Source organism: Camellia sinensis, chromosome 12 (assembly GCF_055761805.1).
Source record: "Camellia sinensis isolate YWXY chromosome 12, ASM5576180v1, whole genome shotgun sequence".
NCBI lineage: Eukaryota > Viridiplantae > Streptophyta > Magnoliopsida > Ericales > Theaceae > Camellia > Camellia sinensis.
Window position 1 is genome coordinate 167,613,022 of NC_138972.1, and position 72,089 is coordinate 167,685,110.

Sequence of the window (72,089 nt, forward strand, 5' to 3'; positions counted from 1 at the left end):
GGCTTCGGAGCTTCCTTTTGCATTTTCACCACTTGAGGTAAGCTTGTCTTAATATTTGGAATATTTTCTCGGGAGTTGACTTTTGTTGACTTTTCATTTCCCGAGAGTTGACTTTTGTTGACTTTTTCCAACTTTGGCCCATTTTGCTCATTTTTGCTCCCCTTTTGCAGATTCTTGAAAATGGCGGGCAATTCTCCCCACGGTGGAGGTTTTCCAGGTGCCGGAGATGATTTCGATCCCATGACTCTACCTCCGAGGACCCGACCTTTCATTCCCGGGAGGTACCGTCCGGCAGCACACGTCCTCCCTCGTGCCGTCTTCCGTCATTTTACTAGCTTTGACGAGCGAGCACCCGTGGATCTGCTTCTCAGAGAGCCGGAGCAGCACCTTTCTCACGAGGCCCGAGAGGTATTTACCTCATCTTCTGTATTTTACATTTCGCACCTTTGCCATGCTTGAACATGCAGTTTAGCTTATGACATAGTACTTTGCTCACATCTTGAACATGTAGCATCAACACTCGAATTTCTGAACACTCGGCTCATTAATTAATTGCGAAGACACAGCCCACATTAGAACGCACGGTTCAAACACTGATTTGTCAAATACACAGCCCGAATTCGAAAGTGAACACACAGCCCACACTTTACATTTTCTGAACACACAACCCAAATAGATAGTGAACACGCAGCCCACACTAGTTGGAATTTGAACACGCAGCCCAAATTTCGAATTTTCTGAACACGCAGCCCAGGTAGATAGTGAACACGCAGCCCACAATTTAACTGAAAGTTGAACACGCAGCCCAAATTTCAAATTTTCTGAACACGCAGCCCAGGTAGATAGTGAACACGCAGCCCACAATTTTAACTGAAAGTTGAACACGCAGCCCAAATTTCAAATTTTCTGAACACGCAGCCCAGGTAGATAGTGAACACGCAGCCCACAATTTTAACTGAAAGTTGAACACGCAGCCCAAATTTCAAATTTTCTGAACACGCAGCCCAGGTAGATAGTGAACACGCAGCCCACAATTTAACTGAAAGTTGAACACGCAGCCCAAATTTCAAATTTTCTGAACACGCAGCCCAGGTAGATAGTGAACACGCAGCCCACAATTTTAACTGAAAGTTGAACACGCAGCCCAAATTTCAAATTTTCTGAACACGCAGCCCAGGTAGATAGTGAACACGCAGCCCACAATTTTAACTGAAAGTTGAACACGCAGCCCAAATTTCAAATTTTCTGAACACGCAGCCCAGGTAGATAGTGAACACGCAGCCCAAATTTCAAATTTTCTGAACACGCAGCCCAGGTAGATAGTGAACACGCAGCCCACAATTTAACTGAAAGTTGAACACGCAGCCCAAATTCCAAATTTTCTGAACACGCAGCCCAGGTAGATAGTGAACACGCAGCCCACAATTTAAACTGAAAGTTGAACACGCAGCCCAAATTTCAAATTTTCTGAACACGCAGCCTAGGTAGATAGTGAACACGCAGCCCACAATTTAACTGAAAGTTGAACACGCAGCCCAAATTTCAAATTTTCTGAACACGCAGCCCAGGTAGATAGTGAACACGCAGCCCACAATTTTAACTGAAAGTTGAACACGCGGCCCAAATTTCAAATTTTCTGAACACGCAGCCCACGTAGATAGTGAACACGCAGCCCACAATTTAAACTGAAAGTTGAACACGCCGCCCAAATTTCAAATTTTCTGAACACGCAGCCCAGGTAGATAGTGAACACGCAGCCCACAATTTAACTGAAAGTTGAACACGCAGCCCAAATTTCAAATTTTCTGAACACGCAGCCCAGGTAGAAAGTGAACAAGCAGCCCACAATTTTAACTGAAAGTTGAACACGCAGCCCAAGTTCCAAATTTTCTGAACACGCAGCCCAAGTAGATAGTGAACACGCAGCCCACAATTTAAACTGAAAGTTGAACACGCAGCCCAAATTTCAAATTTTCTGAACACGCAGCCCAGGTAGATAGTGAACACGCAGCCCACAATTTAACTGAAAGTTGAACACGGAGCCCAAATTTCAAATTTTCTGAACACGCAACCCAGGTTGATAGTGAACACGCAGCCTACAATTTTAACTGAAAGTTGAACACGCAGCCCAAATTTCAAATTTTCTGAACACGCAGCCCAGGTAGATAGTGAACACGCAGCCCACAATTTTAACTGAAAGTTGAACACGCACCCCAAATTTCAAATTTTCTTAACACGCAGCCCAGGTAGATAGTGAACACGCAGCCCACAATTTAACTGAAAGTTGAACACGCAGCCCAAATTTCAAATTTTCTGAACACGCAGCCCAGGTAGATAGTGAACACGCAGCCCACAATTTAACTGAAAGTTGAACACGCAGCCCAAATTCCAAATTTTCTGAACACGCAGCCCAGGTAGATAGTGAACACGCAGCCCACAATTTAAACTGAAAGTTGAACACGCAGCCCAAATTTCAAATTTTCTGAACACGCAGCCCAGGTAGATAGTGAACACGCAGCCCACAATTTAACTGAAAGTTGAACACGCAGCCCAAATTTCAAATTTTCTGAACACGCAGTCCAGGTAGGTAGTGAACACGCAGCCCACAATTTTAACTGAAAGTTCAACACGCAGCCCAAATTTCGAATTTTCTGAACACGCAGCCCAGGTAGATAGTGAACACGCAGCCCACAATTTAAACTGAAAGTTGAACACGCAGCCCAAATTTCAAATTTTCTGAACACGCAGCCCAGGTAGATAGTGAACACGCAGCCCACAATTTAACTGAAAGTTGAACACGCAGCCCAAATTTCAAATTTTCTGAACACGCAGCCCAGGTAGATAGTGAACACGCAGCCCACAATTTTAACTGAAAGTTGAACACGCAGCCCAAGTTCCAAATTTTCTGAACACGCAGCCCAGGTAGATAGTGAAGACGCAGCCCACAATTTAAACTGAAAGTTGAACACGCAGCCCAAATTTCAAATTTTCTTAACACGCAGCCCAGGTAGATAGTGAACACGCAGCCCACAATTTCACTGAAAGTTGAACACGCAGCCCAAATTTCAAATTTTCTGAACACGCAGTCCAGGTAGATAGTGAACACGGAGCCCACAATTTTAACTGAAAGTTCAACACGCAGCCCAAATTTCAAATTTTCTGAACACGCAGCCCAGGTAGATAGTGAACACACAGCCCACAATTTTAACTGAAAGTTGAACACGCAGCCCAAATTTCAAATTTTCTTAACACGCAGCCCAGGTAGATAGTGAACACGCAGCCCACAATTTAACTGAAAGTTGAACACGCAGCCCAAATTTCAAATTTTCTTAACACGCAGCCCAGGTAGATAGTGAACACGCAGCCCACAATTTTAACTGAAAGTTGAACACGCAGCCCAAATTTCAAATTTTCTGAACACGCAGCCCAGGTAGATAGTGAACATGCAGCCCACAATTTTAACTGAAAGTTGAACACGCAGCCCAAATTTCAAATTTTCTGAACACGCAGCCCAGGTAGATAGTGAACACGCAGCCCACAATTTTAACTGAAAGTTGAACACGCAGCCCAAATTTCAAATTTTCTGAACACGCAGCCCAGGTAGATAGTGAACACGCAGCCCACAATTTAACTGAAAGTTGAACACGCAGCCCAAATTTCAAATTTTCTGAACACGCAGCCCAGGTAGATAGTGAACACGCAGCCCACAATTTTAACTGAAAGTTGAACACGCAGCCCAAATTTCAAATTTTCTGAACACGCAGCCCAGGTAGATAGTGAACACGCAGCCCACAATTTAACTGAAAGTTGAACACGCAGCCCAAATTTCAAATTTTCTGAACACGCAGCCCAGGTGGATAGTGAACACGCAGCCCACAATTTAACTGAAAGTTGAACACGCAGCCCAAATTCCAAATTTTCTGAACACGCAGCCCAGGTAGATAGTGAACACGCAGCCCACAATTTAAACTGAAAGTTGAACACGCAGCCCAAATTTCAAATTTTCTGAACACGCAGCCCAGGTAGATAGTGAACACGCAGCCCACAATTTAACTGAAAGTTGAACACGCAGCCCAAATTTCAAATTTTCTGAACACGCAGTCCAGGTAGATAGTGAACACGCAGCCCACAATTTTAACTGAAAGTTCAACACGCAGCCCAAATTTCAAATTTTCTGAACACGCAGCCCAGGTAGATAGTGAACACGCAGCCCACAATTTAAACTGAAAGTTGAACACGCAGCCCAAATTTCAAATTTTCTGAACACGCAGCCCAGGTAGATAGTGAACACGCAGCCCACAATTTAACTGAAAGTTGAACACGCAGCCCAAATTTCAAATTTTCTGAACACGCAGCCCAGGTAGATAGTGAACACGCAGCCCACAATTTTAACTGAAAGTTGAACACGCAGCCCAAGTCCCAAATTTTCTGAACACGCAGCCCAGGTAGATAGTGAACACGCAGCCCACAATTTAAACTGAAAGTTGAACACGCAGCCCAAATTTCAAATTTTCTGAACACGCAGCCCAGGTAGATAGTGAACACGCAGCCCACAATTTAACTGAAAGTTGAACACGCAGCCCAAATTTCAAATTTTCTGAACACGCAGTCCAGGTAGATAGTGAACACGCAGCCCACAATTTTAACTGAAAGTTCAACACGTAGCCCAAATTTCAAATTTTCTGAACACGCAGCCCAGGTAGATAGTGAACACGCAGCCCACAATTTAAACTGAAAGTTGAACACGCAGCCCAAATTTCAAATTTTCTGAACACGCAGCCCAAGTAGATAGTGAACACGCAGCCCACAATTTTAACTGAAAGTTGAACACGCAGCCCAAGTTCCAAATTTTCTGAACACGCAGCCCACAATTTAAACTGAAAGTTGAACACGCAGCCCAAATTTCAAATTTTCTGAACACGCAGCCCAGGTAGATAGTGAACACGCAGCCCACAATTTAACTGAAAGTTGAACACGTAGCCCAAATTTCAAATTTTCTGAACACGCAGCCCAGGTTGATAGTGAACACGCAGCCCACAATTTTAACTGAAAGTTGAACACGCAGCCCAAATTTCAAATTTTCTGAACACGCAGCCCAGGTAGATAGTGAACACGTAGCCCACAATTTTAACTGAAAGTTGAACACGCAGCCCAAATTTCAAATTTTCTTAACACGCAGCCCAGGTAGATAGTGAACACGCAGCCCACAATTTAACTGAAAGTTGAACACGCAGCCCAAATTTCAAATTTTCTGAACACGCAGCCCAGGTAGATAGTGAACACGCAGCCCACAATTTAACTGAAAGTTGAACACGCAGCCCAAATTCCAAATTTTCTGAACACGCAGCCCAGGTAGATAGTGAACACGCAGCCCACAATTTAAACTGAAAGTTGAACACGCAGCCCAAATTTCAAATTTTCTGAACACGCAGCCCAGGTAGATAGTGAACACGAAGCCCACAATTTAACTGAAAGTTGAACACGCAACCCAAATTTCAAATTTTCTGAACACGCAGTCCAGGTAGATAGTGAACACGCAGCCCACAATTTTAACTGAAAGTTCAACACGCAGCCCAAATTTCAAATTTTCTGAACACGCAGCCCAGGTAGATAGTGAACACGCAGCCCACAATTTAAACTGAAAGTTGAACACGCAGCCCAAATTTCAAATTTTCTGAACACGCAGCCCAGGTAGATAGTGAACACGCAGCCCACAATTTAACTGAAAGTTGAACACGCAGCCCAAATTTCAAATTTTCTGAACACGCAGCCCAGGTAGATAGTGAACACGCAGCCCACAATTTTAACTGAAAGTTGAACACGCAGCCCAAGTTCCAAATTTTCTGAACACGCAGCCCAAGTAGATAGTGAACACGCAGCCCACAATTTAAACTGAAAGTTGAACACGCAGCCCAAATTTCAAATTTTCTGAACACGCAGCCCAGGTAGATAGTGAACACGCAGCCCACAATTTAACTGAAAGTTGAACACGTAGCCCAAATTTCAAATTTTCTGAACACGCAGCCCAGGTTGATAGTGAACACGCAGCCCACAATTTTAACTGAAAGTTGAACACGCAGCCCAAATTTCAAATTTTCTGAACACGCAGCCCAGGTAGATAGTGAACACGCAACCCACAATTTTAACTGAAAGTTGAACACGCAGCCCAAATTTCAAATTTTCTTAACACGCAGCCCAGGTAGATAGTGAACACGCAGCCCACAATTTAACTGAAAGTTGAACACGCAGCCCAAATTTCAAATTTTCTGAACACGCAGCCCAGGTAGATAGTGAACACGCAGCCCACATTTTAACTGAAAGTTGAACACGTAGCCCAAATTTCAAATTTTCTTAACACGCAGCCCAAGTAGATAGTGAACACGCAGCCCACAATTTAACTGAAAGTTGAACACGCAGCCCAAATTTCAAATTTTCTGAACACGCAGCCCAGGTGGATAGTGAACACGCAGCCCACAATTTAACTGAAAGTTGAACACGCAGCCCAAATTCCAAATTTTCTGAACACGCAGCCCAGGTAGATAGTGAACACGCAGCCCACAATTTAAACTGAAAGTTGAACACGCAGCCCAAATTTCAAATTTTCTGAACACGCAGCCCAGGTAGATAGTGAACACGCAGCCCACAATTTAACTGAAAGTTGAACACGCAGCCCAAATTTCAAATTTTCTGAACACGCAGTCCAGGTAGATAGTGAACACGCAGCCCACAATTTTAACTGAAAGTTCAACACGCAGCCCAAATTTCAAATTTTCTGAACACGCAGCCCAGGTAGATAGTGAACACGCAGCCCACAATTTAAACTGAAAGTTGAACACGCAGCCCAAATTTCAAATTTTCTGAACACGCAGCCCAGGTAGATAGTGAACACGCAGCCCACAATTTAACTGAAAGTTGAACACGCAGCCCAAATTTCAAATTTTCTGAACACGCAGCCCAGGTAGATAGTGAACACGCAGCCCACAATTTTAACTGAAAGTTGAACACGCAGCCCAAGTTCCAAATTTTCTGAACACGCAGCCCAGGTAGATAGTGAACACGCACCCCACAATTTAAACTGAAAGTTGAACACGCAGCCCAAATTTCAAATTTTCTGAACACGCAGTCCAGGTAGATAGTGAACACGCAGCCCACAATTTTAACTGAAAGTTCAACACGCAGCCCAAATTTCAAATTTTCTGAACACGCAGCCCAGGTAGATAGTGAACACGCAGCCCACAATTTAAACTGAAAGTTGAACACGCAGCCCAAATTTCAAATTTTCTGAACACGCAGCCCAAGTAGATAGTGAACACGCAGCCCACAATTTTAACTGAAAGTTGAACACGCAGCCCAAGTTCCAAATTTTCTGAACACGCAGCTCAAGTAGATAGTGAACACGCAGCCCACAATTTAAACTGAAAGTTGAACACGCAGCCCAAATTTCAAATTTTCTGAACACGCAGCCCAGGTAGATAGTGAACACGCAGCCCACAATTTAAACTGAAAGTTGAACACGTAGCCCAAATTTCAAATTTTCTGAACACGCAGCCCAGGTTGATAGTGAACACGCAGCCCAAAATTTTAACTGAAAGTTGAACACGCAGCCCAAATTTCAAATTTTCTGAACACGCAGCCCAGGTAGATAGTGAACACGCAGCCCACAATTTTAACTGAAAGTTGAACACGCAGCCCAAATTTCAAATTTTCTTAACACGCAGCCCAGGTAGATAGTGAACACGCAGCCCACAATTTAACTGAAAGTTGAACACGCAGCCCAAATTTCAAATTTTCTAAACACGCAGCCCAGGTAGATAGTGAACACGCAGCCCACAATTTAACTGAAAGTTGAACACGCAGCCCAAATTCCAAATTTTCTGAACACGCAGCCCAGGTAGATAGTGAACACGCAGCCCACAATTTAAACTGAAAGTTGAACACGCAGCCCAAATTTCAAATTTTCTGAACACGCAGCCCTGGTAGATAGTGAACACGCAGCCCACAATTTAACTGAAAGTTGAACACGCAACCCAAATTTCAAATTTTCTGAACACGCAGTCCAGGTAGATAGTGAACACGCAGCCCACAATTTTAACTGAAAGTTCAACACGCAGCCCAAATTTCAAATTTTCTGAACACGCAGCCCAGGTAGATATTGAACACGCAGCCCACAATTTAAACTGAAAGTTGAACACGCAGCCCAAATTTCAAATTTTCTGAACACGCAGCCCAAGTAGATAGTGAACACGCAGCCCACAATTTAACTGAAAGTTGAACACGCAGCCCAAATTTCAAATTTTCTGAACACGCAGCCCAGGTAGATAGTGAACACGCAGCCCACAATTTTAACTGAAAGTTGAACACGCAGCCCAAGTTCCAAATTTTCTGAACACGCAGCCCAGGTAGATAGTGAACACGCAGCCCACAATTTAAACTGAAAGTTGAACACGCAGCCCAAATTTCAAATTTTCTGAACACGCAGCCCAGGTAGATAGTGAACACGCAGCCCACAATTTAACTGAAAGTTGAACACGCAGCCCAAATTTCAAATTTTCTGAACACGCAGCCCAGGTAGATAGTGAACACGCAGCCCACAATTTAACTGAAAGTTGAACACGCAGCCCAAATTTCAAATTTTCTGAACACGCAACCCAGGTAGATAGTGAACACGCAGCGCACAATTTTAACTGAAAGTTGAACACGCAGCCCAAGTTCCAACTTTTCTGAACACGCAGCCCAGGTAGATAGAATTTGCATGTAGCTTATTTTACTTCATCGGTATACAGTCCACTTCATCTTATTGGCACACAGCCCATTTCATCTCATTGGCACACAGCCCATTTCATCTCATTGGCACACAGCCCATTTCATCTCATTGGCACACAGCCCATTTCATCTCATTGGCACACAGCCCATTTATTTCATTATTGACAAATGTATTCATTCTGAATGCAGGCTTGCTCCCGTAGTGTGCGGGGGTATGGTTCCACCATGGCGCGGGATTGGTATGCCGAGCTCCCGGAGGGCGTCAGAGACTTGGTAGACTTGGCAGGATTTGGACCCTTCTGCGTCGGGTTGTCACGTTATCCTGCCAGGAGGACACTGATGGCAGCCTTGGTAGAGAGATGGTGGGACACCACCAATTCCTTTCATTTCTCTGCTACCGGGGACATGACCATGACCCCTTTTGATTTCGCTGTATTGACCGGCTTAGACGTCGGAGGTTGGTCCATTCCCTACGACGAGGACATGGGCGAGTGGGAGGCCGCCTGGATGTATTTGTTGGGGGCTCGCCCACCTGTTGACAGGGTTTCAGGGAGAGTCCGATACACTTGGTTCTCCTCCCACTTCCGGCGGGCGGAGATGGTGCCTGAGAGTCCCGAGGAGACGGAGCAGTACGCCCGTGGTTTCCTGATGTTCCTCTTCGGGACTACCCTGTTCGCCGACAGAGGGAACACAGTTGGACTATACTTGCTGAGCGCTCTAGTTGACCTATCACAGGTCCATAGATATGATTGGGGCGGCGCCGGCCTGGCTACCCTTTATTTTTATATGAGCGCGACCTCCCGCGGGCGGGGCGATTTGCTTGGCGGCTACTAGAGAGCTTGCGAGGTACTTTCTGTCCCCTTGATTTACATTTCTGCTTCTCATTACTTGTACCTTGCACACACAGCGCACTTTTACAGTCTGTATTTTGCTCTCAGCATTTCGTACTTACATTCTGCACTGCTTTTCTCAGCTATGGGTTTATGTATACTTCCCCTCATTAGCCCCAGAGCTGGAGGTGGTAGGGATTCCCGTGACCCCATATTCATTGATATTCGAGGGCCCGCACCGGCCGAGACCTCGAGAGACCCTCCTTCGCCTGCGACAGTACTTCGACACTGTGCGACACTCAGAGGTACTCTAGAACTTTCAGTTCTTTTCAATTTCATGTTTGATTTGCTCTGTACATTCTCGATTTCTGATTGGTTTATGCATTTGTCATCCGCAGATTACATGGCAGCCTTGGGTGTCCCTGGGTGATGGTCTCCGACTTCAGTACACCGGAGCGTCGGGCATCTCCCAATATAGGGTCCTGCTCGAAGGGCCGGTTGGCAGGGCATGGTTCTTGGGGGAGCGCTTTCTGCGTCAGGTATGGGGGTATCTTTCTCAGGATGTTCACGCAGTACCTCCAGCCAGTATGCGGACCGCTGACAGGCTCTCTTACTCAGAGGTAGTCGGCGCCATGCTGGGCAGCGATGCTTTGCTATATATTGAGGAGGGGAACTACGCCACTTACCGTCACATATATTTGATGCCTCTATTGACGGAAGCTCGTATTCCGATGATGAGACCTGCCGGTATGTCATCCTCGGACCAGGCTCGGGCTCGAGCTACAGACGTCCCTTCTTCCAGCAGGGCTGGTACATCTAGAGGTGGGAGTAGACCATTTCCTCCGACTCCGTCGATTCATCCTCATCTGGGATGGCCAGATATGCCTACTGAGTTGATGGCGTGGCAGTATGGGGCTAGCTCTCCGACTCCGATCCCACTAGAGCCTCCGATGCCCAGTGATCGATACGCCATTGATCCGGACTCACCGCCGGTATGCTCCACTTCTTTTCATTTATCATTCAGATGTTTAGATACTCTTCTGTTCACTGACGATTATGAGCTCATTTTTGCAGCCATCGCGAGGGTACATAGAGGAGGTGGTTGGACTGGTGGCCACACTCGAGGGCATGGTCCTACGCAGGGAGGCACAGTTGTCTGTCGCGGGCATCCAGGTACCTTTTAGTTTTCTGGCATTTATCATACTTCTGATGACATGCTGATTTCTACTGCATCGATAGACTACTTGTGTAGAGCACATCTGCCACACACCCCACTTGTACACTGTATTTACATGTACCCACTTCACGTAGCTTTTGCTTGTATCTGCATCTGATGTATATATTTGGACTGATGCATTTGAATTGGACTCTTTGTTTTCAGATGCCTTCATGGTCCGGTCAGCCGCAGGCCAGGCCACCTGGGCCTCATTGGGGAGCTGGGCCATCTGAGCCTTTTCAGGGGGCGGGGTCATCTCGGCCTTCCCGAGGAGCCGGGCCATCTAGGCCTTTTCGAGGAGCTCGAGGAGGGCCTGTCCGCAGACGCAGGGCTCACGTTGTGGAGGTGGAGCCTGATGAGGAGGAGGAGGAGGCTACCGACCGTCAGTCAGAGACATCTGCTGAGGAGGGAGAATCCGGTTTTGGCTCGGGGAACAGAGGCGAGGCTGAGGGGGATCCTGAGGATGACAGCTCCGACTCAGATGATGGTGTGGAGGTTGTCCCGCAAAAGAGGACGAGGCGTGCTTCTCGTTCCCGCTCCCGAGGACTTTGATGCTGTTGTTTCCTGCTTTATTTTTCTTTTACTAGTAGTTTGTAGCACTTTGCACATTGTTAGGCAGTTTTATTTTTTGTAAAACTTGTACCTTTGTTTGTTGTAAAGCATGATGAAATGAAATAGCTTTTGAAAAGGCGTTTGTATTTTAAACTTTTAGCATCGTATCGCATCATTATTTTGCATAAGAATGAAATTGAATGGTAATGCGCATTGTGTAATCACCAAGTCAGGTAGTGAACCGACGCAACAAACTAAACAACTCAACTTACTAAGATATAACAGAATCTTAGAAAGTTTACAACTCGATAAGCAAAATGCAACAACACAAATAAGCAAGACTTTAACAAAATTGCTTAAACAGAGAGCAATGACTCAAAAACACAAAACACGTCCGCTCGACAAACAACTCGATAAGCAAAATGCAACAACTCGATAAACAAAAACTCAACAACAACAAAGCGTACTTCTGACGATCTGGGCATCGGAACGCATCCGAAACGGAGAGAGATGAAGGCCTTTGACTCCCCCGTTGCATGGAAATGCTTGGAACTTTCCTTCGAAGAGTAAAACAGGGCCAAGGAGATACATTGCAGCATTGCCAGCCACCCCTGGGAGCTGGCCGGCCATTTTTGGTGGAGAGAGACAGCTGGCCGGCCATTTCTGAAAAAGTAAAAGGCTGGCCAGCCAGAAAAAGTAGCTGGCCGGCCATTCAGTCCTGCAGCCACCAGATTTTTGACACGTGTCCTCGTGAATAGTGTTTTTCCTTCTATAAAAGCTTCAACTTCGGGAACATTCATTTCATCCTAGTTTTAGCCAAAGATGGAGGCGTTTCTCGCAGAAAATATCACATCTTGGATCTCTTCTCTAGATGGCTCGGAAAAGTTGAATTTTCGGGGTTTCGGCTTGAATGCACTATTCACGTTGAGCCGTACTCCGCTACATCTTCCTTTTCTCCATGCCGCGGCAAGGTTCTGGAATCCAGTGACGCATGTTTTTAGCTTTGGCGGCCAAGAGATGTGTCCCACTTTCGAAGACTTTCAGGTTTTGATGGAGTCTGCATGTTCTGAAGTGATCTTGCCCCAGCTCCGTTTTAGTCACGCCCAGGCTTTAGGGCGGATGTGTGGGCTCACGGCGCATGACGCTCGATCACTGATCTTCAGTGGAGAGCTGGACATCCTCGGCTTGATCCATCGTTTTTCCGACGCTGGTGACCGCAGCAACCATTATTGGCAGGGTTTCCGGCAACACGCCCTCTGTTTATGTTTGTTGTCTCACTTTCTGCTTCCCTCGGGCTTCGGCGGGGCTAGCATCCGTCTAATTGAAGTCGCCCAAGGTTTGAGAGAAGGAAAGAGCTGTATTGCCATGACCTTGGCCGAGACGTTGATGGGTTTAGATTCTGTCTATCGCCGGGAGGCGACTAGGTTTGCTGGGAGTCCACTGCTACTGCAGGTAATGTTTCCCACCCGACCTCACATATATATCTGCTCACATCACTTGACGCAAGAGGGACGAATAAGTGTCCGAGTGTTTAAACCCTAATCCAAGTGAAATGGCAAGTAAACACTATAATTACATATCTACTATCATGCAAGAGGGTTCGAATAAGTGTCCGAGTCTTCGAATCCTAATGCTTGAGAAAGGACAAGTAAACACCATAATTACATATCTGCCATCATGCTAGGGGGTCCGAATAAGTGTCCGAGTGTTTACACCCTAATGCATGAGAAATGGCATATAAACACCATAATTACATATCTGCCACCAGGCAAAAGGGTCCGAATAAGTGTCCGAGTGTTCGAATCCTAATGGTCGAGAAATGGCAAGTAAACACCATAATTACATATCTGCCATCATACAACAGAGTCCGAATAAGATTCCGAGTGTTTAAACCCTAATGCATGAGAAATGGCAAGTAAGCACCATAATTACATATCTGCCATCATGCAAGAGGGTCCGAATAAGTGTCCGAGTGTTCGAATCCTAATGCTTGAGAAATGGCAAGTAAACACCATAATCACATATCTGCCATCTTGCAAGAGGGTCCGAATAGGGGTCAGAGTGTTCGAATCCTAACGCTCGAGAAATGGCAAGTAAACACCATAATTACATATCTGCCACCATGCAAGTGGGTCCGAATAAGTTTCCGAGTGTTTAAACCCTAATGCATGAGAAATGGCAAGTAAGCACCATAATTACATATCTGCCATCATGCAAGAGGGTCCGAATAAGTGTCCGAGTGTTTAAACCCTAGTGCATTAGAAATGGCAAATAAACACCATAATTACATCTCTGCCATCATGCAAGAGGGTCTGAATAAGTGTCCGATAGTTTAAACCTTAATGCATGACAAATGGCAAGTAAACACCATTATTACATATCTACTATCACGCAAGGCGTTCGAATAAGTGTCTGAGTGTTCGAATCCTAATGCTCGAGAAATGACAAGTAAACACCATAATTACATATCTGTCATCATGCGAGAGGGTCCGAATAAGTGTCCGACTGTTTAAACCCTAATGCATGAGAAAAGGCAAATAAATACCATAATTATGTATCTGCCATCATGCAAGAGGGTCCGAATAAGTGTCTGAGTGTTCTAATCCTAACGCTCGAGAAATGCCAAGTAAACACCATAATTACATATTTGCCACCATGCAAGAGGGTCCGAATAAGTGTCAGAGTGTTCAAATCCTAATGCTCGAGAAATGGCAAGTAAACACCATAATTACATATCAGCCATCATGCAAGTGGGTCCGAATATGTTTCCGAGTTTTTAAACCCTAATGCATTACAAATCCCAAGTAAGCACCATAATTACATATCTGCCATCATGCAAGAGGGTCCGAAGAAGTGTCTGAGTGTTCGAATCCAATGCTCAAGAAATGGCAAGTAAACACCATAATTACATATCTGCCATCATGCAAGAGGGTTTGAATAAGTGTCCGAGTGTACGAATCCTAATGCTCGAGAAATGGCAAGTAAACAACATAATTACATATCTGCCATCATGCAAGAGGGTCTGAATAAGTGTCCGAGTGTTCGAATCCTAATGCTCGAGAAATGACAAGTGAACACCATAATTACATATTTGCCATCTCTGCTATCATGCTAGAGTATCCGAATTGATGTCTGAGTGTTTAAACCCTAATGCGTGAGAAATGGCGAGTAAACACCATAATAACATATCTACCATCATGCAAGAGGGTCAGAATAAGTGTCCTAGTGTTCGAATCCTAATGCTCGAGAAGTGCCAAGTAAACACCATAATTACATATTTGACATCATGCAAGATGGTCCGAATAACTATCCGATAGTTTAAACCCAAATGCATGACAAATGGAAAGTAAACTCCATATGTACATATTTGCTATCACGCAAGTGGTTCGAATAAGTGTCCGAGTATTCGAATCCCAATGCTCGAGAAATGGCAAGTAAAAACCATAATTACATATCTACCATCATGTAAGTGGATCCAAATAGGTGTCCGAGTGTTCAAACCCTAATGCATGAGAAATGGCAAGTAAACACCATAATTACTTATCTGCTATCACGGAAGAGGGTCCCAATAAGTGTCCGAGTGTTTAAACCTTAATGCATGGGAAATGGCAAATAAACACCATAATTACATATCTGCCATCATGCTTGAGGGTCCGAATAAGTGTCTGATAGTTTAAACCCTAATGCATGAGAAATGGCAAGTAAACAGCATAATTACATATCTGCTATCATGCAAGAGGGTCAGAATAAGTGTCCGAGTGTTCGAATCCTAATGCTCAAGAAATGCCAAGTAAACACCATAATTACATATTTGCCATCATGCAAGATGGTCCGAATAACTATCCGATAGTTTAAACCCAAATTCATGACAAATGGCAAGTAAACTCCATATGTACGTATTTGCTATCACGCAAGTGGTTCGAATAAGTGTCCGAGTATTCCAATCCTAATGCTCGAGAAATGGCAAGTAAAAACCATAATTACATATCTACCATCACGCAATTGGGTCCAAATAAATGGCAAGTAAACACCATAATTACATATCTGCTATCATGCAAGAGGGTCCGAATAAGTGTCCGAGTGTTTAAACCCTAATGCATGAGAAATGGAAAGTAAACAGCATAATTACATATCTGCCATCATGCAAGAGGGTTCGAATAAGTGTCCGAGTGTTCGAATCGTAATGCTCGACAAATGACAACTAAACACCATAATTACATATTTGCCATCATGCTAGGGGGTCCGAATAAGTGTCCGAGTGTTTAAACCCTAATGCGTGAGAAATGCCAAATAAACACCATAATTACATATCTGCCATCAGGCAAGAGGGTCCGAATAAGTGTCCGAGTGTTCGAATCTTAATGCTCGAGAAATGGCAAGTAAACACCATAATTACATATCTGCCATCATGCAAGAGGTTTCGACTTAAGTGTCCGAGTGTTCAAATCCTAATGTTCGAGAAATGACAAGTAAACACCATAATTACATCTCTGCTATCATGTTAGAGGGTCCGAATTAGTGTGCGAGTGTTTAAACCCTAATGCATGAGAAATGGCAAATAAACACCATAATTACATATCTGCCATCACGCAAGAGGGTCCGAATAAGTGTCTGAGTGTTCGAATCAAAATGCATGAGAAATGGCAAGTATACACCATAATTACATATCTGCTATCGTGCAAGAGGCTCCGAATAAGTGTCCGAGTGTTTAAACCCAAATGCATGAGAAATGGCAAGTAAATACCACAATTACATATCTGTTATCATGCAAGAGGGTTCGAATAAGTGTACGAGTGTTCGAATCGTAATGCTCGAGAAATGACAAGTAAACACCATCATTACATATCTGCCATCATGCTAGGGGGTCAGAATAACTGTCCGAGTGTTTAAACCCTAATGCATGAGAAATGGGAAATAAACACCAAAATTACATATTTGCTATCAGGCAAGAGGGTCCGAATAAGTGTCTGAGTGTTCGAATCCTAATGCCCGAGAAACGGCGAGTAAACACCATATTTACATATCTGCCATCATGCAAGAGGTTCTGAACAAGTTTCCGAGTGTTCGAATCCTAATGCTCGAGAAATGACTACTGAAGACCATAATTACTTCTCTGCCATCATGCTAGAGGGTCCGAATTAATGTCCGAGTGTTTAAACCCTAATGCATGACAAATGGCAAATAAACACCATAATTACATATCTGACGTCATGCAAGAGGGTCCGAATAAGTGTCCGAGTGTTCGAATCCTAATGCTCGAGAAATGGCAAGTAAACACCATAATTACATATATGTCATCATGCAATAGTGTCCAAATAAGTGTCCGAGTGCTCGAATCCTGATGCTCAAGAAATGACAAGTAAACACCAGAATTACATATCAGCCATCATGCAAGAGGGTCCGAGTAAGTGTCCGAGTGTTTAAACCCTAATGCATGAGAAATAGCAAATAAATACCATAATTACATATCTGCCATCATGTAGGAGGGTCCGAATAGGCGTCCGAGTGTTCAAATCCTAATGCTCGAGAAATTGCAAGTAAACACCACAATTACATATCTGTCATCATGCAAGAGGTTCCAAATAAGTGTCCGAGGGTTCGAATCCTAATGCTCGAGAAATGACAAGTAAACACCAGAATTACATATCTGCCATCAAGCAAGGGGGTCCGAGTAAGTGTCCGAGTGTTTAAATGCTAATGCATGAGAAATGGAAAATAAACACCATAATTACATATCTGCCATCATGCAAGAGGGTCCGAATAATTGTCCGAGTGTTCGAATCCTAATGCTCGAGAAATGGCAAGTAAACACCATAATTCCATATCTGCCATCATGCAAGAGGGTCCGAATAAGTTTCCGAGTGTTTAAATCCTAATGCATGAGAAATGGCAAGTAAACGGCATAATTACATATATGCCATCATGCAAGTGGGTCTGAATAAGTGTCCGATAGTTTAAACCCTAATCCGTGACAAATGGCAAGTAAACACCATAATTACATATCTGCTATCACGCAAGGGGTTCGAATAGGTGTCCGAGTGTTCGAATCCTAATGCTCGGGAAATGACAGGTAAACACCATAATTACATAGCTGCCATCATGCAAGAGGGTCCGAATTGGTGTCTGAGTGTTTAAACCCTAACGCGTGAGAAATGGCAACTAAACACCATAATTACATATCTACCATCATGAAGAGGGTCAGAATAAGTGTCCGAGTGTTTGAATCCTAATGCTCGAGAAATGCCAAGCAAACACCATGTAGACGTCCCCGAACGCTCCCGGGAGGAAACGAGCTCCCGTTCTGTTCATATTAGGGTCACTACAGCTCAGGACTCTCAAATTTTTCACGGTTCTAAGTCTGAACCAAAGAGTCCAAATCCGGCAAATCGTTTTGAGAAAACAGATTTTTGAAAGAAGTGCCAAACATGGACTGCTTTGCCAGATACAGAGTCGCCACCTAAATATTTTATTTTGGGAAATTTAGGAAACCCTGACTCGTTGCCTAAGGCCACGTGTCCGTCATCACCAAAGTTGCCTCGGCTCGGGAACTTGGGTACGATTGGGGAAGGTCACTTCGTGAGCACCCACGGTTGCCCGGTCAGAGACCGGCCTCTACTAACCATGATATCTATTTTTGAAAACATTGTATGTTCTTATTCCGGTTATTAGCCTAGGTTACTATGTGATGCGCACAGCATACAAGTATAGACTGAGTTGCCTGAATTGGAACAAAACATTTCATGTTTGTTTGTTTGAAAATGGTTTGATGGTGCTACTCGCAAGTAGGCTAAGACGTGGATTTGCCACCCTCAGGTGGGCTTAGAAAAGAATGGTTTTGCCACTATCTAGTGGGCTTAAGACAAACATTTGATGAATTGTTCCAATCCAAATAACCCAACCTTCACCCACAGGCATTCAGGCAGTTATATCACATAAGCAATTAGCCTCATGGTTAGCATGCTATTCATGGCATTCACTCACATGCACGCAAGGATGCTAAAGCATAAAACTTACCGAGTACTCCAAGCCAAAATAGAAACTACATTAGAAATCATGCATGATCCTAATTATACAGAAATGCCTAATGCAACACATGCAAAATGCAACTATAGCAGGCTCGGCTATTCTAAGATGGCACATGATGATACTACAGCTAACATGTATTCAATTTGGAATTGAAAGTACAATGCAGTTAGTATGATGCGCCGAGCCCGGTGTATGCAAAACAGATGAATGAATGCAAACATGCTATCATACTGTATACTAATTGAAACATGCCCTAATCTAACCATCATAAGCGGATAAATAAAAGGGAGAAAGACGTGGGGTTGGAAGACATACAACACATACACGCACACTTATTACAATTATGCCCTCGCGCAGAGGGTCCGAATAAATATACAGTCCCAAATGAAAGAATATTATAGTCCAAATATTACAGTCCAAATAGTGTACAAATTCCTAATTAATTTATAGATTAACTAAGAAAGCTGTAAAACTGGCGTGCAAGCCAGGGACTGCCTTGCTTCTGATGAATGATGCATGTCTGGGCTGCCTTGCGTGGAAATCCATGACGATGCCCCAATTAGCCTCTGTTTACACCTGTTCTTGAAATGCGTGCCAAGCCTCGGAAGACCGCTGATTATTGATTTGCTGCAACAGAGAGCAGGAAAGGGGCATAGCAATGTATTTTCACAAATGTATGCATGCCTCGATCCTCGTGCCACCAATCACGCATATCGAGGCATGATGGCCGAGGAATCGAATTGCACAATTTAATATGGGATGAATGCACATGAAAACACAACTAAAACCTAACTCCATCATGGATAATCCGGAGTGTCGGTGACTAGGGAATTGACACACATTCCGTCACTCGGAGTACGAAATGCACCTCGTTTCCCATTCCCGGGCTAACTCCTATCCCAAACACGATGCAATATGCATGACATGCATGAAATGCAACTAAGATACAATCCTAACATACACAATGTTATGGAATGGCATACACGCTATACGAGGTAATACACAGCCGAGCATACACAATGCTATGGATGAAATGGCATACGCAATGCAATAATGGGCTTACACCAACATGAGGGAGCCTCAGCCACACTCACATAGGAGGCAATCAGATGAAAATAAGATGACTCGAAATGCGTGCACGCATGCACGCAAACCGAGGACCGACCCTCAGGCACCGAAATGCCACTCTAATGAGACATGGCAAAGACATGGAATATGATATGCAAATATGCAAAAATCAGTAGCAAAATGAGGGTGAAAACAGCCCCGAAACAAGGCGAAATGACACCCGATGCATGGAATTTCTCCCGAAATGCAAAACTAGGTACATGAAATGGCTTACAGCTATACAAAGCAGGCATAATTGGTACATGGAATGAAAAGGCAGAAGCAAGGCAGCCCCAAAATAAGCATTTTTACAGTTCAAAGCATGGCCAAACAGCAAACAGAAATAGGGCAAAACTAGCATGCAAAAATGGCCCTAAATGCGGGATAAAGAAGTAACTCACAGATGCTGTCCCCAAACAGATTGGGGCCCTTCAACAAAGTTGAAGAGGGACCCAAAATATGATCTTTTACAGTTTATAGAAAACCACAAAGACCAGCACAGGTATGGCTAACCTCTCATGCAAAAAATTGGCCAAAAGATGGATAAAGAAGCAAGCGAAGGTTGCTGGCCTTAAACACAAAGGGGCCCTTCAACAACATTGAAGAGGGGCCAAAAATAATGCAATTTACAGTTGATGGGCGGACCCAAAACAGTATGCATACAAGCCAAAAATATTATGCAAAATATGGCCAAAAAGAGAGATATAACACAAAGTATATAAATGATGCCTCAAACAGTGAAATACCTTCAATGAAACATGAAGAGGAGGCCAAAATAAGACTGTTTTTAGCTCTGAAAATCGCCCAAAAATAGAAGTACAATAGGCTAATAAATCATGCAAAAATGGGGACCAAAGAGGGGTATAATGACAAGTGGTACATGGAGGTCCCAAACAGTGATGAGCTCTTCTTCAATGTTGAAGAGGGACTCAAAATAAGCCTATCTACAGTTTACATCATGCTCCAAAACAGATCACACATAGGCCAAAAATACTATGCAAGATTATGGCGTACAAGAGGGATAATGAAGCAAGTGCAAGATGGGGACCTCAAACAGTGAGAGGCCCTTAAGCAAAAGTGAAAAAGAGCTCAAAAGAAGGCCACTTTCAGTTAGGGCTGGAGCTCAAAAAAGCAAGAATGTATGGCTAAGAAATGATACAAGAATGAGCCAAAAAAAGGGGGAAATGGTACTTACCCTTGGAGACAGGTCTTTGGTTGCTTCTTGGCTTGAGAAGTGATGCCTCCTAGCTGCTGGAAAGCTTCCCAAGCTGCTGCTGGAAATGGAGTAGTGGTGGTGATGCTAGGTGGTGATGAAGAAAAGGTGGTAGAACTTGGTTTTTCTTGCTTGAAAGAAAGAGATGGAGGGAGATATGTTGCAAGGCTTGAAGGCAAAATTCTCCCAACCCTTCGTACAATATTGGAGGCTGGTTATATGGACCAAGGAGAGGGAGAAATGGAGAGGAAAAGTTGGGGGGAAAAAAGGACCAAGTTTCCCCCCAAAAGCTGTCCCCCGGATACAGATATTTTTGGGGGAAAACAGCTATACAGCTGTAAAGCACACACTGTAAGGATCATGGCCAGCCAGGTTTTGGAGCTGCAGGTGGCCGGCCGGCTACCTCCCATGGCTGGCCGGCCAAGGGTCAAAAGGTTCAAGTGAAATTTCTGGCCGGCCACCACAGATAGGTGTCCTCCCAGGTGCCCTCAACACAAACCTGTGATTCAAAATTGGAAACAGTGAAACAGGAGAGAGAACAAGCCATTTTTAAGGAGGGTTCAAAAGGGTCAGGTGGAATTACTGGCCGGCCACCAACTTTTAGTGTCCTCCCATGTGTGTACAACACAAATATGTGGTTAAAAGTTCAAGAAAATGGCCCAAGGTTGTTCAACATTAGCTTTGAAGTGAAGAAAAACGGGCATCGGTGGGCGCCGGAGGAATATAACTGGTTGCTGAAACAATTGCTGGCCTCCCATCCTTCTATGGCCTTCCTGGTGATGAAACAGAGCTACCTTCCAAAAATGAACGAAAACCGATGCAAAACGAATGCTCGGGGGCCAGAACGCGCAGTTCGGGGCCCCGAAAATTGCCTGTTAAGCACCGAAAGTGGCATTCGACCACAAATGGGTCTCTCATACCTCAGTGTCCCTCAAAAGGGAGTAAATAAGATGCATGCCAAAAACCAGGGCAAACGGAGAAGGTTAGGCGGTCTCGAACCGAGGCACACGGCCAACGGTCCCGAAAAATCGGAAACCGGGCTCCGAAATGGACAAAATGGCCTGCAGCCACAAAATGTAGCCCACGGCCACTAAGAGATGGTCTACGGGACCTCTCCCTCCCCTCAGGAAAAGAAACAGAGAAAACCGAGTCTGGTTCGCAAACCAAGGCAAGGCACAGAAGAGGGTTCGGAAATCCAGAGGCAGGGCTCACGGCCGCGACTCTGAGACTTCTGAACGAGCACGATATGCAACGTTACCGAGTGCTCAACTGGTGACGTCTAAGTCTCAAGGTTGGTCAAAAATGGGGTGTCTACACACCATAATTACATATTTGCCATCATGCGAAAGGGTCCGAATAAGTGTCCGATAGTTTAAACCCTAATGCATGACAAATGGCAAGTAAACACCATAAGTAGATATCTCCTATCACGCAAGAGGTCCGAATAAGTGTCTGAGTGTTTGAATCCTAATGCTCGAGAAATGGAAAGTAAAACCATAATTACATATCTACTATCATGCAAGTGGGTCCAAATAGGCATCCAAGTGTTCAAACCCTAATGCATGAGAAATGGCAAGTAAACACCATAATTACATATCTGATATCATGCAAGAGGGTCCGAATAAGTGTCCGAGTGTTTAAACCCTAATGCATGAGAAATGGCAAGTAAATAGCATAATTACATATCTGCTATCATGCTTGAGGGTTCGAATAAGTGTCCGAGTGTTCGAATCCTAATGCTCGAGAAATGACAAGTAAACACCATAATTACGTATCTGCCATCATGCTAGGGGGTCCAAATAAGTGTCCGAGTGTTTAAACCCTAATGCATGAGAAATGGAAAATAAACACCATAATTACATATCTACCATCAGGCAAGAGGGTCAGAATAAGTGTCCGAGTGTTCGAATCCTAATGATCGAGAAATAGCAAGTAAACACCACAATTACATATCTGCCATCATGCAAGAGGTTCCGAATAAGTGTCCGAGTGTTCAAATCCTAATGCTCGAGAAATGACAAGTAAACACTATAATTACATCTCTGCCATCATGCTAGAGGGTCCGAATTAGTGTCCAAGTGTTCAAACCCAAATGCATAAGAAATGGCAAGTAAACACCATAATTACATATCTGCCATCATGCAAGTGGGTCTAAATAAGTGTCCGAGTGTTCGAATCCTAATGCTTGAAAAATGGCAAGTAAACACCATAATTACATATCTGTCATCATGCAAGAGGGTCCAAATAAGTGTCCGAGTGTTCGAATCCTAATGCTCGAGAAATGACAAATAAACACCAGAATTACATATCTACCATCATGCAAGAAGGTTCGAGTAAGTGTCCAAGTGTTTAAATCCTAATGCATGAGAAATCGCAAATAAACACCATAATTACATATCTGCCATCATGCAAGAGGGTTCGAATAAGTGCTAGAGTGTTAGAATCCTAATGCTCGAGAAATGGGAAGCAAACACCATAATTACATCTCTGCCATCATGCTAGAGGGTCCGAATTAGCGTCCGAGTGTTTAAACCCTAATGCATGAGAAATGGCAGATAAACACCATAATTACATATCTGCCATCATGCAGGAGGGTCCGAATAAGTGTCCGAGTGTTCGAATCCTAATGCTCGAGAAATGGCAAGTAGACACCATAATTACATATCCGCCATCATCCAAGAGGGTCCGAATAAGTTTCCGAGTGTTTAAACCCTAATGCATGAGAAATGGCCAGTACATACCATAATTACATATCTGCCATCATACAAGAGGGTCCGAATAAGTGTCCGAGTCTTTAAACCCTAATGCATGAGAAATGGCAGGTAAACACCATAATTACATATCGGCCACCATGCAAGAGGGTCTCAATAAGTGTCCGATAGTTTAAACCCTAATGCATGACAAATGGCAAGTAAGCACCATAAGTACATATCCGCTATCACGCAAGTGGTTCGAAAAACTGTCCGAGTGTTCGAATCCTAATGCTCGAGAAATGGCAAGTAAAAACCATAATTACATATCTACCATCATGCAAGAGGGTCCAAATAAGTGTCCGAGTGTTCAAACCCTAATGCATGAGAAATGGCGTATAAACACCGTAATTACATATCTGCTATCATGCAAGAGGGCTGAATAAGTGTTCGAGTGTTTAAACGCTAATGCACGAGAAATGGCAAGTAAACACTATAATTACATATCCGCTATCATGCAAGAGGGTTCGAATAAGTGTCCGAGTGTTCGAATGATAATGCTCGAGAAATGAAAAGTAAACACCATAATTACATATCTGCCATCATGCTAGGGGGTCTGAATAAGTGTTCGAGTGTTTAAACCCTAATGCATGAGAAATGGCATATAAACACCATAATCACGTATCTGCCACCAGGCAAGAGGGTCCGAATAAGTATCCGAGTGTTCGAATCCTAATACTCGAGAAGTGGCAAGTAAACACGATAATTACAAATCGGCCATCATGCAAGAGGTTCTGAGTAAGTGTTCGAGTATTCAAATCCTAATGCTCGAGAAATGACAAGTAAACACCATAATTACATCTCTGCCATCATGCTAGAGGGTCCGAATTAGTGTCCGAGTGTTTTGACCCTAATGCATGAGAAGTGGCAAATAAACCCCATAATTACATATCTGCCATCACGCAAGACGGTCCGAATAAGTGGCCGAGTGTTCGAATCCTAACGCTCAACAATTGGCAAGTAAACACCATAATTACATATCTGTCATCATGCAAGAGGGTCCAAATAACTGAAGAAGTGTTCGAATCGTAATGCTCGAGAAATGACAAGTAAACACCAGAATTACATATCTTCCATCATGCAAGAGCGTCCGAGTAAGTGTTCGAGTGTTTAAACCCTAATGCATGAGAAATGGCAAATAAACACCATAATTACATATCTGCCATCATGCAAGAGGGTCCGAATAAGTGTCAGAGTGTTCGAATCCTAATGCTCGAGAAATGGTAAGTGAACCCCAAAATTACAGATCTGCCACCATGCAAGAGGGTCCGAATAAGTTCCCAAGTGTTTAAACCCTAATGCATGAGAAATGGCAAGTAAGCACCATAATTACGTATCTGCCACCATGCAAGAGTGTCCGAATAAGTGTCCGAGTGTTTAAACCGTAATGCATGAGAAATGGCAACTAAACACCATAATTACATCTCTGCCATCATGCAAGAGGGTGTAAGTAAGTGTCCGATAGTTTAAACCCCAATCCATGACAAATGGCAAGTAAACACCAAAATTACATATCTGCTATCACACAAGGGGTTCGAATATGTGTCCGAGTGTTCGAATCCTAATGCTCGAGAAATGACAACTAAACACCATCATTACATATTTGCCATCATGCTAGAGGGTCCGAATAAGTGTCCGACTGTTTAAACCCTAATGCATTAGAAAAGGCAAATAAACACCATAATTACATATCTACCATCATGCAAGAGGGTCCGAACAAGTGTCCGAGTGTTCGAATCCTAATGCTCGAGAAATGGCAAGTAAGCACCATAATTACATATCTGCCATGATGCAAGATGGTCTGAATAAGTGTCCGAGTGTTAGAATCCTAATGCTCGAGAAATGACAAGTAAACACCATAATTACATCTCTGCCATCATGCTAGAGTCTCCGAATTTGAGTCTGATTGTTTAAACCCTAATGCATGAGAAATGGGAAGTGAACACCATAATTACATATCTACCATCATGCAAAACGGTCCGAATAAGTGTCAGAGTGTTCGAATCCTAACGCTCGAGAAATGGCAAGTAAACACCACGATTACATATCTACCATCGTGCAAGAGGGTATGAATACGTTTCCGAGTGTTTAAACCCTAATGCATGAGAAATGGCAAGTAAGAACCATAATTACATATATGCCATCATGCAAGAGGGTCCGAATAAGTGTCCGAGTCTTTAAACCAAAATGCATGAGAAATGGCAAGTGAACACCATAATTACATATCTGCCACCATGTAAGAGGGTCTGAATAAGTGTCCGATAGTTTAAACCCTAATGCGCGGCAAATGGCAAGTAAACGCCATAAGTACATAACCGCTATCACGCAAGAGGTTCGAATAAGCGCCCGACTGTTCGAATCCTAATGCTCGAGAAATGGAAAGTAAAAACCATAATTACATATCTACCATCATGCAAGAGGGTCCAAATAAGTGTCCGAGTGTTCAAACCCTAATGCATGAGAAATGGCAAGTAAACACCATAATTAAGTATCTGCTATCATGCAAGAGGGCCCGAATAAGTGTCAGAGTGTTCGAATCCTAACGCTCGAGAAATGGCAAGTAAACACCATGATTACATATCTACCATCGTGCAAGAGGGTACAAATAAGTTTCCGAGTGTTTAAACCCTCATGCATGAGAAATGGCAAGTAAGAACCATAATTACATATCTGCAATCATGCAGGAGGGTCCGAATAAGTGTCTGAGTCTTTAAACCCTAATGCATGAGAAATGGCAAGTAAACACTATAATTACAAATCTGCCACCATGTCAGAGGGTCTGAATAAGTGTCCGATTGTTTAAACCCTAATGCGCGACAAATGGCAAGTAAACGCTATAAGTACATATCTGCTATCACGCAAGAGGTTCGAATAAGCGCCCGAGTGTTCGAATCCTAATGCTCGAGAAATGGAAAGTAAAAACCATAATTAAATATCTACCATCATGCAAGAGGGTCCAAATAAGTGTCCGAGTGTTCAAACCCTAATGCATGAGAAATGGCCAGTAAACACCATAATTACATATCTGCTATCATGCTAGAGGGCCGAATATGTGTCCCAGTGTTTAAACCCTAATCCATGAGAAATGGGAAGTAAAGACTATAATTACGTATCTACTATCATGCAAGAGGGTTCGAATAAGTGTCCGAGTGTTCGAATCCTAATGATCGAGAAATGACAAGTAAACACCATAATTACATATTTGCCATCAATCTAGGGGGTCCGAATAAGTGTCCGAGTGTTTAAACCCTAATGCACGAGAAATGGCATATAAACACCATAATTACATATCTGCCACCAGGCAAGAGGGTCCGACTAAGTGTCCGAGTGTTCGAATCCTAATGCTCGAGAAATGACAAGTAAACACCATAATTACATCTATGCCATCATGCTAGAGAGTCCGAATTAGTGCTCGAGTGTATAGACCCTAATGCATTAGAAATGGCAAATAAACACCATAATTACATATCTGCCATCATGCAAAAGGGTCCGAATAAGTGTCAGAGTGTTCGAATCCTAATGCTCGAGAAATGGCAAGTAAACACCATAATTACATATCTGCGACCATGCAAGTTGGTCCGAATAAGTTTCCGAGTGTTTAAACCCTAATGCATGAGAAATGGCAAGTAAGCACCATAATTACAAATCTGCCGTCATGCAAGAGGGTCCGAATAAGTGTCCGAGTGTTTAAACCCTAATGCGTGAGAAATGGCAAGTAAACACCATAATTACATCTCTGCCATCGTGCAAGAGGGTCTGAATAAGTGTCCGATAGTTTAAACCCTAATCCATGACAAATGTCAAGTAAACACCATAATTACATATCTGCTATCACGCAAGGCGTTCGAATAAGTGTCCGAGTGTTCGAATCCTAATGCTCGAGAAATGAAAAGTAAACACCGTAATTACATATCTGTCATCATGCGAGAGAGTCCGAATAAGTGTCCGCCTATTTGACCCCTAATGCATGAGAATTAGCAAATAAACACCATAATTACATATCTTCCATCATGCAAGAGGGTCCGAATAAGTGTCCGAGTGTTCGAATCCTAATGCTCGAGAAATGCCAAGTAAACACCATAATTACGTATTTGCCATCAGGCAAGAGGGTCCGAATAAGTGTCAGAGTGTTCGAATTCTAATGCTCGAGAAATGGCAAGTAAACACCATAATTACATATCTGCTATCATGCAAGAGGGCCGAATAAGTGTCCGAGTGTTTAAGCCCTAATCCATAAGAAATGGCAAGTAAACACTATTATTTGGTAGGTTATAAGATCTGGTTCAATGATGCAAAATCGGATTTTTATTTGACCACGTAATTAAGTTGTTTTGAGAGCTATACGTAACCGTAAGGGTCATGTAGCACCGAGTAAATTGCCTTATAAGATTCACTTAAGGAATTAATGTATGCTGTAGGAATTTATAAATCATGTTTTCAGTCCTTGTTTTGTACCTTTAAATGTTTATGGTGAAATCCCCTGAGCAGTTAAGACTAAATAGTGGAACTATGTTTAAGGATGCCTATCTGTTTAACAAGAAACGTATCTGTTATACTTAGAATAATCGAATAAGGAATTGGAAGCCTTAAAGGTTTAATTATTTGAATTGATTATGTATCTGTGATTAGCATAATTTTATGTAATCTTAAGTATGGTTACGAGATTTCAATTTCGGAATGATTTAACGATTGGATTTTGTCCTATATGTTTTTATATATGACTATGTATATGTATACCTAAGTCTTCATACGTAAGGAATAAGGGTTGAAAAGAGGAGCATAGATCTTCTAGGGAGCAAATGAGAAAGTGAAAGAGGGTATAGAAATCCTAAAACTTAAGGTATGTTTGTTTGGCCTCTCTTGAAGTTAAGTAGGAACTCCTCTACGTAATTGTTTTTAAGGAGTAATTGTATGATGGTCATCACTGTTTTTGTTTTTTTTTAAATGTCAAGTGGACTAAAGAATTGATGATGCCGTTAAGTGAAGTGTAATTGAAAATTTGTTGTTAATTGAGAAGTTATTATGGACTTTGGGATTATAAATGGTTAGTGTTGCACCTTACCCGTTGAAATTCTGATATGTATGTGTTGATCGAAAGTATTTGTGACCCTATCCTATCCCAAGTGTGGATCTAGTTTTGGAACATTGCAGGGTGTGTTTCTGTTTATGTTTGAACTTTCTTCTATTTGGTTTCTTCAATTTCGAGGACGAAATTTCTTAAGGCGGGAAGGATGTGACGACCCAGAATTTTTCCCTCCGCTCGAGCGGAGGAGTTTACGCTCGAGCGGACTTTTGGGGTTCTCAGCAATTTTGCAGACGGCCTGAGATTCTGGGAGATGTGAATCTCCGCTCGAGCGGAGAATTTGACGCTCGAGCGGACTGCTTTATTGGTCTGTGCGCGCTCGAGCGGTTGAAGCGACGCTCGAGCGTGAGAAGTAAGATTTCCCTTGACATTGTAGTGGTGTATTTGGAACCTCGTTATTTTATTTTGGGGTCTTGATTGTGGTGGTAATATGATGGTAGAGTAAGATTGGATCAAAAACTTTAGTTTGAATATTTTGTCTACGATCAGCCGTCACTCTTTTGCCCTTTTCTTTTTCCACACTTTGAATTTGGATGTGAGGTTGGAACCATTGGAAAGCTTATTTTCGGGGCTTCAATTTGAGCACAAGAACGACTTAAAACGGAGTCCGGATGGGAGAGTTATGCCTATTTGAAGTTTTGACATCTGTGCTGAATGCATGTACGCTCGAGCGTGAATATGTGCGCTCGAGCGGGTTTTCCGGACCAGCAGCTTTAAAAACGGGATTTTGGATCATTTTAGATGTTTTTCTTCTTTCCTCTTCCTTCCTCTCTTCCATGTCCGAAACCCTAGCCCCCAAACCCTTGAATTCCTTTACTTTGATCACGATCCACCATGGTTTTTGGCATCAAGGATGAAGAACAAGGGAGGATCAATGTTTTTACCCGATTGGTACTTGGATTTGCGAAGGCTTCTTTCCAAGCTCACTCTTTTGCTTGATTATTGAGGTAGGGGTTCTATTTCTCTTCAATACTTACATCCATGGTTAGATTTGAGGTATTTTCATTGTATAAATGTATAAATTTTCATTTTGAGTATATAGAGGAAATTATGAGATTTTGGGAATTTTGAGTTTGAAACATTGAAGGTTCAATTGATGGGTTAAAGTGATGGGGTATGATCCCTAGATGTATAATCAAGGAAGGAATTGGGATGTAAGGTCATGATATGAGAAGTATGAATTTTTTATGAAAAACTTTATGTTCTTGAAACCCTAGATGAATTTGTGATGATAAAGAATGATTTTGCTCAAATTGGAAATAGAATCATGGAATTGGTGGGTTGAGTTATACGTGTACAAGTTTAATTGGATTTCTGAGATGTTTTGCAATAATGCTAAAAATTTACGAATGAACCTTGTTATGGGCAGCATAAATCATGTTAAATTGAGAAAGGAAATTAAAGGAAATGATTTAAAGAATTAATGTGTGACTTCATATGTGTGTAGGACACGCTTCGGGAGGAATAAATGCTCCACCAATGCACTGTGAGTAATAGTACGGAGATGTACATTTTATTTATTATTGATGATTATTATCACTAACGCTCTGTTTCATGTAAGTGTTACACGAACATGTTACATGAACAATTATGATGAGTGAAAGTCAATGTGAACGTTGAAAGATTGGCATATATTGGTATGACTTTGGAATGACTTCGTTCTATCAATAGCGAATAATAATTCTCTATTATCTATAAGCAAACTACGTCGTTTCTTAATGAATAAATAGAATTATGTTCATCTTTAAGCCAAGTATCTGTATGAAACTGAGATTATTCTATTGTGTTACTTATGGACCCGAGGTCATCAAGAACCTATGACACGCATGCAATATTTAATATTATTATGTGGCCTCAGTTAATAATTGTTATGATTAATATTATCCAGTTGTTCGCGAGACACCTGTATTAATTTGTAATCAGGCCATGGGAAACTTATGTGCATTATTGCATACTGATACTTTAAGAAGACTGAAATCATCCTCATTACAAGGACTTTATGCCATTACAAGTTACATGGGCTTTATGCCATTACAAGTTACATGGGCCTATGCCATTACAAGTTTCATGGGCTTTATGCCATTACAAGTTACATGGGCTTATGCCATTACAAGTTTCATGGGCTTTATGCCATTACAAGTTACATGGGCTTATGCCATTACAAGTTACATGGGCTTTATGCCATTACAAGTTACATGGGCTTTATGCCATTACAAGGGCTTTATGCTATCACAAGTTACAAGGGCTTTATGCCATTCCATGGGCTTTATGCCATTACAAGGGCTTTATGCCATCACAAGTTACAAGGGCTTTATGCCATTCCAAGGGCTTCATGCCAACTTTTCAAGGGCTATATGCCATCTTTCAAGGGCTTTTTATGCCATATGTTTCAAGGGACTATTGTGCCAGATGTTCCAAGGGCTTTTATGCCATATGTTTCAGGGCTTTATTGCCAATGTGTTTCAAGGGCTTTATGCCGTTTTGATAAGAGCTTCATGCCATTTTGTTAAGGATTTCAAGGCCGTTCTGTAAAAGATACTTAAAATATAAATGACTTTGATGAAATCCGTATTTGGAGTTACGAAATGTTTCATATGATAAGTAATTTCTGAAATGAGAAAAATGCTATGAACTTATGATATGTTTATAATATGACATGCTTGCCGGATAATTTTCCCCAAAATGCCTAGATGCACTATGGAACCCCGAATGTTCAAGATATGACAAGTTTTCTAAGAAAGATACTTAGCTATGCATACAGAAACAAATAAACCATATGTTCTCTTTATTGATAAACACACGGATATGGATTATAATTCACGTTGAGCATTGAATTGTTATGTATTATTATTCACTGAGCTTGACTCACTCTATTTTATGTTTGTTTCTGTAGGCACTCAACCTGGAGATCAACCTTCACTTGTGGCTTTTGTTACCCAGTTGTCAAACCCTGAGTATCTAAGCCCTTAGATGTTGATTGTTCAAGTTATGGAGTTTTGCTAGTTTTAATTTGTACCCTAAATGTCTGTTAAGATCGGCGTATATGTATATATACATAGCTATCTTCAGGTGCACGTCACTGCATATTTAACTGCATTTTGTTCTGTTTGTGATCCTGGCATGGTAGTGGTAGCTCAATGGATATATTGTTATTATGATTATTATTTTTGTTTGCTATTATATACTATTAAATGCTTCCGTTCAGGCCCCGTAGATTATATTCATCAGGTTTTATGTCCGTTTTTCTGAGGTGGTCATGCCCAAACTTTTAGGGGCGAGTTCTGGGCGTGACAATATGTGTCCGAGTGTTCGAATCCTAATGCTCAAGAAGTGACAAGTAAACACCATAATTACATATCTGTCATCATGCAAGTGGGTCCGAATAACTTTTCGTGTGTTTAAACCCTAAAGTATGAGAAATGGCAAGTAAACACCATAATTACATATCTGCCATCATGCAACGGGGTCCGAATAAGTGTCCTAGTTTTTAAGCCCTAATGCATGAGAAATGCAAGTAAACACCATAATTACATATCTGTCATCATGCAAGAGGGTCAGAATAAGTGCCCGATAGTTTAAACCCTAATGCATGACAAATGGAAAGTGAACACCATAAGCGCATATCTGCTATCACGCAAGAGGTTCGAAAAAGTGTCCGAGTGTTCGAATTCTAATGTTCGAGAAATGGTAAGTAAAAACCATAATTTCATATCTACCATCATGCAAGAGGGTCCAAATAAGTGTTCGAGTGTTCAAACCCTAATGCATGAGAAATGGCAAGTAAACAGCATAATTACATATCTGCTATCGTGCAAGAGGGTCCGAATAAGTGGCCGAGTGTTTAAACCCTAATGCATGAGAAATGGCAAGTTAACACCATAATTACGCATCTGCTATCATACAAGCGGGTTCGAATAAGTATCCGAGTGTTCGAATCCAAATGCTCGTGAAATGACAAGTAAACACCATAATTACATATCTGCCATCATGCTAGGGGTTCAGAATAACAGTCCGAGTGTTTAAACCCTAATGCATGAGAAATGGGAAATAAACACCATAATTACAGATTTGCTACCAGGCAAGAGGGTCCGAATAAGTATCTGAGTGTTCGAATCCTAATGCTCGAGAAATGACAAGTAAAAACCACAATTATATATCGGCCGTCATGCAAGAGGTTCCGAATAAGTGTCCGAGTGTTCGAATCCTAATGCTCGAGAAATCACTAGTAAACACCATAGTTACATCTCTGCCATCACGCTAGATGGTCTGAATTAGTGTCCTAGTGTTTAAACCCTAATGCATGAGAAATGGCAAATAAACACCATAATTACATATCTACCATCATGCAAGTGGGTCGAAATAGGTGTCCGAGTGTTCAAACCCTAATGCATGAGAAATGGCAAGTAAACACCATAATTACATATCTGCTATCATGCAAGACGGTCCGAATAAGTGTCCGAGTGTTTAAACCGTAATACATGGGAAATGGCAAGTAAACAGCATAATTACATATCTGCTATCATGCAAGAGGGTTCGAATAAGTGTCCGAGTGTTCGAGTCCTAATGCTCGAGAAATGACAAGTAAACACCATAATTACATATCTGCCATCATGCCAGGGTGTCCGAATAAGTGTCCGAGTGTTTAAACCCTAACGCATGAGAAATGGCAAATAAACACCTTAATTACATATCTGCCATCAGGCAAGAGGGTCCGAATAAGTGTCCGAGTGTTCGAATCCTAATCCTCGAGAAATGGGAAGTAAACACCATAATTACATATCTGCCATGATGCAAGAGGTTTCGAATAATTTTCCGAGTGTTCGAATCCTAATGCTCGAGAAATGACAAGTAAACACCATAATTACATCTCTGCCATCATGCTAGAGGATCCGAATAAGTGTCCGAGTGTTCGAATCCTAATGCTCGAGAAATGGCAAGTAAACACCATAATTACATATCTGCCATCATGCAAGAGGTTCCGAATAAGTGTCCGAATGTTCGAATCCTAATGCTCGAGAAATGACAAGAAAATACCATAATTACATCTCTGCCATCATGCTAGAGCTACCGAATTAGTGTCCGAGTGTTCGAATCCTAATGCTCGAGAAACACCATAATTACATATCTGCCATCATACAGGAGGGTCCGAATATGTGTCCGAGTGTTCAATTCCTAATGCTCGAGAAATTGCAAGTAAACACCATAATTACATATCTGCCATCATGCAAGTGGGTTCGAATAAGTTTTCGTGTGTTTAAGGCCTAATGCATGAAAAATGGCAACTAAACACCATAATTACATATTTGCTATCATGCAAGCGGGTTCGAATAAGTGTCCGAGTGTTCGAATCCTAATGCTCGAGAAATGGTAAGTAAAAACCAGAATTACATAACTACCATCATGCAAGACGCTGCAAATAAGTGTCCGAGTGTTCAAACCCTAATGCATGAGAAATGGCAAGTAAACACCATAATTACGTATTTGCTATCATGCAAGCGGGTTCGAATAAGTGTCCGAGTGTTCGAATCCTAATGCTCTTGAATTGACAAGTAAACACCACAATTACATATCTGCCATCGTGCTAGGGGGTCAGAATAATAGTCAGAGTGTTTAAACCCTAATGCATGAGAAATGGGAAATAAGCAATAATTACATATCTGCTATGAGGCAAGAGGGTCCGAATAACTGTCTGAGTGTTCGAGTCCTAATGCACGAGAAATGGCAAGTATACACCATAATTACATTTCTGCCATCATGCAAGATGTTCCGAATAAGTGTCAGAGTGTTCGAATCCTAATGCTCGAGAAATGACTAGTAAACACCATAGTTACATCTCTGCCATCATGCTAGAGGGTCCAAATTAGTGTTCGAGTATTTAAACCCTAATGCAAGAGAAATGGCTAATAAACACATAATTATATATCTACCATCATGTAAGTGGGTCCAAGTAGGTATCCGAGTGTTCAAACACTAATGCATGAGAAATGGCAAGTAAACACCATAATTACATATCTGTCATCATGCAAGAGGGTCAGAATAAGTGCCCGATAGTTTAAACCCTAATGCATGACAAATGGAAAGTGAACACCATAAGCGCATATCTGCTATCACGCAAGAGGTTCGAAAAAGTGTCCGAGTGTTCGAATTCTAATGTTCGAGAAATGGTAAGTAAAAACCATAATTTCATATCTACCATCATGCAAGAGGGTCCAAATAAGTGTTCGAGTGTTCAAACCCTAATGCATGAGAAATGGCAAGTAAACAGCATAATTACATATCTGCTATCGTGCAAGAGGGTCCGAATAAGTGGCCGAGTGTTTAAACCCTAATGCATGAGAAATGGCAAGTTAACACCATAATTACGCATCTGCTATCATACAAGCGGGTTCGAATAAGTATCCGAGTGTTCGAATCCAAATGCTCGTGAAATGACAAGTAAACACCATAATTACATATCTGCCATCATGCTAGGGGTTCAGAATAACAGTCCGAGTGTTTAAACCCTAATGCATGAGAAATGGGAAATAAACACCATAATTACAGATTTGCTACCAGGCAAGAGGGTCCGAATAAGTATCTGAGTGTTCGAATCCTAATGCTCGAGAAATGACAAGTAAAAACCACAATTATATATCGGCCGTCATGCAAGAGGTTCCGAATAAGTGTCCGAGTGTTCGAATCCTAATGCTCGAGAAATCACTAGTAAACACCATAGTTACATCTCTGCCATCACGCTAGATGGTCCGAATTAGTGTCCTAGTGTTTAAACCCTAATGCATGAGAAATGGCAAATAAACACCATAATTACATATCTACCATCATGCAAGTGGGTCGAAATAGGTGTCCGAGTGTTCAAACCCTAATGCATGAGAAATGGCAAGTAAACACCATAATTACATATCTGCTATCATGCAAGACGGTCCGAATAAGTGTCCGAGTGTTTAAACCGTAATACATGGGAAATGGCAAGTAAACAGCATAATTACATATCTGCTATCATGCAAGAGGGTTCGAATAAGTGTCCGAGTGTTCGAGTCCTAATGCTCGAGAAATGACAAGTAAACACCATAATTACATATCTGCCATCATGCCAGGGTGTCCGAATTAGTGTCCGAGTGTTTAAACCCTAACGCATGACAAATGGCAAATAAACACCTTAATTACATATCTGCCATCAGGCAAGAGGGTCCGAATAAGTGTCCGAGTGTTCGAATCCTAATCCTCGAGAAATGGGAAGTAAACACCATAATTACATATCTGCCATGATGCAAGAGGTTTCGAATAATTTTCCGAGTGTTCGAATCCTAATGCTCGAGAAATGACAAGTAAACACCATAATTACATCTCTGCCATCATGCTAGAGGATCCGAATAAGTGTCCGAGTGTTCGAATCCTAATGCTCGAGAAATGGCAAGTAAACACCATAATTACATATCTGCCATCATGCAAGAGGTTCCGAATAAGTGTCCGAATGTTCGAATCCTAATGCTCGAGAAATGACAAGAAAATACCATAATTACATCTCTGCCATCATGCTAGAGCTACCGAATTAGTGTCCGAGTGTTCGAATCCTAATGCTCGAGAAACACCATAATTACATATCTGCCATCATACAGGAGGGTCCGAATATGTGTCCGAGTGTTCAATTCCTAATGCTCGAGAAATTGCAAGTAAACACCATAATTACATATCTGCCATCATGCAAGTGGGTTCGAATAAGTTTTCGTGTGTTTAAGGCCTAATGCATGAAAAATGGCAACTAAACACCATAATTACATATTTGCTATCATGCAAGCGGGTTCGAATAAGTGTCCGAGTGTTCGAATCCTAATGCTCGAGAAATGGTAAGTAAAAACCAGAATTACATAACTACCATCATGCAAGACGCTGCAAATAAGTGTCCGAGTGTTCAAACCCTAATGCATGAGAAATGGCAAGTAAACACCATAATTACGTATTTGCTATCATGCAAGCGGGTTCGAATAAGTGTCCGAGTGTTCGAATCCTAATGCTCTTGAATTGACAAGTAAACACCACAATTACATATCTGCCATCGTGCTAGGGGGTCAGAATAATAGTCAGAGTGTTTAAACCCTAATGCATGAGAAATGGGAAATAAGCAATAATTACATATCTGCTATGAGGCAAGAGGGTCCGAATAACTGTCTGAGTGTTCGAGTCCTAATGCACGAGAAATGGCAAGTATACACCATAATTACATTTCTGCCATCATGCAAGATGTTCCGAATAAGTGTCAGAGTGTTCGAATCCTAATGCTCGAGAAATGACTAGTAAACACCATAGTTACATCTCTGCCATCATGCTAGAGGGTCCAAATTAGTGTTCGAGTATTTAAACCCTAATGCAAGAGAAATGGCTAATAAATACATAATTATATATCTACCATCATGTAAGTGGGTCCAAGTAGGTATCCGAGTGTTCAAACACTAATGCATGAGAAATGGCAAGTAAACACCATAATTGCATATCTGCTATCATGCAAGAGGGTCTGAATAAGTGTCCGACTGTTTAAACCCTACTGCATGAGAAATGGCAAGTAAACAGCATAATTACATATCAGCTATCATGCTAGACGGTTCGAATAAGTGTCCGAGTGTTCGAGTCCTAACGCTCGAGAAATGACAAGTAAACACCATAATTACATATCTGCCATCATGCTAGGGGTCCGAATAAGTGTCCGAGTGTTTAAACCCTAATGCATGAGAAATAGAAAATAAACACCATAATTACATATCTGCCATCAGCCAAGAGTGTTCGAATAAGTGTCCGAGTGTTCGAATCCTAATGCTCGAGAAATGGCAAGTAAACACCATAATTACATATCTGCCATCATACAAGAGGTTCCGAATAAGTGTCCGAGTGTTCTAATCCTAATGCTCGAGAAATGACAAGTAAACACCATAATTACATCTCTGCCATCGTGCTAGAGGGTCCGAATTAGTGTCCGAGTGTTTAAACCCTAATGCATGAGAAATGGAAAATGAACACCATAATTATATATCTGCCATCATGCAAGAGGGTCCGAATAAGTGTCTGTGTGTTCGAATCGTAATGCTCGAGAAATGACAAGTAAACACCAGAATTACATATCTACCATCATGCAAGAGGGTTCGAGCAAGTGTCCGAGTGTTTAAATGCTAATCCATGAGAAATGCCAAATAAACACCATAATTACATATCTGCCATCATGCAAGGGGGTCCGAATAAGATTCAGGGTGTTCGAATCCTAATGCTCGAGAAATGGCAAGTAAACACCGTAATTACATATCTGCCATCATGCAAGGGGCTCCGAATAAGTGTCCAAGTGTTCGAATCCTAATGCTCGAGAAATGACTAGTAAACACCATAGTTACATCTCTGCCATCATGCTAGAGGGTCCGAATTAGTGTTCGATTGTTTAAACCATAATGCATGAGAAATGGCAAATAAACACCATAATTACATATCTACCGTCATGCAAGTCGGTCCAAATAGGTGTCCGAGTATTCAAACCGTAATGCACGAGAAATGGCAAGTAAACACCATAATTACATATCTGGTATCATGCAAGAGGGTCTGAATAAGTGTCCGAGTGTTTAAACCCTAATGCATGAGAAATGGCAAGTAAACAACATAATTACGTATCAGATCATGCAAGAGGGTTCGAATAAGTGTCCGAGTGTTCGAGTCCTAACGCTCGAGAAATGACAAGTAAACACCATAATTACATATCTGCCATCATGCTAGGGGGTCCGAATAAGTGTCCGAGTGTTTAAACCGTAATGCATGAGAAATAGAAAATAAACACCATAATTACATATCTGCAATCAGGCAAGAGTGTCCGAATAAGTGTCCGAATGTTCGAATCCTAATGCTCGAGAAATGGCAAGTAAACACCTTAATTACATATCTGCCATTATGCAAGAGGTTCCGAATAAGTGTCCGAGTGTTCGAATCCTAATGCTCGAGAAATGACAAGTAAACACCACAATTACATCTCTGCCATCATGGTAGAGGGTCTGAATCAGTGTCCGTGTGTTCGAATCCTAATGCTCGAGAAATGGCAAGTAAACACCATAATTACATATCTGCCATCATGCAAGAGGTTCCGAATAAGTGTCCGAGTGTTCTAATCCTAATGCTCGAGAAATGACAAGTAAACACCATAATTACATCTCTACCATCGTGCTAGAGGGTCCGATGTAGTGTCCGAGTGTTTAAACCCTAATGCATGAGAAATGGCTAATAAACACATAATTACATATCTACCATCACGTAAGTGGGTCCAAATAGGTATCCGAGTGTTCAAACACTAATGCATGAGAAATGGCAAGTAAACACCATAATTGCATATCTGCTATCATGCAAGAGGGTCTGAATAAGTGTCCGACTGTTTAAACCCTACTGCATGAGAAATGGCAAGTAAACAGCATAATTACATATCAGCTATCATGCAAGAGGGTTCGAATAAGTGTCTGAGTGATCGAGTCCTAAAGCTCGAGAAATGACAAGTAAACACCATAATTACATATCTGCCATCATGCTAGGGGTCCGAATAAGTGTCCGAGTGTGTAAACCCTAATGCATGAGAAATAGAAAATAAACACCATAATTACATATCTGCCATCAGGCAAGAGTGTTCGAATAAGTGTCCGAGTGTTCGAATCCTAATGCTCGAGAAATGGCAAGTAAACACCATAATTACATATCTGCCATCACACAAGAGGTTCTGAATAAGTGTCCGAGTGTTCTAATCCTAATGCTCGAGAAATGATAAGTAAACACCATAATTACATCTCTGCCATCGTGCTAGAGGGTCCGAATTAGTGTCCGAGTGTTTAAACCCTAATGCATGAGAAATGGAAAATAAACACCATAATTACATATCTGCCATCATGCAAGAGGGTCCGAATAAGTGTCCGTGTGTTCAAATCCTAATGCTCGAGAAATGACAAGTAAACACCAGAATTACATATCTGCCATCATGCAAGAGGGTCCGAATAAGATTCAGGGTGTTCGAATCCTAATGCTCGAGAAATGGCAAGTAAACACCGTAATTACATATCTGCCATCAGGCAAGAGTGTCCGAATAAGTGTCCGAATGTTCGAATCCTAATGCTCGAGAAATGGCATGTAAACACCTTAATTACATATCTGCCATCATGCAAGAGGTTCCGAATAAGTGTCCGAGTGTTCGAATCCTAATGCTCGAGAAATGAAAAGTAAACACCACAATTACATCTCTGCCATCATGCTAGAGGGTCCGAATCAGTGTCCGAGTGTTCGAATCCTAATGCTCGAGAAATGGCAACCAAACACCATAATTACATATCTGCCATCATGCAAGAGGTTCCGAATAAGTGTCCGAGTGTTCTAATCCTAATGCTCGAGAAATGACAAGTAAACACCATAATTACATCTCTGCCATCGTGCTAGAGGGTCCGAATTAGTGTCCGAGTGTTTAAACCCTAATGCATGAGAAATGGAAAATAAACACCATAATTACATATCTGCCATCATGCAAGAGGGTCCGAATAAGTGTCCGAGTGTTCAGATCCTAATGCTCGAAAAATGACAAGTAAACACCAGAATTACATATCTACCATCATGCAAGAGGGTTCGAGCAAGTGTCCGAGTGTTTAAATCCTAATGCATGAGAAATGCCAAATAAACACCATAATTACATATCTGCCATCATGCAAGAGGGTCCGAATAAGTGTCAGAGTGTTCGAATCCTAATGCTCGAGAAATGACAAGTAAACACCATAATTACATATCTGCCATCATGCTAGGGGGTTCGAATAAGTGTCCGAGTGTTTAAACCCTAATGCATGAGAAATAGAAAATAAACACCATAATTACATATCTGCCACCAGGCAAGAGTGTCCGAATAAGTGTCCGAGTGTTCGAATCCTAATGCTCGAGAAATGGCAAGTAAACACCCCAATTACATATCTGCCATCATGCAAGAGGTTCCGAATATGTGTCCGAGTGTTCGAATCCTAATGCTCGAGAAATGACAAGTAAACACCACAATTACATCTCTGCCATCATGCTATAGGGTCCGAATCAGTGTCCGAGTGTTCGAATCCTAATGCTCGAGAAATGGCTAGTAAACACCATAATTACATATCTGCCATCATGCAAGAGGTTCCGAATAAGTGTCCGAGTGTTCTAATCCTAATGCTCGAGAAATGACAAGTAAACACCATAATTACAAATCTGCCACCGTGCTTGCGGGTCCGAATTAGTGTCCGAGTGTTTAAACCCTAATGCTTGAGAAATGGAAAATAAACACCATAATTACATATCTGCCATCATGCAAGAGGGTCCGAATAAGTGTCCGAGTGTTCGAATCCTAATGCTCGAGAAATGACAAGTAAACACCAGAATTACATATCTACCATCATGCAAGAGGGTTCGAGCAAGTGCCCGTGTGTTTAAATCCTAATGCATGAGAAATGCCAAATAAACACCATAATTACATATCTGCCATCATGCAAGAGGGTTCGAATAAGTGTCAGAGTGTTCGAATCCTAATGCTCGAGAAATGGCAAGTAAACACCATAATTACATATCTGCCACCATGCAAGGGGTTCCGAATAAGTGTCCGAGTGTTCGAATCCTAATGCTCGAGAAATGACAAGTAAACACCATAATTACATCTCTGCCATCATGCTAGAGGGTCCGAATTAGTGTCCAAGTGTTTAAACCCTAATGCATGAGAAATGGCAAATAAACACCATAATTGCATATCTGCCATCATGCCGGAGGGTTCGAATAAGTGTCCGAGTGTTCGAATCCAAATGCTCGAGAAATTGAAAGTAAACACCATAATTACATATCTGCCATCATGCAAGTGGGTCCGAATAAGTTTTCGTGTGTTTAAACCCTAATGCATGAGAAATGGCAAGTAAACACCATAATTACATATCTGCCATCATGCAACAGGGTCCGAATAAGTGTCCGAGTCTTTAAACCCTAATGCATGAGAAATGGCAAGTAAACACCATAATTACATATCTGCCATCATGCAGGAGGGTCTGAATAAGTGTCCGATAGGTTAAACCCTAATGCATGACAAATGGCAAGTGAACACCATAAGTACATATCCGCTATCACGCAAGAGGTTCGAATAAGTGTCCGAGTGTTCGAATCCTAATGCTCGAGAAATGGCAAGTAAAAACCATAATTACATATCTACCATCATGCAAGAGGGTCCAATTAAGTTTCCAAGTGTTCAGACCCTAATGCATGAGAAATGGCAAGTAAACACCGCAATTACATATCTGCTATTGTGCAAGAGGGTCCGAATAAGTGTCCGAGTGTTTAAACCCTAATGCATGAGAAATGGCCAGTAAACACCATAATTACATATCTGCTATCATGCAAGAGGGTTTGAATAAGTGTCCGAATCTTCGAATCGTCATGCTCGAGAAATCACAAGTAAACACCATAATTACATATCTGCCATCATGCTAGGGGGTCAGAATAACAGTCCGAGTGTTTAAACCTTAATGCATGAGAAATGGGAAATAAACACCATAATTACATATCTGCTATCAGGCAAGAGGGTTCGAATAAGTGTCTGAGTGTTCGAATCCTAATGCTCGAGAAATGGCAAGCAAACACCATAATTACGTAGCTGCCATCATGCAAGAGGTTCCGTATAAGTGTCCATGTGCTCGAATCCTAATGCTCCAGAAATGACTAGTAAACAGCATAATTACATATCTGCCATCATGCAAGAGGGTCCGAATAAGTGTTCGAGTGTTCGAATCCTAATGCTCGAGAAATGGAAAGTAAACACCGTAATTATATATCTTCCATCATGGAAGAGGTTCCGAATAAGTGTCCGAGAGTTCGAATCCTAATGCTCGAGAAATGACATGTAAACACCATAATTACATCTCTGCCATCATGCTAGAGGGTCCGAATTAGTGTCCGAGTGTTTAAACCCTAATGCATGAGAAATGGCAGACAAACACCATAATTACATATCTGCCATCATGCAGGAGGGTCCAAATTGTGTCCGAGTGTTCGAATCCTAATGCTCGAGAAATGGCAAGCAAACACCATAATTATATATCTGTCATCCTGCAAGAGGGTCCGAATAAGTGTCCGAGTGTTCGAATCCTAATGCTCAAGAAATGACAAGTAAACACCAGAATTACATATCTGCCATCATGCAAGAGGGTCCGTCTAAGTGTCCGAGTGTTTAAACCCTAATGCATGAGAAATGGAAAATAAACACCATATTTACATATCTAGCATCATGCAAGAGGGTCCGAAAAAGTGTCAGAGTGTTCGAATGCTAATGCTCGAGAAATGGCAACTAAACACCATAATTACATATCTGCCATCATGCAACAGGGTCCGAATAAGTTTCCCAACGTTTAAACGCTAATGCATGAGAAATGGCAAGTAAGCGCCATAATTACATATCTGCCATCATGCAAGAGGGTCCGAATAAGTGTCCGAGTGTTTAAACCCTAATGCATGAGGAATGGCAAGTAAACGGCATAATTACATATCTGCCATCATGCAAGAGGGTCTGAATAAGTGTTCGATAGTTTACACCCAAATCCATGACAAATGGCAAGTAAACACCAGAATTACATATCTGCTATCATGCAAGGGGTTCGAATAAGTGTCCGTGTGTTCGAATCCTAATGCTCGAGAAATGACCGGTAAACACCATAATTACATATCTGCCATCATGGTAGAGGGTCTGAATAAGTGTCCGAGTGTTTAAACCCAAATGCATGTGAAAAGGCAAATAAACACCATAATTACATATCTGCCATCACGCAAGAGGGTCCGAATAGGTGTCCGAGTTTTCGAATCCTAATGCTCGAGAAATGGAAAGTAAACACCATAATTTCATATCTGTCATCAAGCAAGAGGGTCTGAATCAGTGTCCGAGTGTTCGAATCCTAGTGCTCGAGAAATGACAAGTAAACACCACAATTACATCTCTGCAATCATGCTAGAGTATCCGAATTGGTGTCCGCGTGTTTAAACCCTAATGCATAAGAAATGACAAGTAAACCCCATAATTAAATATCTACCATCATGCAAGAGGGTCAGAAAAAGTGTCCAAGTGTTCGAATCCTAATGCTCAAGGAATGCCAAGTAAACACCATAATTACATATCTACCATCTTGCAAGAGGGTCCGAATAAGTTTCCGAGTGTTTAAACCCTAATGCATGACAAATGGCAAGGAAACACCATAATTACATATCTGCCATCATGCAAGGGGGTCCGAATAAGTGTCTGAGTGTTTAAACCCTAATGAACGCGAAATGGCAAGTAAACACCATAATTACATATCTGCCATCATGCAAGAGGGTCTGAATATGTGTCCGATAGTTTAAACCCTAACGCACGACAAATGGCAAGTAAACACCAAAAGTACATATTTCCTATCACGCATGAGGTTCGAATTAGTGTCCGAGTGTTCGAATCCTAATGCTCGCGAAATGGCAAGTAAACACCATAATTACATATCTGCCATCACACAAGAGGTTCCAAATAAGTGTCCGAGTGTTCTAATCCTAATGCTCGAGAAATGACAAGTAAGCACCATAATTACATATCTGCCATCATGCAAGAGGGTCGGAATAAGTGTCCGGGTGTTTAAACCCCAATGCATGATAAATGGCAAGTAAACGGCATAATTACATATCTGCCATCATGCAAGGTGGTCTGAATAAGTGTCCGAGTGTTCGATTCCTAATGCTCAAGAAATGACAAGTAAACACCATAATTACATATTTACCATCATGCAGGAGGGTCAGAATAAGTGTCCGAGTGTTCGAATCCTAATGCTCAAGGAATGCCAAGTAAACACCATAAGTACATATTTGCCATCATGAAAGAGGGTCTGAATAAGTGTCAGAGTGTTCGAATCCTAATGCTCGAGAAATGGCAAGTAAACACCATAATTACACATCTACCATCACGCAAGAGGGTCCGAATAAGTTTCCGAGTGTTTAAACCCTAATGCATGAGAAATGGCAAGTAAGCACCATAATTACATATCTGCCATCATGCAAGAGGGTCCGAATAAGTGTCCGAGTGTTCGAATCCTAATGCTCGAGAAATGGAAAGTGAACACCATAATTACATATCTGCCATCATGCAAGAGGGTCCGCATAAGTATCTGAGTTTTTAAACCCTAATGCATGAGAAACGGCAAGAAAACACCATAATTACATATCTGCAATCATGAAAGGGGGTCCGAATAAGTATCCTAGTGTTTAAACCCTAATGCATGAGGAATGGCAAATAAACACCATAATTATGTATCTGCCATCATGCAAGAGGGTGCTATGGAATGACATGCCTCGAAATGTGTGCACACGGGCACGCAAATCGAGGAAATACAGAATGTGATCTAAGATACAACCTAGTATACACTGCTATGAAAATGAGATGCCTCGAAATGCGTGCACACGGGCACGCAAACCGAGGCGATGACATAATGCAATGTAATGACAGGAAAACATGATATGGGCTTATACCAACATGAGTGAGCCTCAGCCACACTCACATAGGATGCCGATGGCTGAAAAATGAAGTGCCTCGAAATGCGTGCACACAGGCACGCAAACCGAGGCGATGGTGGAATGCGATGTAATGACAGGAAAACATGATATGGGCTTATACCAACATGAGTGAGCCTCAGCCACACTCACATAGGATGCCGGCGGATGAAAATGGAGTGCCTCGAAATGCGCGCACACGGGCACGCAAACCGAGGCGATGGCAAAATGCGATGTAATGACATGAAATGGATAGCAATCATTCTAAAGGAATTGCAGCAGTAAAATATGGGGGAAAACAGTCCCGAAATGAGGCGAAATGACACCAAATGCATGGAATAGTCCCGAAATGCAACATTAGGCACCCGGAATGGCCTATAGCTATGCCAAACATGCACAATATGGACATGAAATGCAAAGAAAGAAGCTAGGCTGTCCCAAAAAAGGCACTTTCACAGTTATAAACATAGCCAAACAGCAAGCATAGGTAGGGTAAAAATGGCATGCAAGAATAGGGGCCAAAAGAGGGGTAATGAAGCAAGTGATATAAGCAAAATCCAAACTGAAAAATTTCCTTCTACAACATTGAAGAGGGACCAAAAATATGAATGTTTACAGTATATGGCAAGCCTCAAATGAATATACAAACATGCTAAAAAAAAGGCACAAGATTGAGGCTCAAAAGGTGCTATAACATGAAGTATACAAAATAATCACCAAACAGAAAAAAAATGTTAATGAAACATGAAGTATAGGCCAAAACAAGGCCACTTTCAGTTCGGACTAAGGTCCAAAAACAGAAGCAAAGAGGACTGCCAATTTATGAAAAAATGGGGCCAAATAAGGGATATAACTACAAGTGACATATGGAGGCACCAAATGGTGAAGGGCCCTTCAACAATGTTGAAGAAGGGCCCAAAATAAGCACATTCACAGATTCCATCAAGCTCAAAAACAGATTACTCATCGGCCAAAAAAAGCATGCAAGATTATGACATATAAGAGGATCAATGAAGCAAGTGCATCATGGAAAGCTCAAACAGGGTTGAGCCCTTAATGAAAAGTGAAGATGAGCTCAAAAGAGGTCCCCTTTCAGTTAGGGCCGGAGCTTGAAACAAAAAGCATGTAGGGCTTACAAATAGATCAAGAAAAAGGGTCAAAAGAGGAGAAGTGTCACTTACCCTTGAAGACCAAAGCTTTTGTTGCTTCTTGGATCAATTTGCAGCTCCTTTAGCCTTTGAGAAACCTTCCTTGTTGCTGGAAATGAAGTGGTAATGGTAGAGCTTGGTGGTGTAGAAGAAATGGTGCTTAGGGACTTAGAGATTTTCAAGGAAATGAGAGGTATAGAGATGGAGTTGTGTATGGAAGCTTGAAGGTGAAGTTTTCTAACCCCAACAAATGATATAGCTTGCTTGTTATAAAGGCCAAAAAGGGGGTGTAAAGGTGGGGGAAAAGGAGAGCAACTTTCCCCCACAAAATATCCCCCGGATAAAGATCTTTTCTGGGGGATAAAGCTCCACAGCTGTAAAGGGCACAGTGCAAGGATCTCGGCCGGCCAGGTACTTTTGCTGCAGGTGGCCGGCCGGCCACACCCCCTAGCCGGCCGGCTAGGGGTCAAAAGGGTCAAACAGATTTTCTGGCCGGCCACCAACTGATGGTGTCCTCCTATGTGTGTACAACACAACCCTGTGGTTAAAATTCCAAGAAAGTGGGTCCAAGGGGTTCAACAATAGCCCGGAAGGAGGGGGTCAAAAGGGTCAAGTAACATTAATGGCCGGCCACCAACTTTTAGGGTCCTCTCATGTGTGTACATCACAAATATGTGGTTCAAAGTTCAAGAAAATGGGCCCAAGGTGTTCAACATTAGCCCGGAAGGAGGGGGTCAAAAGGGTCAAGTAACATTAATGGCCGGCCACCAACTTTTAGGGTCCTCTCATGTGTGTACATCACAAGTATGTGGTTCAAAGTTCAAGAAAATGGGCCCAAGGTGTTCAACATTAGCCCGGAAGTGCGAAAAACGGGCGCCGGAGGGCGTCGGAGGATGTATAACTGGTTGCTGCAACAATTGCTAGCCTCCCACCCTTCAGTGACCTCCCCGGTGATAAAACAGAGGTACCTGCCAAAAATGAACGAAAACCGTTGCAAAACGAATGTTCGGGGGCCAAAACGCGCAGTTTGGGGTCCCGAAAATGGGCTGTTAAGCACCGAAAGTGGCGTTCGGCCACGAAGTGGGTTTCTCAGCCCCCCAGTGTCCCTCAAAAGGGAGAAAATAGGAAGTATGCCAAAAATTAGAACAAACGGAGATGGTTAGGCGGTCCCGAACCGAGGCACACGGCCTGACGGCTCCAAAAATCGGAAACCGGACTCCGAAATGGGAAAAATGGCCTACGGCCACCAAATGTAGCCTACGGACATTGAGAGATGGTCTACGGGACCTCTCCCTCCCCTCAGGAAAAGAAACAAAAAAAACCGAGCCTGGTTTGCAAACCGAGGCAAAGTACAAAAGAGGGTTCGGAAGTCCGGAGGCAGGGCTCACGGCCGTGACTCTGAAACTTCTGAACAAGCACATTATGCAACTTCACCAAGCGCTCAATTGGTGACGTCTGAGTCTTAAGGTCGGTCAAAAATGGGGTGTCTACAGTTGCCCCTCTTTGACAGAACTCGGAAGTCACAAGTGACGGGAGTGAATGTCAAAGCCCAGAGACGACCCATTTTTGACAAGGCCGAAGACTTAGACAAACGTACAAGATAAACAGAGATGTGCCCGCAGGCACGCCTGCAGGCAGGGGCAAAGTGCAAATGATATGCAAGAAGCCGAAGGTAACCCATTGATCATGCAAATGCAGCAAGCTGTAATGAAGCAAGTATTCGCAAATAGATGCAACAGTTTTAAGCAAGAATGCAAAGCAACAACTACATTTCATGCAGTTAAGAATGCGGAGGATTATTCAATCCCCGCCACATCTCACACGGAGAAGATACGATACCTGCGCGATTCGTCTGGTCGCACCAGCCTCAATTGAACCGTACATACAATATCGTGCCTGCAAAAGAGAGAAATTGCAACGAGTACAATATGCTACCAACATATATCCAATGTGATTTTGGAAGTTTGACACACGCGGTGCCGGTGAGTGTATGCATCGCAATGCAAGAGTGGAACATGCGTGACAACGTATGCTCAAACATAGAGGTGTGCCAATATCAAGAAATGTGCACGTTAATGCAGGTATGCTCATGAGAATACAAGATAATGTGCATGATAGTACAAAATGAGCATGAATCAGGGTGCCCGTTTGTCATGAAATAACGAGTACGGAAATGCATGTTTCGGCGAAGGTAACTCAATTACGGCCTCCGACCCGCTTCCCTGAAAGGTTACAACTCATTCAAAAAGGATACACTTTGATTTTGATGAATGATGATGAGACACATGTCAGATCTCGAAGCCGAAGTTCCGACGGAGCAATTTCGCGACCGGAAGTGTACTTTTCTTGAACTTTTTCGGGTCCCGGGAACTCCGATCTTCCTCAAAATTTGCAGGGAGCTAGGTGAGCCTGTGAGGAACATGGCCGGCCGGTTATAGGGAAAGGGGGAGGTGGCCAACCGGTTTTCCATAAAGCAAATAGCTGGCCGGCCAGTTATCCAAAAAGAAGATAGCTGGCCGGCTATAAAAGAGGGTCGGCCGGCCATATGCCCTAATCCGGGGGTATTTTGGTATTTTCACCTCCTTTTTGATGCTCCTTCAATCCAAGACTTGGGGCCTATATAAGGCAGCCGAGACCTTCCCTTTTCTTGCCTCCTATTCCACTTTCCTCTCCAGATCTGAGTTCCACACGCGTTTTCCAACGCCCCGAGCAAATTGTTTTTGCAAAAATATTCTGTTTCAAGCACTTTGGAGCGATTAAATTTCGGTTTCGGAGCTTCTTTTCGCACTTTCGCCACTTGAGGTAAGTTTGTCTCAATATTTGGAAGATTTTCACGGAGTTGACTTTTGTTGACTTTTTATTTCCCGAGAGTTGACTTTTGTTGACTTTTTCCAATTTTGGCTCATTTTGCTCATGTTTTGCTCCTTTTGCAGATCTTCTGAAAATGGCGGGTAATTCTCCCCACGGCGGAGGTTTTCCAGGTGCCGGAGATGATTTCGATCCTACGACTCTACCCCCGAGGACCCGACCTTTTATTCCTGGGAGGTACCGTCCGCCAGCACACGTCCTCCCTCGTGCTGTCCTCCGTCACTTTACTAGCTTTGACGAGCGAGCACCCGAGGATCTGCTTCTCCGAGAGCCGGAGCTTCACCTCTCTCATGAGGCCTGAGAGGTATTTACTTCATTTTCTGTATTTTTCGTACATTTCGCACCTTTGCCATGCTTGAACACGCAGTTTAGCTTATGACATAGTACTTTGCTTGCATCCTGAACATGTAGTTTCAACACTCGAATTTCTGAACACTCGGCTCATTAATTAATTGCGAACGCACAGTACACATTAGTTAAGAGGCGAACACACGGCTCAAACACTGATTTGTCGAACACACAGCCCGAATTCGAAAATGAACACACAGTCCACACTTTAAATTTTCCGAACACGCAGCCCAGATTAGAATAGTGAACACGCAGCCCACACTAGTTGAAATTTGAACACGCAGCCCAAACTTTAAATTTTCTGAACACGCAGCCCACACTGATAGAAAGTTGAACACGCAGCCCAAACTTCAAATTTTCTGAACACGCAGCCCAGATAGAATAGTGAACACGCAGCCCACACTGATAGAAAGTTGAACACGCAGCCCAAACTTTAAATTTTCTGAACACGCAGCCCAGATTAAATAGTGAACACGCAGCCCACACAGATAGAAAGTTGAACACGCAGCCCAAACTTCAAATTTTCTGAACACGCAGCCCAGATTAAATAGTGAACACGCAGCCCACATTTTAACTGAAAGTTGAACACGCAGCCCAAACTTTAAATTTTCTGAACACGCAGCCTAGATAGATAGTGAACACGCAGCCCACAAGTTAACTGAAAGTTGAACACGCAGCCCAAACATCGAATTTTCTGAACACGCAGCCCAGATAGATAGTGAACACATAGCCCACAATTTAACTGAAAGTTGAACACGCAGCCCAAACTTCAAATTTTCTGAACACGCAGCCCAGATAGATAGTGAACACGCAGCCCACAATTTAACTGAAAGTTGAACACGCAGCCCAAACTTCGAATTTTCTGAACACGCAGCCCAGATAGATAGTGAACACGCAGCCCACAATTTAACTGAAAGTTGAACACGCAGCCCAAACTTCAAATTTTCTGAACACGCAGCCCAGATAGATAGTGAACACGCAGCCCACAATTTAACTGAAAGTTGAACACGCAGCCCAAACTTCAAATTTTCTGAACACGCAGCCCAGATAGATAGTGAACACGCAGCCCACAATTTAACTGAAAGTTGAACACGCAGCCCAAACTTCAAATTTTCTGAACACGCAGCCCAGATAGATAGTGAACACGCAGCCCACAATTTAACTGAAAGTTGAACACGCAGCCCAAACTTCAAATTTTCTGAACACGCAGCCCAGATAGATAGTGAACACGCAGCCCACAATTTAACTGAAAGTTGAACACACAGCCCAAACTTCATTTTCTGAACACGCAGCCCAGAATTTAGAATTTGCATGTAGCTTATTTCACTTCATCGGCATACAGCCCATTTCATCCCATTGGCACACAGCCCATTTCATCTCATTGGCACACAGCCCATTTCATCTCATTGGCACACAGCCCATTTCATCTCATTGGCACACAGCCCATTTCATCTCATTGTTGACACATGTATTCATTCTGAATGCAGGTTGGTTCCCGCAGTGTGTGGGGGTATGGTTCCACCATCGCGCGGGACTGGTACGCTGAGCTCCCGGAGGGTGTCCAAGACTTAGTAGACTTGGCAGGGTTCGGGCCCTTCTGCGTTGGGTTGTCACGTTGTCCTGCCAGGAGGACACTGATGGCAGCCTTGGTAGAGAGATGGTGGGACACCACCAACTCCTTTCATTTCTCTGCCACTGGAGACATGACCATGATGCCTCTAGACTTCGCTGTGCTGACCGGCTTAGACATCGGAAGTTGGTCCATCCCCTATGATGAGGATATGGGCGAGTGGGAGGCCGCTTGGATGTATCTATTGGGGGCTCGCCCGCCTGTTGACAGGGTTTCTGGGAGAGTCCGATACACTTGGTTCTCTTTCCACTTCCGGCGGGCGGAGATGGTGCCTGAGACTCCCGAGGAGACGGAGCAGTACGCCCGTGGTTTCCTTATGTTCCTCTTCGGGACTACCCTGTTCGCCGATAGAGGGAACACAGTCGAGCTATACCTGCTGAGCGCTCTGGTTGACCTATCACAGGTCCATCGATATGACTGGGGTGGCGCCGGCCTGGCTACCCTTTACTTTTATATGAGCGCGACCTCCCGCGGGCGGGGCGATTTACTTGGCGGCTACTGGAGAGCCTGGGAGGTACTTTTCTGTCCTCTTGATTTACATTTCTGCTCTTCATTACTTGTACATTGCACACACAGCGCACTTTTACAGTCTGTATTTTGCTCTCAGCATTTCGTACTTACATTCTGCACTGCTTTTCTCAGCTATGGGTCTATGTATACTTCCCATCATTAGCCCGAGAGCTGGAGGTGTCAGGGATTCCCAAGACCCCATATTCATTGGTGTTCGAGGGCCTGCACCGGCCGAGACCTCGAGAGACCCTCCTTTACCTGCGACAGTACTTTGACACTGTACGACATTCAGAGGTACCTCAGAACTTTAAGTTCTTTTTCATTTTCATCTTTGATTTGCTCTGTATATTCTCGATTTCTGATTGGTTTATGCATTTATCATCCGCAGATCACATGGCAGCCTTGGACGCCCCTGGGTGATGGTCTCCGACTTCAGTATACCGGAGGGTCGGACATCTCCCAGTATAGGGTCCTGCTCGAAGGGCCGGTTGGCAGGGTATGGTTCCTGGGGGAACGCTTTCTGTGCCAGGTATGGGGGTATCTTTCTCAGGATCCTCCCGCAGTACCCCCAGCCAGTATGCGGACTGCTGACAGGCTCTCTTACTCGGAGGTCGTCGTCGCCATGCTGGGTAGTGATGCTTTACTACATATTGAGGAGGGGGACTACGCCACTTACCGTCACATATATTTGATGCCTCCATTGACGGGAGCTCGTATCCCGATGATGAGGCCTGCCGGTATGTCATCCTCGGGCCAGGCTTGGGCTCGGGCTGCAGACGCCCCTTCTACTAGCAGGGTTGGTACATCTAGAGGTGGGAGTAGACCGGTTCCTCCGATTCCGTCGACTTATCCTCATCCTGGATGGCCAGATATGCCGACTGAGTTGATGGCGTGGCAGTATGGGGCTATCTCTCCGACCCCGATCCCACTAGAGCCTTCGATGCCCAGTGATCGATACGCCATTGATCCTGACTCACCACTGGTATGGTCCACTGTTTTTCATTCATCATTCAGATGTTTAGACATTCTTTTGTTCATTGATGATTATGAACTCATTTTTGCAGCCACCGCGAGGGTACATGGAGGAGGTGGTTGGACTGGTGGCCACACTCGAGGGCATGGTCCTGCGTAGGGAGGCACAGTTGTCTGTCGCGGGCATTCAGGTACCCTTCAGTTTTCTGGCATTTATCATACTTCTGATGACATGCTGATTTCTACTGCATCGATAGACTACTTGTGTAGAGCACATCTGACACACACCCCACTTGTACACTGTATTTACATGCACCCACTTCACGTAGCTTTTGCTTCTATCTGCATCTGATGTATATATTTGGACTGATGTATTTGAATTGAACTCTTTGTTTTCAGATGCCTTCATGGTCCGGTCAGCCGCAGGCCAGGCCACCTGGGCCTCCTTGGGGAGCTGGGCCATCTGGGCCTTTTCAGGGAGTTGGGTCACCCGGGCCTTTTCAGGGGGCGGGGCCATCTCGACCTTCCCGAGGAGCCGGGCCATCTAGGCCTTTTCGAGGAGCTCGAGGAGGGCCCGTCCGCAGACGCAGGGCTCACGTTGTGGAGGTGGAGCCTGATGAGGAGAAGGAGGATGCTGAGGAAGAGGAGGCTACCGATCGTCAGTCAGAGACATCTACTGAGGAGGGGGGCTCCGGTTTTGGCTCGGGGAATAGAGGCGAGGCTGAGGGGGATCCTGAGGATGACAGCTCTGACTCAGATGATGATGATGGTGTGGAGATTGTCCCGCAGAAGAGGATGAGGAGTGCTTCTCGTTCCCGCTCCCGAGGACATTGATGCTGCTATTTCCTGCTTTATTTTTCTTTTTGCTAGTAGTTTGTAGCACTTTGCACATTGTTAGGCAGTTTTATTTTTTGTAAAACTTGTACCTTTGTTTGTTGTAAAGCATGATGGAATGAAATAGCTTTTGAAAAGGTGTTTGTATTTTAAACTTTTAGCATCGTATCGCATCAATTTATTTTGCACAAAAAAGAAATTGAATGGGAATGTGCATTGTGATCACCAAGTCAGGTAGTGAACCGACGCAACAAACTAAACAACTCAACTTACTAAGATATAACAGAACCTTAGGAAGTTTACAACTCGATAAGCAAAATGCAACAACGTTGACAACGCAAATAAACAAGACTTTAACAAAGATTGCTTGAACAGAGCGCAATGGCTCAAAAACACGAAACACGTCCGCTCGACAAACAACTTTATAAGCAAAACAACAACTTGATAATCAAAACAACAACTCGATAAACAAAACGATAACAGAGTGTACTTCTGACGATCTGGGCACCGGAACGCATCCGAAACGGAGGGAGATGAAGGCCTTTGACTCTCCCGTTGCATGGAAATGCTAAAAACCTTCCCTCGAAGAGTAAAACAGGGCCAAGGAGATACACTGCAGCATTGCCAGCCATCCCTGGGAGCCGGCCGGCCAGTCTTGTGGAGAGAGATAGCTGGCCGGCCATTTTTGTAAAAAGTAAATGGCTGGCCAGCCAGAAAAGGTGGCCGGCCGGCCAGACATTCCTGCAGCCACCTAGTTTTTGACACGTGTCCCCGTGAATAGTGTTTTTCCTTCTATAAAAGCCTCAACTTCGGGAACATTCATTTCATCTTAGTTTTAGACAAAGATGGAGGCGTTTCTCGCAGAAAATGTCGCATCTTGGATCTCTTCTCTAGATGGCTCGGAAAAGCTGAATTTCCGGGGTTTCGGCTTGAATGCACTATTCACGCTGAGCCGTACTCCGCTACAACTTCCTTTTCTCCATGCCGCGGCAAGGTTCTGGAATCCAGTGACACATGTTTTTAGCTTTGGCGGCCAAGAGATGTGTCCCACTTTCGAAGATTTTCAGGTTTTGATGGAGTCTGAATGCTCTGAAGTGATCTTGCCCCAGCTCCGTTTTAGCCATGCTCAGGCTTTAGGGCGGATGTGTGGGCTCACGGTGCATGACGCTCGATCTCTGATCTGCAGTGGGGAACTGGACATCCTCGGCTTGATCCATCGTTTTTCCGACGCCGGTGACCACAACAACCATTATTGGCAGGGTTTCCGGCAACACGCCCTCTGCTTATGTATGTTGTCTCACTTTCTGCTTTCCTCGGGCTTCGGCGGGGCTAGCATTCGCCTGATTGAAGTTGCCCAAGGCTTGAGAGAAGGAAAGAGCTGTATTGCCATGACCTTGGCCGAGACACTGATGGGCTTAGATTCTGTCTATCACCGGGAGGCGACTAGGTTTGCTGGGAGTCCACTGCTACTGCAGGTAATGTTTCCCACCCAACCTTACATATATATTTGCTCACATCACTCGACCCTCAGGCTCGGTTTTTCTCACAAAACCCTTGTCTTACTTTTCTCTCATCGTACATCTCTCTGTTATTTATTCTCTCATTTTCCATCCCTCCCCCAGGTATGGTTAATGGACAAGTTGCAGGTTGTGGACTCTTGCCCGGCCTATTCAGCTCGAGGCTACTTCTTTCGGCAGCGCCTAGTCAATGCCCTTGACGAAAGGTGGTGGTTCGATTGGATGTGCAATTTATCCGCAGACGGCATTGCTTGGCGTTGTCCTTGGCTCAACCTCCCGGCAATGAGCTATAGTATGTCTCGGCTGATTGGGATCCAATTGATTGGTCTAACCCACTGCGTATTTTATTTTCCGTTCCGGTTCCTGCGTCAGTTTGGTCATGATCAGACCTGCCCACCGGAGGGGATTGAGTACCCAGCTGCTTTCCCGGTCCGGGGTGCGCAGCTTGCCTGATATGCCACAGCATGGAGGACTAGAGAGCTCCTGGCCCCTGCTTCTACTTTCAGTTGCACTTTGTCCGATGAGTGCTTGGATTGGCTCAATGAGGAGGCACAGGTTGGGCCTAGCTTGGCCTTAGATGCTCCATCCAGCTCTGGGAGGGGACACAGAGATACTTGATTCAACTATGCCCCAAATTTATTGCTTATTAGTATTTTCAAGTTTTCTTTACGAATGTACTAAAAAAGCAACCTCGATTGTAATGCAAGAGCAGGAGATCTCTATTTTGAAATCAATGAAATTGAAAGTTATGGTACTGAAAATTTTCCACTTTTGGTCCAAAAATGGTCTTAGTCGTAAAAAGATTGATTTGAACAAAGTCAACTTTCATTAAAACTTTTCAAAACTATTTTCGATGTGGATTAGAATTGGACACGCCGAAAATCTGTCACTGAGATGCACAACCCCAGATCCCCGCAACTGGAAAGTTGCCCCTAGTCTGAAGAACAATGCGGCACTGCATAGCAACGGAAAGTTGCCCCTTGTCTGAGTAACTTTGCACCGTCGCGGCAACGGAAAGTTGCCCCTAGTCTGAACAGCACTGTACCGGAGATCGCAATAAATGCTGATGGATAAAGATGACTGGGATGATCAAAATGGACAGAGTTGATCGGGGAAAAGTTATGGCTGAACTTCAAGGTGAAGTTGCCTACGTATCCCAAAGATGGGAATCAAGCCTTACGTAGTTCAGGCTAAGGTTCACTCGAGTATTTTCACTCTCCTTTTGCGCTCTAACTTTTGCCAAGGCCGCCCTTTGCGGGTTTTCAACCTTGCGAGCTCAGTTTTTATATTTTCTAATTTTTTTGTGCTCTGACTTTTGCCTAGGTCGCCCTTTCGGGTTTTCGGCCTAGCGAGCCTCTCAAGGATAGTATTTCTTCAACTTGTCCATATTGATCGGTTGTGAGAACTCCAAGCCATCTAGATCCATCAGAACCACAGCTCCACCTGACCAGATAGCTTTGATGATGTAAGGACCAGTCCAATTGGGTTTGAACTTGCCCCTTGGGTCGTGGATGGGAGCTCGGTTGTCTTTGAGCACCAAATCTCCTTCTTTCAGATTCCTGGACTTAACCTTCTTGTTGAAAGCCCGGGCAATTCTGCGTTGATAGCCTTGGATGTGGTACAGTGCTTTCAGTCTTCTTTCATCAAAGAGCATGAGTTCTTCGAATCTGCTTTGCTGCCAATCTGCTTCGGCTATCTGGCATTCAGCCAATACTCATAACGACGGAACCTCAATCTCAATGGGTAGAACAGCCTCCATTCCATAGACCAATGAATATGGAGTTGCTCCAGTAGAAGTTCTGATTGAAGTCCTGTAGCCCCACAGAGCAAATGGCAGCTTGTTTGGCCAGTCCCGATAGGTTCCCACCATCTTCTGTAGTATATGCTTGATATTCTTGTTGGCGGCCTCAACCGCTCCGTTGGTCTGCGGCCGGTATGTAGATGACTTATGGAAAGCCACATTGTATTTTTCCAACAAGTCTATCACTTCTTTCTTGAAGTGGGAACCATTATCTAAAATTATCTCGTTTGGCACCCCGTAGCGACAGATGATGTTGTTCCTGATGAACTTTGCGACGTGCGACGCCTTCAACACCGCGTATGATTGGGCCTCGACCCACTTTGTGAAATAATCTATCGCTACTAGGATAAACTCATGCCCGTTTGATCCCTTCGGGATAACAGCTCCGATCACATCAATTTCCCAGACTGAAAAAGGCCACGGCGAAGTCATGTTGTACAGTTTTGACGGCGGGATGTTCATGCGGTTTGCATGAATTTGACACTTGTGGCATCGCCGAACAAAGCTAATACAATCCTCCTCCATGGTTAACCAGTAGTAGCCCTGTCTGAGACTCTTTCTAGCCAGCATTACTCCATTCATGTGTGCACCGCACTCCCCCCCATGGATGGCTTCCATCAGGCGTTTTGACTTTTCAGCTTCTACACAGAGCTTATGCATTCCCAGATGACCCCTTTTGTACAGCTTTCCCCCGCAGATAATGAACTGAGCAGCCATTCTTCTGATGGCCCTCTTATCTTTGGCGTTTGCCCCTAGTGGATAGGTCTCCTTTTCTAAGAAGTTCCAGATGTCGTAATACCAGGGATTGCCGTCTTGAACCTCATCTATGGCGGAAATTGACTCGTATGCTGGCGCAAACTTTTGATCAATATTGACTGGACGCATCCGGACTCCGGACGGGATGTCTATCATAGAAGATAGAGTTGCTAATGAATCTGCAAACCTGTTGTTCTCTCTTATGAGGTGGGTGAAATTTAGCTTCTCAAACCGAGGAATTAACAAATCCAAGGTTTGGTGGTAGATTATCATCCTTTCCTCCTTGACTTTCCCATCTCCTTTTGCTTGAGACACAACAAGGTTCGAGTCCCCAATGACGTCCAACCGTCTTGCCCCTAGTTCTAGGGCTGCTTCGAGGCCAGCAATACATGCCTCATACTCTGCTTCATTGTTGGAAACTTTGAACTGGAGCTTGAATGCTAAAGGGATACGGGAATCGTCAGACGCTATCAGTAACACCCCTATCCCGTACCCATACTGGTTTGACGCTCCGTCAAAATACATCGTCCAAGTTTCATCTTCGACGTGCAGAATGGCTTCATCTGGGAATAGATACTCAACCGCTTCATCCCCCTCAACCGGGTGGTCGGCAAGGAACTCCGCTACCGCTCTCCCTTTTACCAACTTGCGCGTTACATACTTCAAATCAAATTCGGAGAGCAACAGCAGCCAGCGAGCTAGCCTACCCGTAAGTGCTGGTTTCTCGAAAAGATATTTGATGGGATCCAAACGCGAAACCAACATTACTGAGTGAGCTAACAGGTAGTGCCGCAGCTTCCTGGTTGCCCATACCAAGGCCAAACAAGCCTTCTCCAGCGGTGTATAGCGGGTCTCGTAATCCAGCATCTTTTTGCTCAGATAGTATATGGCCCTTTCCACTTTGTCTTCTGACTCCTGCGCGAGCATGCAGCCCATGGTAGTCTCAGTTACCGAAAGATACAATATCAACGGCCTTCCCGGCTCTGGTGGCGACAACACGGGCGGGTTCTGTAGATACTCTTTGATCTGCTCAAAAGCTGCTTGACATCGGCCGTCCCATTGGAATTTCTTTCCCTTCTTCAGGAGACCAAAAAGTGGTTCACAAGTCAAGGTTAATTTAGAAATAAACCGCCTTATGAATTGCACTTTACCCAGAAAGCCTCGCACCTCCTTTTCAGTCCTTGGTGGTGGCATTTCTAAGATGGCCTTGATTTTGGAAGGGTCAACCTCGATGCCCCTTTGTGTAATCAGAAACCCTAGCATCTTCCCTGCTGTAACACCAAACGTGCATTTCTGGGGATTCAGTCGCAGCCGAAACTCCTTGATCCTTTGAAAGAATTTTTGTAAGGCGGTGTAGTGGCCCTCTCTATCTTTGGACTTGACAATCATGTCGTCCACGTACACCTCGACCTCTTTATGGATCATATCATGCAATATTGTAGTTGCTGCCCGTTGATACGTAGCTCCAGTATTTTTCAACCCGAATGGCATCACTCTATAACAATATGTACCCCACGGGGTAGTGAACGCAGTTTTCTCCCGGTCTTCGGGTGCCATCACTATCTGATTATAGCCTGAGAAACCATCCATAAACGAAAGCAAGGCGTGTCCTGCCGTGAAATCCACCAATTCATCAATGTGTGGCAAGGGAAGGTCGTCCTTTGGACTAGCCCTGTTCAAATCTCTGAAGTCTACACAGACCCGAATTCTGCCGTCCTTCTTTGGCACCGGAACAATATTGGCCAACCAAGTTGGATATTCAGATACCAGCAGGAACCCTGCGTCAATTTGCTTGGTGACCTCTTCCTTAATTTTGAGGGCCCAGTCTGGGCGAATCCTTCTGAGTTTCTGTTTGACAGGGTGGGCCTCGGGATCAAGAGGGATACGGTGCTGTACAATCTCAGGATCGATTCCAGGCATGTCTTCGTAGGACCACGCGAAAACATCTTTGAAATCTTTTAATAAAGCGACTAAGCGCTCGCGCTCCTCTGAAGACAACGTGGACCCGATCTGGACCAGCCGCGGGTCCTTCTCAGTACCAACATTCACAGTAGTGATTTCATCCATTAAAGGTTTAACAAATCTTTCCTGCTCTTGATCAATTAATCGTTGCAAAACTGGGGGAATTTCTCCCTCACTGTTTTCATCAAAATTTTGAAAATCTTGATTTAAGCAATAAATCAGAGGCACAGAAAAATACTCGGAAACCACATCCACATCATTCTCATTAAATATTTCCAAGCCGTCAGATTCCTCTGTTACAACAGACTCAAAAGAAAATGAAAAAGACGACCTAGACAGGACTGTGGCATCCGGGTTATCACCCCCATGAATACCGGACTCAGACTCAGTCGAGCTGGAATCTGATTCTGACACACAAGATTCGGTGGAATCAGATTCCGGCTCACTACCTGACCCGGAGCTGCTAGATAAAAAGCCTTCTCCATATTGCCAGATGAGAGAAAGTGCGATAGATGCATCCAAAATCGGCGCTGGAAAGCCCGCAGCTATTTCATCTCCAATCATAGAAACCGAAGAGTTATCCCCCATGCACTCTTGGCCGATCGGAGGATCTGATAGTAGACTCGCCAGTGCTACCCCCATTTCAAGCTCTGTGCTCTCAGGATCCACTGCTTCACATTGCTCAACCTCAGTTGGTGGGTCTGTCTGCGCTTCGGCAACGTCATCCCCAGATAATTGTATATCGAAGAAGATTTCAAAACCAGGCACACACTTCCCCTCCGCGTTTAGCCATGGCTCCGGGAAGCCGCAGAATGGAAAATCTTCCCCCTCCCGGACGAAGCGTCCGTTTAGGGTACCCCAGATGGGCCTATGCATTAACTCAAATGGCTTCCCGGCCTTCTTTGCTCTGGCCCTTCCGGCCATTTCTTTTCCTTTCCTCACCCAATCCTCCTTGGTGGGCAGATAACCCAGTCCAAAGGCGTGGGGGTTGTGTGGCACTTCGGCCAATACTGAGACGCCCTTCCGGCCGCTTCTCCCTAATCCCATCCCAGGGGTATGTTTTAGCTTGTTCATGAGGTAGATAGATTGAGCACTAACGTACATACCCTCATTCACAGCCATGACATTCTGAACCACTTGAGCCTCGGCCAAGGTGAAACCCGATAAAAACACATCCTCCGTGCCGTGCTCGATCTCCAAGATAGGTGTGGACACTTCCGGCGGGGGATGGATTGATGAATTCCCAAAAACGATTGCTACCCCTTTCCCGTGGGGGTACTTTAGCATCTGATGTAGAGTGGAAGAGACTGCTTTGATCTGGTGCAACCACGGTCGCCCCAAAAGTAGGTTAAAGGTTGCGGGAACGTCCAAGATATGAAATTCGATGTTGTGTTGTCCTGGACCAACCTTGGTTTGAATTTTAACAATCCCCATCACTTCTCTGCTGGTATTGTCGTATGCTCTGATTACTTGGGTGGTTGGGACGAAGTCCACGGGTTTCAACCCGATTGCATATGCCGTTCTGGTTGGGCAGACATTAATCACAGACCCGGTATCAACAAGTACCACCGGTATCCACTTATCTCTACATTCCACAGAAATATAGAGAGGTTTGTTATGACCTGTGCCCTCAGGCGGTAGTTCCTTGTCCGAAAAGGTTAATGCCGGGGAACCTCCTCCCGGAAAAACCGGCCCAACCAGCTGTTCAGGCGTGGTGTCTATGGAGAGTTTGGACTTGTCCATAGCAGATAGGACAGCTTCTCTATGTACTCGTGATGCCATTAGCAGTCCCCAGATGGAGATGTCTACTTGTATCTTCTTTAACTGTTTCAGCACAGCTTCCTCTTCAATCTGTCTCTCCTTCTGTTTCTCCGCTTCTCTATCCTTCCCGGATGCCTCGGGTTGGTCTAGGTGTGGGGGTTTAAAGTACCGCCCACTTCTTGTCATGTGGTCAACCTCATCGAGGTACCAAGTGTCATCCGGTTGATTATTTCCCCAGTCTTCATCCGTGTGGGCAAGACATAAGTCATCATCTTCCCACCACATTCCATTGGCGGCCAACAGACACCTGTCTGGCTCCGGTTTAGTTGTACTCACAGTATTCTCTGTCCACATGCTCAAAGCATTCTCCATCTTTGCGCACACAGCACTTTCAGTCCCCTCAGGGCCTTTAGCTTTCCTGATTCTCTCGGCTTCCTCAAACTTTTCTCGTTCCAGCTGCATCAGTACAGCTGTTTGTTCAACAATTCCCGTATCCTTAATGCCCAAATCTTGAGCGGAATTCTTAGCACCGGCGCTCTCCGGCAATACAACTTGACTTTCAGCCATTCCGGCCACAACTGATACTTCTGCCCCTGCCGGGCTCTGTTCTGGTTGGGCTTCCCCCACTGCATCTGGTTGATCTTCGAGCCATCCAGTGGCCTCCTCTGATCCCTCATAATCGTACCAATTGATTGACGCATCCCCCGGTTCCTGGTCATTGAGAAATTGCAGGTTGGCAAAGTCCACCTCTACGGCCGTCAGATCATCTGCCCATAGCCCAGATCCATCCCCCCGGATCATGCATAGCTCTCCTGTCTCTGGCAATTCTATACCTAGCCCAATTCGGCTCGTTGATAGGATATACTAGCTTGGATCATAGGCTTCCCTAGCAAAACTCGGTCCAGTCGCGGATTCAACAATCTCATTCTCTCCCACAATCTGCCCTGCCCTATCTTCGACGGTCACCACCATCGGTTCTGGTTGGGTTTTGGAGATGTCCACCATGCACAAGAGGTCAGTGCAATCGGGGAGGAGCACCTCCGGCTTGGGTAGGTGGGTGGGCGTAATATAGATGCTAGGATCGTAAGACGCGACCCCAATCTGGATAAAATTAATTCTTTTGGGAGGGGGAGGTTGGTTATGTGGTGGGAGAGGGTTGGTTGTGACATTGGGTTTATCAGGAGGCGCGATCACCTGTTTGTCAATAAGATCTTGGATCTCATGACGCAATCTGTAACAACGGTCGGTATCGTGACCGTGTTGTTGGTGATACGCGCAGTACTTTGACGAGTCATAAGAGGGGGGGAGTGGATTCGGTAATGGCTTTGGCTCCAGGGGTTTTAAATGATTTTTTCTGATCAATATTCCCAGAACTTTCGTCAGGGGCATATATAGTGGGGTAAAGGTTCTTTGGCCTCGTGGTTGGAATCTGTTGGTTTGTGTGTTGCTTCCGGACGCGCCGGAGAAGGGTGTGGCAGTCATGGGCCTTGGAGGGGGAGGGGGAGTGGTGGTGACCATACTAACTTCCGAGGCTCTCGTATTTGCAGCGCCACTCGGGCCGCATTGTTGTTGCGGTTGAAAGTCCTCCTCGGTTGTTCTCTGTCGTGGTCAAACAGACCTTGTTTCATTGCGTCTTCGATTTGCACCCCCATCTCATGTAAATCTGTGAAAGTAGGGAAGGGGACTACGATCATTCTCTGCATCAGCTTTGGGTGGAGATTGCGCACAATCATCCGGATTTGATCTTTGTCAGTGGGCCTTAAAGTCATCATTGACGCCTTTGCCCTCCATCGGATCACAAAGTCCGAGAAATTTCCTTGGGCTCTTGCCTTGTCGTTTCAAGATCACGGGTTGTGATCTCGATCTGAGTGTTGTACGAATATTGCGTGACAAAGGCCTCAGCTATCTCATCCCAATTCTTCTTCACTTCATCTTGTAACTTTGCGTACCAGTGGGAGGCCACACCTGACAAGGTTCGGCCGAATAATGAAAGCTTCTGTGGTCGTGTTAGGCCCATTGGCCGCAAGATGTCTGCAAACAGTCGGATATGGACCATGGGGTCGCCGGACCCGTCAAAGCGGTCGATTTGTGGCATTTTGAACCTATCGGGGAGTGTTACGGCCTCCTCGGTATATCCATCTTCAATATCCAGCATAGCCTTGACCCCTTGGGATTTCTTGAAGAGCTTCTCCAATTTGCTCAATTTCAGAGCTGTATGATCAATCTCGACCTCGAAGGGAGAGTCCGGGTGATTGGATGTATGGACCTTGGACAATTGTGGCGGAAGCGGGGGCGGAGCTGGCCCCGTTGGAAGATTCGTGTCCTCTTGCGGGTTCTGGATAGTTGGCACAGTATTCTGGGTGTTTGGAGGAGCGTTCTGAACAGCAGGTGTCTGCTCAGGTAATGGAGCCCTCGCCAGAGGAGGAATTTGTTGTGAAGCAGATGCTGTATTCTGTTGTTGCAGTCTGGTGATCAGCTCAGCCTGCTGGGTCATAATTTCGGCCTGTTGCTTAGCGAGTTCATCCCGGCGAATGGCATCTTGTTGCATGGCCCGCATGGTTTCCTGCATTTGGCGCATCATTTCCTCAACTCCTGTTGGTGCCGTCATACTGTTTTGATTTGTCTGAACTACTGGCAGATCTGTCTCAATGGGGATCTCAATCCAACTGTCCACTGATGGGGGAAACCACTATTCTGGTGATCTCTGTTCAGATACACTACGCTTTTTCTACTTCCTTCTGGTAACAGGGGGTAGAGAATGGAACACTGGCTGTCCGTCGATTAGATCCTCAGATCGATGGAGTCGACGACCTCGTGTCCAAAGTGCTTGGGAAATGCCTGCTGGGTTGGAAGCAATTGTGCTAAAAAACTGACATAGCAAAAGATAATTAAAGCGAAAAGGAAATAAATGAACAGATAAACGGACAGCATAACAGCTTAAAATAAAATGCATGACACACAGTCGGGCATAACAACACACAGTAAATAAGCTGAAAACACACTGTCCTCAAACACTGATTATTATCCCTGTATCACTGTCCCCTAAAACAGAATCTGATACCTGCAGATAGCTGATTCTCAAATACTGGCTGATGCCCGCAGGCCTGATACCCAAACTCATGTACTGAACTAATGCCCGCAGGCCTGATGCCGACAGTACTGAACCGATGCCCGCAGGCCTGATACTGACAATACTGAACTGATGCCCGCAGGCTTGATACTCAAACTCATATACTGATCTGATGCCCGCAGGCCTGATACTGACAATACTGAACTGAAGCCCGCAGGCTTGATGCCCAAACTCATATACTGATACATGCATTCCTGTAGAGATGCACTCTAAAGCACATAACAGATAAGTGAGAGCCAAAACACCCCTATGTTGGGGTAGGGTTTCCCTGTCCTATTTTGTCAGGAGCTAGGGTTTCACTACGCACGCAGCGGTTTCAAACAACCTATAAACGGGTAAGCAACCTGTCCTAATTTGGAATGGTCACTATGGATCCGAATATGCACTAAGTCGAATGGTCAAAGAGGGTGCCCCAGTAAAACTGGGGTTTGTGTTCCCATACTGGCAGAGCCCACAACCGGTCAGCCTTATGGTCATGTCTTGACAAGACAAGCCTCCGGCAAACCGTTCAGGAATAGCAGATGGCAAACACGGTGTCCTAGGCGCACCAATGCAAATGCAATGCAAAGAAATACACAAGTGTAGTCAAAAACAGATATCATGAGTTCGAGTCAAGTTCTCTAAATCCCCAGCAGAGTCGCCAGAAACTGTAGACGTCCCCGAACGCCCAGGGAGGATGAGTCCCGTTCTGTTCATTTGGGGTCACTACAGCTCAGGACTCTAAAATTGTCACGGTTCTAAGTCTGAACCAAAGAGTCCAAATCCGGCAAATCGTTTTAAGAAAATAGATTTTTGAAAGAAGTGCTAAACATGGACTGCTTTTCCAGATACAGAGTCGCCACCTAAATATTTTATTTTGGGAAATTTGGGAAACCCTGACTCGGTGCCAAAAAGGCCACGTGTCCGTCATTACCAAAGTTGCCTCGGCTCGGGAACTTGGGTACGATTGGGGAAGGTCACTTCGTGAGCACCCCCGCTCGCCCGGTCATAGACCGGCCTCTACTAACCATGATATCAATTTTTGAAAACATTGTGAGTTCTTATTCCGGTTATTAGCCTAGGTTACTATGTGATGCGCACAGCATATAAATATAGACTGGGTCGCTTAGATTGGAACAAAACATTTCATGTTTGTTTTTGAAAGGTGGTTTGCTACTCGCAAGTAGGCTTAAAATGCAGATTTTGCCACCCTCGGGTGGGCTTAGAAAAGATGGTTTTGCCACTATCTAGTGGGCTTAAAACAAACAGTTGATGATTTATTCCAATCCGAGTAACCCAACCTTCACCCACAGGCATTCAGGCAGTTATATCACATAAGCACATAGCCTCATGGTAAGCATGCTATCTTGGCAGTCACTCACACACATGCAAGGATGCTAAAGCATAAAACTTACCAAGTACTCCAAGCCAAAACAGAAACCTCATTAGAAATCATGCATGATCCTGAGTATACAGAAATGCCTAATGCAACACATGTAAAAATGCAAACTATAGCATGCTCGGCTATTCTAAACATGGCATATGAAATGCTACAACTAACATGTATTCAATTTGGAATTGAAAGTACAATACAGTTAGTATGATGCGCCGAGCCCGGTGCATGCAAAACAGATGAATGAATGCAAACATGCTATCATACTGTATGCTAATTGAAATATGCCCTAATCTAACCATCATAAGCGGATAAATAAAAGAGAGAAAGACGTGGGGTTGGAAGACATACATCACACTCACGCACACTTATTACAGTTATGCCCTCGTGCAGAGGGTCCAAATTAATGTACAGTCCCAAATGAAAGAATATTACAGTCCAAATATTACAGTTTCCTAATTAATTAACAAATTAACTAAGAAAATAAATAAAACTGGCATGCAAGCCAGGGACTGCCTTGCTTCTGATGGATGATGCATGTCCGAATTGTCTTGCGCGGAAATCCACCGGAATGCCCCGATTAGCCTCTGTTTACACCTGTTCTTGAAATGCGTGCCAAGCCCCAAAAGGTTGCTGATTCTTCGTTTTGCTGCAACAGAGAGCAGGAAAGGGGCATAGCAATGTATTTGCACAGATATATGCATGTCTCGATCCTCGTGCCACCAATCACGCATACCGAGGCATGATGGCCGAGGAGTCGAAATGCACAACTCAATATAGGATGAATGCACATGAAACTACAGCTAAAACCTAACTCCATCATGGATAATCCGGAGTGTCGGTGACTGGAAATTGAGACACATTCCGTCACTCGGAGTACGAAATGTACCTCGTTTCCCGTGCCCGGGCTAACTCCTATTCCGGACACGATGCAATATGCATGATATGCATGAAATGCAACTAAGATACAATCCTAACATACACAATGCTATGGAATGACATGCCTCGAAATGTGTGCACACGGGCACGCAAACCGAGGAAATGTAGAATGTGATCTAAGATACAACCTAGTATGCACTACTATGAAAATGAGATGCCTCGAAATGCGTGCATACGGGCACGCAAACCGAGAAAATAACAGAATGCAATCTAAGATACAACCTAGTATACACTGCTATGAAAATGAGATGCCTCGAAATGCGTGCACACGGGCACGCAAACCGAGGCGATGACAGAATGCAATGTACTGACAGGAAAACATGATATGGGCTTATACCAACATGAGTGAGCCTCAACCACACTCACATAGGATGCCGGCGGATAAAAATGAAGTGCCTCGAAATGCGTGCACACGGGCACGCAAACTGAGACAATGGCAAAATGCGATGTAATGACAGGAAAACATGATATGGGCTTATACCAACATGAGTGAGCCTCAGCCACACTCACATAGGATGCCGATGGCTGAAAAATGAAGTGCCTCGAAATGCGTGCACACGGGCACGCAAACCGAGGCGATGGTTGAATGCGATGTAACGACAGGAAAACATGATATGGGCTTATACCAACATGAGTGAGCCTCAGCCACACTCACATAGGATGCCGGCGGATGAAAATGGAGTGCCTCGAAATGCGCGCACACGGGCACGCAAACCGAGGCGATGGCAAAATGCGATGTAATGACATGAAATGGATAGCAATCATTCTAAAGGAATTTCAGCAGTAAAATATGGGGGAAAACAGTCCCGAAATGAGGCGAAATGACACCAAATGCATGGAATAGTCCCGAAATGCAACATTAGGCACTCGAAATGGCCTGTAGCTATGCCAAACATGCACAATATGGACATGCAATGCAAAGACAGAAGCTAGGAAGTCCCAAAAAAGGCACTTTCACAGTTATAAACATGGCCAAACAGCAAGCATAGGTAGGGTAAAAATGGCAAGCAAGAATAGGGGCCAAAAGAGGGGTAATGAAGCAAGTGATATAAGCAAAAATCCAAACTGAAAAATTTCCTTCTACAACATTGAAGAGGGACCAAAAATATGAATGTTTACAGTATATGGCAAGCCTCGAATGAATATACAAACATGCTAAAAAAAAGGCACAAGATTGAGGCTCAAAAGGTGCTATAACATGAAGTATACAAAATAATCACCAAACAGAAAAAAAATGTTAATGAAACATGAAGTATAGGCCAAAACAACGCCACTTTCAGTTCGGACCAAGGTCCAAAAGCAGAAGCAAAGAGGGCTGCCAATTTATGCAAAAATGGGGCCAAATAAGGGATATAACTACAAGTGACATATGGGGGCACCAAATGGTGAAGGGCCCTTCAACAATGTTGAAGAAGGGCCAAAAATAAGCACATTCACAGATTACATCATGCTCAAAAACAGATTACTCATGGGCCAAAAAAAGCATGCAAGATTATGACATATAAGAGGATCAATGAAGCAAGTGCATCATGGAAGGCTCAAACAGGGTTTAGCCCTTAATGAAAAGTGAAGATGAGATCAAAAGAGGGCCCCTTTCAGTTAGGGCTGGAGCTTGAAACAAAAAGCATGTAGGGCTTACAAATAGATCAAGAAAAAGGGTCAAAAGAGGAGAAGTGTCACTTACCCTTGAAGACCAAAGCTTTTGTTGCTTCTTGGATCAATTTGCAGATCCTTTAGCCTTTGAGAAACCTCCTTGTTGCTGGAAATGAAGTGGTAATGGTAGAGCTTGGTGGTGTAGAAGAAATGGTGCTTAGGGACTTAGAGATTTTCAAGGAAATGAGAGGTATAGAGATGGAGTTGTGTATGGAAGCTTGAAGGTGAAGTTTTCTAACCCCAACAAATGATATAGCTTGCTTGTTATAAAGGCCAAAATGGGGGTGTAAAGGTGGGGGAAAAGGAGAGCAACTTTCCCCCACAAAATATCCCCCGAATAAAGATCTTTTCTGGGGGATAAAGCTCCACAGCTGTAAAGGGCATAGTGCAAGGATCTCGGCCGGCCAGGTACTTTTGCTGCCAGGTGGCCGGCCGGCCACACCCCCTAGCCGGCCGGCTAGGGGTCAAAAGGGTCAAACAGATTTTCTGGCCGGCCACCAACTGATGGTGTCCTCCTATGTGTGTACAACACAACCCTGTGGTTAAAATTCCAAGAAAGTGGGTCCAAGGGGTTCAACAATAGCCCGGAAGGAGGGGGTCAATAGGGTCAAGTAACATTAATGGCCGGCCACCAACTTTTAGGGTCCTCTCATGTGTGTACATCACAAATATGTGGTTCAAAGTTCAAGAAAATGGGCCCAAGGTGTTCAACATTAGCTCGGAAGGAGGGGGTCAAAAGGGTCAAGTAACATTAATGGCCGGCCACCAACTTTTAGGGTCCTCTCATGTGTGTACATCACAAATATGTGGTTCAAAGTTCAAGAAAATGGGCCCAAGGTGTTCAACATTAGCCCGGAAGTGCGAAAAACGGGCGCCGGAGGGCGTCGGAGGATGTATAACTGGTTGCTGCAACAATTGCTGGCCTCCCACCCATCAGTGACCTCCCCGGTGATAAAACAGAGGTACCTGCCAAAAATGAACGAAAACCGTTGCAAAACGAATGTTCGGGGGCCAAAACCCGTAGTTCGGGGTCCCGAAAATGGGCTGTCAAGCACCGAAAGTGGCGTTCGGCCACGAAGTGGGTTTCTCAGCCCCCCAGTGTTCCTCAAAAGGGAGAAAATAGGAAGTATGCCAAAAATTAGAACAAACGGAGATGGTTAGGCGGTCCCGAACCGAGGCACACGGCCTGACGGCTCCGAAAACCGGAAACCGGACTCCGAAATGGGAAAAATGGCCTACGGCCACCAAATGTAGCCTACGGACATTGAGAGATGGTCTACGGGACCTCTCCCTCCCCTCAGGAAAAGAAACAAAGAAAACCAAGCCTGGTTCGCAAACCGAGGCAAAGTACAAAAGAGGGTTCGGAAGTCCAGAGGCAGGGCTCACGGCCGTGACTCTGAAACTTCTGAACAAGCACATTATGCAACATCACCAAGCGCTCAATCGGTGACGTCTGAGTCTTAAGGTCGGTCAAAAATGGGGTGTCTACAGTGCGAATAAGTGTCCGAGTTTTCGAATCCGAATGCTCGAGAAACGCCATCATGCAAGAGGGTCCGAATAAGTTTCCGAGTGTTTAAACCCTAATGCATGACAAATGGCAAGTAAACACCATAATTACATATCTGCCATCATGCAAGGGGGTCCTAATAAGTATCCGAGTGTTTAAACCTTAATGCATGAGAAATGGCAAGTAAACACCATAATTACATATCTGCCATCATGCAAGAGGGTCCGAATATGTGTCCGATAGTTTAAACCGTAATGCATGGAAAATGGCAAGCAAACACCATAAGTACATATGTGCTATCACGCAAGAGGTTCGAATAAGTGTCTGAATGTTCGAGTCCTAATGCTCGAGAAATGGCAAGTAAAAACCATATTTACATACGTACCATCATGCAAGGGGGTCCAAATATGTGTCCGAGTATTCAAACCCTAATGCATGAGAAATGGCAAGTAAACACCATAATTACTTATGTGCTACATGCAAGAGAGTCTGAATAAGTGTCCGAGTGTTTAAACCGTAATGCATGAGAAATGGCAAGTGAACACCATAATTACATATCTGCTATCATGCAAGAGGGTTCGAATAAGTGTCCGAGTGTTCGAATCCTAATGCTCGAGAAACGACATGTAAACAATATAATTACTTATCTGCCATCATGCTTGGGGGTCCGAATAAGTGTCCGAGTGTTTAAACCCTAATGCATGAGAATTGGCAAATAAACACCATAATTACATATCGGCCATCAGGCAAGAGGGTCCGAATAAGTGTTCGAGTGTTCGAATCCTAATGCTGGAGAAATGGCAGGTAAACACCGTAATTACATATCTGCCGTCATGCAAGAGGTTCCGAATAAGTGTCCGAGTGTTCGAATCCTATTGCTAGAGAAATGACAAGTAAACACCATAATTACATCTCTGCCATCATGCAAGAGGGTCTGAATTAGTGTCCGAGTGTTTAAACCCTAATGCATTAGAAATGGCAAACAATCTTCATAATTACATATCTGCCATCATGCAAGAGGGTCCGAATAAGTGTCCGAGTGTTCGAATTCTAACGCTCGAGAAATGGCAAGTAAACACCATAACTAGATATCTGTCATCATGCAAGAGGGTCCAAATAAGTGTCCGAGTGTTCGAATCGTAATGCTCGAGAAATGACAACTAAACACCAGAATTACATATCTGCCATCATGCAAGAGGGTTCGATTAAGTGTCCGAGTGTTTATATCATAATGCATGAGAAATGAAAAATAAACACCATAATTACATCTCTGCCAGAATGCAAGAGGGTCCGAATAAGTGGTAGAGTGTTCAAATCCTAATGCTCGAGAAATGGCAAGTAAACACCATAATTACATATCTGCCATCGTGCAAGAGGTTCTGAATAAGTGTCCGAGTATTCAAATCCTAATGCTCGAGAAATGACAAGTAAACACCATAATTACATCTCTGCCATCATGCTAGGGGGTCCGAATTAGTGTCCTAGTGTTTAAACCATAATGCATGTGAAATGGCAATTAAACACCATAATTACATATCTGCCATCATACAGGAGGGTCTGAATAAACGTCCGAGTGTTCGAATCCTAATGCTCAAGGAATGCCAAGTAAACACAATAAGTACATATTTGCCATCATGCAAGAGTGTCCGAATAAGTGTCAGAGTGTTCGAATCCTAATGCTCGAGAAATGGCAAGTAAACACCATAATTACACATCTACCATCATGCAAGAGGGTCCGAATAAGTTTTCGAGTGTTTAAACCCTAATGCATGAGAAATGGCAAGTAAGCACCCTAATTACATATCCGCCATCAAGCAAGAGGGTCCGAATAAGTGTCCGAGTGTTCTAATCCTAATGCTCGAGAAATGGCAAGCGAACACCAGAATTACATATCTGCCATAATGCAAGTGGGTCCCAATAAGTGTCTGAGGTTTTAAACCCTAATGCATGAGAAACGGCAAGTAAACATCATAATTACATATCTGCCATCATGAAAGGGGGTCCGAATAAGTATCCGAGTGTTTAAACCCTAATGCATGAGGAATGGCAAATAAACACCATAATTACGTGTCTGCCATGATGCAAGAGGGTGCGAATAAGTGTCCGAGTGTTCGAATCCGAATGCTCGAGAAATGGAAAGTAAACACCATAATTACATATTTGCCATCATGCAAGAGGGTCCGAATAAGTTTCCATGCGTTTAAACCCCAATGCATGACAAATGGCAAGTAAACACCATAGTTACATATCTGCCAACATGCAAGAGGGTCCGAATATGTGTCCGATAGTTTAA

At 43.8% G+C, this 72,089-nt stretch overlaps 1 protein-coding gene across 1 annotated transcript; it reads left to right on the top strand.

Moving 5' to 3' along the window:
* Positions 1 to 10,441: 10,441 nt before the first annotated feature.
* On the top strand, positions 10,442 to 31,510 carry LOC145804033 (uncharacterized). Its single transcript, XM_082897447.1, has 4 exons — positions 10,442 to 10,585; positions 10,668 to 10,766; positions 10,975 to 11,296; positions 31,434 to 31,510. The coding sequence occupies exons 1-4, from the start codon at positions 10,475 to 10,477 to the stop codon at positions 31,508 to 31,510; spliced, it is 609 nt and encodes a 202-aa protein (XP_082753573.1). The 5' UTR covers positions 10,442 to 10,474.
* The last annotated feature ends 40,579 nt before the right edge of the window (positions 31,511 to 72,089 follow it).

Bases quoted from the DNA above. Each gene is read 5' to 3' on its own strand.
- LOC145804033 (XM_082897447.1), top strand. From the start codon at position 10,475: ATGCCTACTGAGTTGATGGCGTGGCAGTATGGGGCTAGCTCTCCGACT. The intron at 10,586-10,667 runs GTATGCTCCACT...TCATTTTTGCAG, and splicing joins TTGATCCGGACTCACCGCCG to CCATCGCGAGGGTACATAGA. The intron at 11,297-31,433 runs GTGTGGAGGTTG...TTGTTTCTGTAG, and splicing joins CAGCTCCGACTCAGATGATG to GCACTCAACCTGGAGATCAA.